The 72,089-nt window shown below is 50.0% G+C and overlaps 2 protein-coding genes across 2 annotated transcripts; both read left to right on the top strand.

Moving 5' to 3' along the window:
- The first annotated feature begins 1,823 nt into the window (after nt 1-1,823).
- Nucleotides 1,824-3,383, top strand: LOC133927645 (uncharacterized). The gene has a single exon (XM_062374090.1). It carries the CDS (start codon nt 1,824-1,826, stop codon nt 3,381-3,383), a length of 1,560 nt encoding a protein of 519 aa, XP_062230074.1.
- Nucleotides 3,384-41,597: 38,214 nt separating this feature from the next.
- Nucleotides 41,598-42,872, top strand: LOC133927644 (uncharacterized). Its single transcript, XM_062374089.1, has one exon. The coding sequence runs from the start codon at nt 41,643-41,645 to the stop codon at nt 42,870-42,872; it is 1,230 nt and encodes a 409-aa protein (XP_062230073.1). The 5' UTR covers nt 41,598-41,642.
- The last annotated feature ends 29,217 nt before the right edge of the window (nt 42,873-72,089 follow it).

The raw sequence follows: 72,089 nt of genomic DNA, 5'->3' as shown, positions 1-72,089 counted from the left end.
AAATGGCGTTGTCTACCTCATCTCAGTTGTAGTGGGTGATCATTGGTCGCGTCTCCGTCGTACAGCATGACTCCATCAAGGAGCCCAGGGATCTCTCCGTCACGCTCACCATACCACCGCGCGTCTTCACCCTACCGTGCCAATGAGCGTCCACCCCAAGCCCGACTACGATGGCACCAACAAGCACCCCTACTTTGTCGCCGTCGCCGCTACCGCCGGGCTCCTCCTCCACATCTCCAACTGTCCCTTCATCGGCTTCGAACTAGATGGCAACCCCCTGGGCATCCTCATCTTGGCGCATGACTTCCTCCTCACTGACGCCGCGGCCCAGCGCGATGCGCCCACTGGTACCGCTGTGCGCCTCCCCGACCTCACTCGCCCCGACTAGTCTGGTATCTCCAACATAAAAAAACCTTAGCCTCGTCTCCCTCCCCGGGAGTGGTGGCACTTGTTGGAATTAATTGGCGGGGCCATTTAATCTTTGAAAAATCCCAACGCCCACATAATTGCAAACATATTGTTGAAATTAATTGGTTGGCCCATTTAATCCCTAGAAATGCCCACACAATTGACAACGTATATTACAAGGAGTTGAAGGGTTCAATTTCCCATTGGCCGATCACTTCGGCTTCCCTAACCGTGTCTATATAAGGATGTGTGTTGCGCACAAAGGAACTAAGCTTATGTCCTCTCTCACATTCCACTATTTTGTTGCTTCTATACACGCTTTCCCATCCCTGCTTTGGCGTGCACCAGAATTAGGGAGAGCAGGCCTCCGGAACCACGCCTTTGAGATTCTGCATTAGGAGAAGGCAAATAAGATTTTTGGGGAATGCTTCTTCACGTGACTGCTCACGTTCATCTATGTTTGTTCGCGCGCGACTTTGTACATCTACTTCGTCTACATCGACCATAATATACAACTATATCTTCTACAGCAAGCGAACGACTACATCATGGCAGATGTCACCAATGGTACCACTGAAGCAACAATAGTACCGCTGCAACCTTCCCTGCAAACATCACATATATCTTGCAAATCCTTCTATTCGCGTTTTGTTTTGACTATGTCTTGGAAACTAGCACATCTAGACAGCTAGAGAATATTTTGATGATGATTCAAAGCATGTTTAGAGATATTTTAATGTTTAGATGTACTTAGCATGTCTAACCTGTGTAGAAATATCTGTTTGATTAAATTTGCTAGATAAATATCTGTTTGATTAAACTTGCTAGACAAATATCTGTTTGATTGAACTTGCTAGACAAATATTCATGTGGTATCTAATTTTTTCTGGATTAGTTTAATTCAGAAATTGCTTATTATTTCAACAGCGCGAGTACGTGGTTGCCGAGCTCCGCCTCGTCTCCGGCGACGACGACCACGCCACCCTCCTCACCTTCCGCTCGGGCACAGAAGCGTGGCCTGAGAAGGATCTGAGTTGCCCCTCCATGTACGATTGGCGTTGGATGTGGTCCTCCAACGACGTGATCGCCCACGATGGGAAGCTCTGGTGGGTCAACCTCGTGTGGGGACTCCTTGGCTGCGACCCATTCGCCGCTCAGCCGTTGTCGTTCGATGACAATTGTTAGACGTATCATATCTAGCCTTGCATGGCAGTTTCTATCACCACCGACATTCCCTCCAAACCTCCCGATTCTGTTGCTATAAATCGGTTGAGTTGTTATGGCAAGGGTGAGGTGTATATATGTGGTTTCCTCCGTAATGAATCAGCGTTGCGTTGAGCCTAATCATTCTCACATGGCATCAGATTTGTTCGATCCGTAGCTTCCGCTCCTCTCTCTCATCACAGGCGCCTGGCATGGCCGCACCCGCTGACTCCCTCGACGCATCCACCCAGGCGGCTCTCGACGCCACCACTGTGGCGGCCGGTGCAGCTGCCGCTGCGGCTATCTCCCCTGACACCCCTGCTGCGTCCCTCGCGGACACCATCGCCGCCGCGACTGCCGATGCGGTCCGAGCAGTCTTCGCCTCCCTTTCTGCTCCCGCGTTGACGTCTCCTGCGGCACCTCCTACCCATGCATCCGCGCCCACCCTGGCTGCGCCCCTGCAGCCGGCCATACCACCGCGTGGATCCCTTCCAGAGGCTGCCACCCTCTCCGTCGATCCCGGTGATGACGCCACGGCATCCCTTCACGCCCAGGCCGTGGCGGTTCTCAACGTCAAGACGTTGGTCCCAGTCACTCTTGACCTCGCTGCGGCCAACTACACAAAGTGGCGGGGTCTCTTCCTCGTCATCCTCGGCAAGTACGCATTGGCCGACCATGTCCTGTCCGATGCCTACCATCCAGACCGGACGGATTGGGCGCGCATGGATTGCGTCGTCCTCACATGGCTCTACGGCTCCATCTCCGTCGAGCTCCTCGAGATCGTGATGTCGGCCTCCTCCACCGCATGTATCGTTTGGCGCGACCTCGAACACCAATTTTTGGGAAACTTGGAGCAGCGCGCCCTCAACCTCTCGGCGGAGTTTCATTGCTTCGTCCAAGGCGACCTCTCCGTCACCGACTACTGCCGACGTCTCAAGAGAATGGCCGACGGCCTTGCTGATCTCGGCGAGCCCGTCACCGACCGCACGATCGTCCTCATGCTGCTCAAAGGTTTGAACGAACGGTTTTGCCACCTGCAGACCATTCTTCCTTTGCAAAAACCGTTTCCTACCTTTGTCGAAGCCAGATCGCAACTACTGCTTGAAGAGATCACTCGCGACAGTCGTTCTTCCGGCGCATCGACAGCCTTTCTGGCCGCTGGCTCTTCAAGTGCTGGGGCTAACCGCGGCTCTACGCCTGGGGGCGGTCCTGCCCCTCCTCCTGTCCATGCCGCCGGGTTTGGCTCCGGTGGCCATGCCGGCCACAACAGCAACAACGGCCGAAATTTCCGCAATAATCGCCGGCGTCGCGGTAATGGTGGTGGACAAAATGGCTCGGGTGCTCCATCCGGCCAACAACAGCAGCAGCAACACTCTTCCTGGCCCAGTCCCCATAATCCATGGGCTGGTACGATCCAGATGTGGCCTGGACCACTAGGCCGCGGTTTACTCGGCCCACGGCCGCCTGCTACATTGGGCCAGGCGCCCTTCGCTGGTGCTGCCTTGGTGGGCCAAGCTGGCGCTGCGGGTGGCGTGCCTGCCTCCCACGATGATCCAGCCCGCCACTCCCCTGGCGGCCTTCGGTGCTGGCCAATTTGGCTCGGCTGCACCGACCGGTGCGGCCCATGCTCTACAGCCGTACTACTCGCCTCCTTCGCCGCCGATCTGGAGCAGCAACAGCAGCTCGACCTCGGCGCCTACATGGGACCAGCACGCACTGGCGAACGCGTTCAACACCGTCTCCCTGACACAGCCGTCTTCCCCCGCACATGACTGGTATATGGACACGGGTGCCACATCTCATATGACTTCCGATGCCGGTATCCTCTCCCTTTCCCATACACCCTCCTCACATACACCTTCTAGTATTATTGTGGGCAATGGCTCTTTTCTTCCTGTCACTTCTGTTGGCTCTACAAATTTGCATGGCTCCTTTGCTCTTAACAACATCCTGGTCTCTCCTCAAATCATCAAGAATCTCATATCTGTTCGGCGTTTTGTTTCTGACAATAATTGCACAGTTGAGTTTGACCCTTTTGGTTTTTCTGTGAAGGATCTTCAATCCAGGACCGTGATCGCCAGGTGCAATAGCTCGGGTGATCTCTATCCGTTCTGCCCGTCGTCTCATGCGCATGCTCTCACCGCCGACTCCACCACCCTTTGGCACCGACGCCTTGGTCATCTCAGTCATGATGCTCTCGCCCGTCTCGCTCGCTCCTTGGTCATTCCCCATGGAGTCTCTACCACCATTTGTCACGCCTGTCAACTCGGTCGTCATGTTCGTCTTCCTTTTACTAGCTCTTTCAGTAGAACCACAGCTGCTTTTGAGTTGATTCACTGTGACTTATGGACATCTCCCGTTGTTAGCGTTTCGGGTTACAAATATTATCTGGTCATTCTTGATGATTATTCTCATTATGTTTGGACTTTTCCTTTGCGTCTCAAGTCCGACACTTTTTCTACCATTTCTCAGTTTTTTGCATGCGTGCAGACTCAGTTTTCCACTACTATTCGCAGTATTCAGTGTGATAACGGTCGTGAGTTTGACAACTCCTCGGCCCGCATTTTCTTTCTCACCAAAGGAGTCACCATGCGCATGTCTTGCCCACACACTTCTCCACAAAACGGGAAAGCCGAACGTATGCTCCGTTCTATCAATAACATCGTTCGCTCCCTTCTTTTTCAAGCCAACCTCCCCAGCTCATTCTGGGTCGAGGCCCTTCACACCGCCACCCCACCAAAACACTTAGCCAGCACACTCCCTATTTTGCTCTACATGGAGTCCATCCTTCCTACAATCACCTTCGTGTGTTTGGGTGTACTTGTTACCCCAATCTCTCAGCCACTGCACCACACAAACTTTCACCTCGCTCAGTTAAGTGTGTCTTTTTAGGCTACCCCTTGAGCACAAAGGATACCGGTGCTTTGATCCCGTCTCCAACAGGGTGATCGTGTCTCGACACGTGGTTTTTGATGAGACATCATTTCCTTTTGCTGAGCAACCGTCTAATGCCACAATTGCAAGGTGGCGTCGCCACCGACCATCGTGAGGGTGAGTCAGGCTAGGTTGCGATACGTGGTCATCGTCCGTGACATCGTCGACCCCGTGGAAGAAACGCTGGTGCTCATTTCGCTGGAATTCGGGCCGTTGGGTGACAGGGCGAGACGTGGTGGGAGTGGCAGTCCGCCAACAGCCTAGGGGTGATCTGGGCGAGTGAAAGCTACAAGGAGACAGGGGATGCCGGAGGAGGTCCCCGTGCTCGCGCTCGTTCACCCCAGCAATCCTGAAGTGGTCTACTTCTTCATGGACATGTACCTCTTCGGCGTCAACCTGGTCCAGAGCAGGGTCACGGAGTTCGTCCACGAGCCCGACCTGGTCGAGGTGATCGCTGGGCATAGGAGGCCGCCGCCGATCAGCTGGCGTTACCTACTCGCTTGCGAGCTGCCACCTTCGCTTGCCAATGGTAAGACATATTTCACGGTTAATTAGCACTCTATGATCTGTATGCGTGCGCATCCTCGAACATGTTCTGTTTCTGATGTTGACTGCTTTCTGCGAAATCTGATACTCTCATGAGCAGTTACCTAATAGGAAACTTGTTACTTAGTTAACTACATGTCTCTTTAGATGGCTTAATTTACTTGCGTTTTAGTGAGTTTGCCAGATGCAGCTGTGGTTGGTTCATGCATGGAAAAAGTAGGCCGTGTGCACTGAGATGCTAGAAACTCTTTTCCATTAGTAAAAAAATGCATGGAAAAGTAGCAAAAGGGCAAAATGGGATATATCTGATTTGAGTTTTGAACAAATGGTCGCATAAATTGTACATTGTTGTCGAAATCTGGCTTTCCCTGGTAATGGCATTGGTACTGCTTTTCTTTCTGCAATACCATGGACTGTTCATCTTCTGTTGGGAGTAATGGGGGCAAATCAAGGGAGAGTGCTTTATGCTGAGGAACGATGACATATAAGTAAATAAGTTAAAATGCCAGTGATGTTACAACCAATTTGTGGATAAAGTTGCAGTTCTTTTTGCGAATTCTAGTGTGTATGTATATACATTATTAATTTGTTATGAATATGCTCACCTACAATTCCCTGGTAATGACAATGACACTCATATTGCCTTTCTTTCTGCAATACTATGAACTGTTCATCTTTTGTTGGGAGTAATGGAAGTCCATTTATGCTCACGAATGATGACAGATAAGTAAACATGTAAAAATTCAGTGATGTTGCAACCAACGGGTGAACAAAGTTGCAGTTTAAATCAGATTCCGATTGATTCTGTGCTGTACTACTTGCTGGATGCTGTAGTACATGCAATTGAACACTGGTTTCTAACTTGTTTGTTGTTCTTCAAATCCAGTTTACAATGGGTCAGGCTTAAAAATGACTGTTACAGAAGATGATACTAAAACTTCCTTGAGGGATTAATGCTTTATATATGAACAAGAGCATGCATAGAGAGCTGGTTTGTACCTGATACAGAACAATCCACATCGGCATTATTTTTTACATTTTGTTCTGTTCCAGAATCTCCTAATTGATTCAGGCGATTGACTTTTGGACGACTGTGTTTCCTAGCACTTCGCAATGATATAATCATATTCAGTAACTCTTGACTAACTGCCTAACTGGTATGTGTTGCTTCTCTGAAGCGCTTGATAACCTGATGGCCGAGGACGAGGACGAGGCTTCTCCGGTCGAAGGTTCTGATTCGTCAATTGTCATTCCTGACTTGATGAGTGACTAGAATGAAAAAGGCGTATGTAGTGAAACTTTTCCCATGATGAGCATACATAGTACTTCTCTTATGTTGAGCATCTCCCAGCACTATTTTCCAGCAGCATGTACAATAAACTTGCGTACTTTTTGTACAGGTCATGAAGGTCTTTGTTGCCGTTTCCTGTGTCGACTGACCTGACAAGGGTGCCCTGGGGGATCCCCATGAGTATGGACTGATGAGATTTCTTTCTGTGTTAGACATCGAATTCTGCTAGTTCTATCGTTGCTTTGGTTGAGATGTATTGCATGCATACAGGTTCCTGAGGTGCAACGTTGTGTTTTTGGGTAATGGATGTAGTAGTTTTAGAGTTTCTACTGTTTCCTCCCCTATTGTCTCTCTTTTACTTGTCGGCCTAAATGTTGCGGGGTCAAATATTTTAAATGTTGATGTCATGAGCAATAGCGGAGCCAAGAATTAAATCAGGAAGGGGCTCATTTATAAGTGCTAACATGAGACAAATTGATCAAATATAACCATAACTATTTTTTCATACAAAGTTATGCATGTGGGCTCGGGAACTAAGTGCAGTACCCAAGGTGCGCGCTGAGTTTTTTTGAGGGGGGCGGGGGGTAGGGCCCCTTGTTGGGTCCGTCTATGGTCATCAGCGATCCAAGAATATTTGCTTCATTTAGTAGGTTATAGAACCTCTTGTATAGGAGGGTTATGACCAAATTCTTTACGGTGGTTTTTTTTTTTAGATTTTCCATGCCAATCCATTACCCAATCTGAAATGTGAAGGATTAAAGCAGCCTTTTCATGAAAATTAAAGACCAAACTAGTAATTTTCCCTTTTACTATTAGTATTTGGGTACATCACTTCAACAGGCAGTAGCCTACCAATAGTGTGAAAACCATATATGTAGGTGTAATAGGCTGTTGCCAGCATTCACAACAACACATGAACGTTTCGATCAGCTTAATATGCTAGCTAAAACTCGTGATATTACATCCTCCCCTTAAGAAAATTTTATCCTCTAAATTTCTGTCAGGTCCTATGGAAAAAGAATGGGATAATCCCGTCTAAGGTCTTCCTTCTTCTCGCATGTTGCTTATATGGTGACATCATTTGACTTTGCAAAACTTACTGATCTTAAGTTTCCTTTCGATCTTAGACTGTCTCTCCGCATGTGACAGGTCTGACTCCAATGGTAACTCTACTTCTTTAGCTTTCTCATCTAGCTCTTTCAACATTTCCAAAGCTAAGATACATGAAACAAATTGTGCACTTGAAATAGAGATTCTAGCAACTAACTCGTAGGCCATGCGTAACATCCTCTTTTAAGAATTTGGTATGGTCCATTGTATCTTACATTTGACTTTGCTTTGATACTGAACCTTCGAGTTCCTCTCGTTGGTGAGACCATGAGGTATACTAAGTCTCCAACTTTAAAACATAGTCTCTCTCGAATGACCGGAGCAGTGGTATTTCTTTTACTCAACCAATTATGACCCTAACACCTGTCTTTCTCCCAATTCATACTGGCATATGGGCGACCTTCATCTTGTGCAATACAACACCTCGAAAGGTGCCACTCTATTGTTGGCCTAATAGTCGTTATGATATGAGAACTCTACTTACGGTAAGTGCTCAGCCCATGCTCATCCAAAGTCCGCACCCGATTTTTTTGAGTAGTATTAGGGCCTGCTAAGTATCTTTCATACTCACTCTTACGTGTTCTTCTAATGAGGAGCCAAACTACAACTTCATGCTTGATGGAAATGATGAGTAGACGACTAAGGTTGCATCCACATGCACCTGAGTTGCCTGTGGTATTGGATTATGTTAGGTGCTAATTGCCATGTGATCAATATGAATGCCTAGCCCTAAAGTTGAACACCCATCAAAGCGTCATAGTGGAAGCGTTAGACCTACCTGATCCCGATGAAGCAATTAGTGAGTTGGTGATGTCTCAGAGCAAATTAACATGTAGATGTGTGTGTTGGTGTAGAGCTGGTGCATCATGTGGTCGATGTTGAGGACGGTGTTGACGTAGACGTGGTGTATGACGATGGCATGGTTGTGGATGACATGATGCCGGTGAAGACGTGTGGGCGCGGCGTTGGCAATCTTCACCCGTATATATATGGTGCTACATGGAGCGGGATGGCAACCATGAGTTAGTTGCATTCCCGATCAGAGCATGTGGGGGCATGGCGCCTAGAATCTTGAATTTTGTTAGGATGGAACCAAGATTAATCCAACATGTTGTTGTCTTATTGTATCGTTGTTGAACTCTATTTCAATTGGTTGGTCAACCATGGATGTAAAAAATCCTATGGTATAAGACCTACATATAACATTAATCACTATATTGTATTCTTAATTGTTATACAACTATGACGTTATTCTATTCAAATCTATGCGTATCAATTATCGTTCTAGGGACTAATACAGAGGCATGGAGAAACCTGGGATCGGGTCTGACACCAGCACCCATCGGGACCCCAATTGGTGTGTAGTGATGCCATTGGTGATATACCCTAGAGGCAATCATAGAGATGATTATATTATTTCTATATTTATATACTTTTAAATAATATGTTATTTGGTTCCTTGGATTATTATCATTTACATTGATTAGCAAGTATGTGAGTTGTTTGTGAAGCTCTTTGTTTTATTGTGATGTTATTCTAAATGATCTCTAGTCTTATATTATTATGTGGGAAAATAATGATTCACAGACTAGTACATATATTGATTGATGATTTTGTTTCACAAATCATATATATAGATATATCAATTCAATAATGTGGATATGCTAGAGAATATGGTGTTGGATAGACCCACCTTGAGATACTGCTGGGATTGTTATATGACGCGTCATCAATTATAATCTCAAATAATATACCTACAAGATCTTTAGACATGGGATTTGTCGGTGTATCAGGAACCGGGGGTCTATGAGTCCCGAGGCCAGGCCAGCCGTCCGCCACGCGTCACCATCTTGCGAGGTCCCTCCTGCGGGATGAGGAAATTCTAAGTTCCGGGAGAAGGTGCTCGGGGCCACAGCCTCTGGTCCCCGAGCACCCCAGTTCCCCGATGACCCGCAGAGTCCAAGTACCGGGAAGAAAGTGCTCGGGGAGGTGCCCAATCGCCCCCGAGTACCCTAGTCCCCCAATGGGCCGAAGAGCTAAGTGCTCGGGAGAGAGTGCTCGGGGCTGCGGTGGCAGCCCCCGAGCGCTCGGTTCCTCGAAGGTTCTACAGAAGTGCTCGAGAGAGAGTGCTCGGGGCTGCACGTGGCAGCCCCCGAGCGCTCGGTTCCCCGAAGGTTCTACAGAAGTGCTCGGGAGAGAGTGCTCGGGGCTGCACGTGGTAGCCCCCAAGCACTCGGTTCCCCGAAGGTGCGTGCAAAGGTGCTCGAGAGAGGGTACTCGGGGTTGCACGTGGCAGCCCCCGAGCACTCGGTTCCCTAAAGGTGCGTGCAAAGGCGCTCGAGAGAGGGTACTCGGCGTTGCACGTGGCAGCCCCCGAGCACTCGGTTCCCCGAAGGTTCGCGCGAGGACACCCGAAGCCCCGACGACCCAGAGGGGCCCGCCGACGAGGTGTCAACTAGTCAGAGGTCCAAGGCCGCATTTAATGGGCATGCGCGGCCTGACATCCTGACATCCTGACATCCCCAACTGCTCCCGCCGCAGTGTCAGTCCCTGCCATGCTTTGGCAGGGGGGCGTGGGTCCATTAATTGCACGAGTCCCGTCCCGTATCATCCGGTGTGTCTCGGGATAACGTTGCCGGGATCAAGGCGTTCCGCTTGCTACCCTGCCGTGGCAGAAGAACAAGACAGGGTGGGCGCGCCGGATGCCTCTGTGGCTGCCCGGTGGGCCCTCTCAACGGCGCCCGCCGCTGGGGCGTCCACAGCGGCGGGCGATCAGGCGACGCGCCGCGTTTTTCCACCGCCCCTGTCACTTCGCCCAGAGGGAATGATGACGCCTTTCTCAGTCGTGGCGTCTCGGAACTTGTGCCTCCTCTTTCCCGTTCTGGGTATGTCGTGGCGGGCGAGTGCATAAAAGGATGGGCATACAGAAAGAAGAGAACGATCGAAAAAACATCATCGAAGGTAGACCTGAACACACGAGAAAACATCCGAAGATAGATCGAGACGATCAAGACATCATCCGAAGAACACCACAAGCAAGCTTGAGCAGAGCTAGAACAAGGGAGCCTCAAGCTCTCAGTTAGACAATATATTCTTGTAACCAGACATAGCCCGGAGGGATCCCCGTCGGGGAAGGATATTGCATCCACACAAGAGTAGGGTATTACGCCCCCGTGCGGCACGAACTTGTCTAAACTCCGGTGCATTTATTTCTTTTTGCACTAGGTCGATCATCCCCCACCACCGGCCGTGCATTTATTTTCAGTTCCATTTATTTCTCCGATGAACTCATTCAGGATCATCCCCCCGCCCGAATCTCTAAAAAGGGGTCTCTCGGGATCCCTGCGACAGGAGTTCATCCTCTGACAGCTGGCGCGCCAGGTAGGGGGGAACATCCCTGAATCTGTTCGTTTGTTTTCTTCCACAGGAAAAGATGGCCGGTGGGCACCGTCTCCAGCGTTCCGGCTCCACTTCCAGTGACGGAGTGCTGCCCGACGCCCAGGAGGCCCCAGTCGTTGCTGCGTTCCAGTAGCAGGCACTATCTGCGCGTGCGGTTTTTCCCTCCCAGGGGGACCAAGGCGCTGGGCCCAGCAAGGCCGCCGCCGCCGCTGCCGCCGCTGCCCCCTCCGACCCCCAGCAGGTGGTCAAAATCCTGGCCGCCAGGTCCGCCTCTGGGCTGCACCGGGTGCCACTTCGGCGCAGACTCGCCTTTAGCGAGGCCAGCCTGGGGAGCCCTCTGCTTGCGACGCATGCTCTCCTCAGGCATCCGCCCGTCCAGGCAACGCCGAACACTCCAGAAGGCCGGTGGATCCAAGATGTCGTCGCCCTGGTCGGCACTGCTCGCCGCCAGGTGCTGGCCGGGAGTTCTCGCGCCACCACCCAGCGTGGCGCTGCCAGAACCGGCTCATCAACGGGCAACGTTTGCACAGACCAGGGGACCTCCAGGCGGAGCGCCGCCCCCCTGGCCGTGTCCGAAGCCCGGGACCTCCGCTTGCGTCTCAACGGGCGGAGGGGCCACGAGGATGCCCGCGTCACTCTCGAGCGTCAGCGGGAAACCCGGCAAGAGGCCGATGCAGAGGATCAGGCTTCCTCTTTCCCGGCCCACGGTCACCGGGAATCCCCGGCTCGCCGGCATTCGCCACCAAGGGCTCCCGCCCGCGCCGCAGGGTACGGCACCGGTTGCCGTGCCTTTACCACTGAGCTCCGTCGGGTCAAGTGGCCCTCCAAGTTCCGCCCCGAGCTGCTGGAGAAGTACGACGGGTCCATCGACCTCGTCGAGTTCCTCCAGATCTACACTACGGCCGTTCAAGCGGCCGGAGGCGGCGAAAAGGTGATGACAAACTATTTTCATGTTGCCTTGAGGGGATCTACCCGTTCCTGGCTCATGAACTTACCCCCAGGGTCTATTAGCTCCTGGGATGACATCTGCCACCAGTTTGTGGCCAACTTTCAGGGCACATTCACGCTCCCCGGCTTGGAGTGCGACCTCCACGCCATCAAGCAACAGGAGGGGGAGACGCTGCGATGCTTTATTCAGCGCTTCAGCAAGGTCCGCAACACCATCCCGCGGGTGGCTCCCCACGCTGTTATCGTCGCTTTCCGGCAGGGCGTCCGTGATGAGCGGATGCTCGAAAAGCTAGGTACGCACGAGATCAAAACCACTGCGGAGCTCTTCGCATTGGCCGATAAGTGCGCCAAGGCTGCGGAGGCCAGGGCGTGGCATGCTCCCCGCCCCACTGCCGACCAGCCAAGTTCTTCCCGTTCCGATAAGCGGGAAAAGAAGAAGAGAATGAAGCGCGAGGCCGCTCCTGTTGAGCCGGCCCAGGGCCCCGCCCATGGGCCGACCCAAGAGCCTGACCGCCGGCAAGAGCGCCGGGCGGCCACCGACAGACGGCCCGCGCCCGCAAGGGCCCCTGCCAGGGCCCCTCCTCGGGCCCCGGCGCCCGCAAGGGCACCGGCTCCCGCAAGAGCCCCGGCCCCCGGCCGGGCTCCTGCTCCAGCGAGGGTCCCCGCTCCCGCGGGGCCCGAGCCAGGCAAATGGTGCCCCATACACCAGACCAGATGGCACGACCTCACGGAGTGTCGTACGGTCAAAGGCCTCGTCGAGCAGCGCCAGAGGGAGCGCGACGAGTCCCGCGGGGGAGGCGACGCTGAGGCCGCCCCCGACAACACCGAGCTCGGCTTTCAGGAGCCTGAGCATGCCGTCGCCTTCATCGACGGAGGCGCCTACACGCCTTCGTCACGTTGTGGCATCAAGGTCATGCGGCGTGAGGTGTGCTCGGCAACCCTGAGCGAGGAGGCCGCCAGGCCCCTGAGGTGGTCGGACGCCCCGATCACGTTCAGCATGGCCGATCACCCCGCGAGTACTGCAGCCGTGGGGCGACTACCCCTGGTGGTGTCCCCCACCGTCTGCAATGTCAAGGTCGGCAGAGTGCTGATCGACGGTGGTGCAGGCCTCAACCTCCTCTCCAAGTAGGCTTTTGAGAAGCTACAGGTGTCCTCCAGGCGCCTAAGGCCGTCGCTCCCCTTCTGCGGAGTGACCCCCGTGCACTCCCTGCCCCTCAGGCAGGTCGAGCTACCCGTGACCTTTGGGAGTCGGGACAACTTCCGCACGGAGAGCGTCCTCTTCGACGTAGCGGAGCTCCCCCTCCTCTACAACGCCATCCTCAGGCGTCCGGCGCTCGCCAAGTTCATGATGGCCGTGCATTATGCGTATCTCACGGTTAAGATGCCGGGCCCAGCGGGCCCCATCTCCGTGATCGCCGACTCCGGCGGCGCCGTCTCCTGCGCCGAGCAGTCGTACATGGCTCTGGTTTCAGCGCGGGCCGAGGTCGAAGGCTGCACAGGGGGCCCGGGACCCTCTTCATCCAAACCCCGACTCGCCACCGACGCCTCTGTTCCAACGAAGGAGGTCGTGGTGGGCGAAGGCGCTACCCAGGTCGTCCGGATCGGCGGTAACCTGGGCAGCAAATAGGAAAGCGCGCTCGTCACCTTCCTTTGGGCTAACGCAGACGTGTTTGCCTGGCAACCGTCCGACATGCCCGGGATCCCTAGGGAGGTGATCGAGCATCACTTGGCGATGCGCCCGGACGCCCGCCCGGTGAAGCAGAAGGTCCGGCGGCAGGCGCCTGAGCGCAGGAGTTTATCCGGGAGCAGGTATGCAAGCTCCTTGACGCCGGATTTATCCGAGAGGTCCTCCACCCCGACTGGTTGGCAAATCCAGTCATCGTCCCGAAGGCCAACGGCAAGCTCCGCATGTGTGTGGACTACACCGACCTAAATAAGGCTTGCCCTAAAGATCCCTTTCCCTTACCTCGCATTGATCAAATTATAGATGCAACTGCGGGATGCGATCTTTTATGCTTTCTAGATGCAAACTCTGGGTATCACCAGATCCGCATGGCCGTAGGGGACGAGGAAAAAACTGCTTTTACCACTCCGGTGGGGACTTACTGTTATATGTCAATGCCTTTTGGTTTGCGCAACGCTGGATCCTCTTTCCAGCGCGCCATTCGCATTACTCTTGATTCACAGGTTGGCCTCAACGTTGAGGCTTACATCGACGATCTCGTGGTCAAAACCCGAGACCGCGCCACCCTGCTCGAGGACCTTGCCGAGACTTTCAACAGTCTCCACACCACCCGCCTCAAGCTCAACCCCGAGAAGTGCGTCTTTGGGGTACCGGCGGGCAAGCTCCTCGGTTTCTTGGTTTCTGGCCGAGGAATCGAGGCCAATCCAGAGAAGATCCGGGCCATCGAGCAGATGCGACCCCCGGCTCGACTCAAAGAGGTCCAGCATCTCGCCGGCTGCATGGCGGCCCTCGGGCGCTTCATCTCCAAGCTCGGGGAGCGAGGGCTCCCCCTCTTCAAACTTCTGAAGAAGATCGGTCGTTTTGACTGGACACCGAAGGCCGAGCAGGCCTTCCGCGATCTGAAGAAGTACCTCACCTCACCACCCATGCTGGTGGCTCCCTCCGAAGGTGAGCCCCTACTGCTCTACGTTTCGGCCACTCCTCAGGTCGTGAGCATGGTGCTGGTGGTGGAGCGTGATGAGTGCGCGGGGCCAGGTGCTGGGTCCCAGCTCCCAGTGGCCCCCGAGCACTCACCCGTCCTCGCGGCTCCCCCCGAGCAAGGGGTCAAGCCCGAGCACTCTGCTCCTCCCGACCAGGGAGTCGAGCCCGAGCACCCGGCCAGCCCCGACCATGCCGCCGAGCCTGGGGGCTGTAGCAGCCCCTCGGGTAAAGCCGCCATCCGGGCCCACCGGGTACAGCGACTGGTGTACTTCGTCAGTGAAGTCCTCCGGGAGGCTAAAACAAGGTATCCCCAGGCTCAGAATCTGCTCTACGCCGTGCTCATCGCTTTCCGGAAGCTGCGCCACTACTTTCAGGCGCACAAGGTCTCGGTGGTTACCACGTATCCACTGGGACCCATTCTTCGGAACCGGGAAGGCACCGGGCGTGTTGTCAAGTGGGCAGTGGAGCTGGCGGAATTTGACCTGCACTTTGTCAGTCGCCAGGCGATCAAAAGCCAGGCGCTCTCTGACTTCGTGGCAGAATGGACACCCGTCCCCGAGATCGTCCCAGAAGAGATCTCTGCCTATCCCGGGCACGACGCGCCTGGGTACTGGGTCATGCACTTCGACGGCTCCCTCTCGCTGAAAGGCGCAGGGGCCGGAGTGGTTCTCACCTCCCCAATGGGTGAAGAGCTCCGGTACGTCGTGCAGTTGCAGTTCCGCGCTTCCAACAACATGGCGGAATATGAAGGTCTCATCGCCGGCCTCCGGGCTACGGTGGGGCTCGGGATTCGTCGCCTCCTGGTCAAAGGGGACTCCCAACTGGTGGTCAACCAGGTATTCAAGGAGTACCAGTGTCACGGCCCAGAGTTTCTAAACACGTAATTAAGTGCTAATGAGCATCATTTGTTTTCGTTTTGAGCCACATAGACTTGCAGTGTGGATTAAACCGAATTTAATTGAACTGGGTTTAACTGATGCGTTGTGAAGCATCTCCTAAAAATTCTATGGAACATAGGGCCGGTGACAATTTTAGAAATTAGTAGGTGCCTGGAGGAGAATATAAATGAATTTTCCCAAATTTTTGGGGATAATTTTATAGGCATAAAAATCAACACAAGTTAGAAAAGCTTGTCTCTTTGGAGAATTTTCATTTGAATTTGGTGCAAGCTTTTTGGGTCAAACAAGGTAAAATGGATTGTTCATGATTTATAGAAGCCAACAAAATTTGTTCCACAAATTTTAGACCACAGTAAGACCTCCACCTTGATAACCAAAGTGGTGAAGATATTTTTTGCCGGCCGGTTACTGTTCATCGGCCCCGCGTGTCATCCCCTTCGCACGCACACGGCTCTGCTCCCCCTTCTCCCGCTCTCACAGAGCAAGCGGCGGCCGCCTTTGTTGACTTCGGTGGCCAGGCCACGTTGCCGGAAGCCCGGACACGGCGCCGTGTCCTTATCTTCCCCTCCCCGCCCTCTTCTCTCTCTCTCTCTCTCTGCTCCCTCTCTCGCGCGGCCGGAAAGCAAAGCGCAGAGCACGCTTACACGCACTGGCCGCCGGCCAAATCACCGCGCCGCCGGCGTTTTCCGCCGAGCCTGAGCAAGGTAGAGCACAGAGGGAGGTCGCCAAGGCCCTCCTCCGCCGTTTCCCCTCCTTCCCCGGTCGTTTCCCGCACGGGTTGGAGCAGCCCGCACCTTCTTCCCCAACGGCGGCAGCCGAGCTCCGCCGTCCTCCGTCGCCCCGCTATTCTACAGCCTCGCCAGCCTAAACCGCTGCACGGTGAGCTTCCCCATACTCCTGTACGCCTTATGCGCGCGCCGTCTTCTTTCTGTCCCGTCGCCGGCGCGGTGTTCCGTGGTGGTTGAGTCGCCGCCGCCTCCCCACGCACGCCGCCGGTCGGGTCGCCATCGAGCTCGTTGGTCGGGAAGCGCGCCGTTAGCTCTACGCGCTCGCGTAGAACGTATTGGTGTGCTCGGCCGGGCTTATTGCGTCGCCGTTCGCCGTCGGCGTGTCAAAGCTGTGCCGCCGCTGTGCTAGTTTTGCCCCTCGCCGCCGCTCGCCGTGCTCCGGCCGTCGCCGGCGTCGACGTGTGCCCCCACCGTGACCGCGTGCTCGCGCTAGTGCCGTTTTCGCCCTCGGCCGAGCCGTGCAGGCTGCCGCTCGCCGCCGGTAGCCACCACAAGGGCCACCGGCCGTCCTCCATTTGCGCGCGCGCAGCTGCCATGGCAGATTTTGACTTCGGTCAAGGGAGCCGGCCCCACCGGTCAGTAACTGGGGCTGGAACGGTGCCGGTAGAAAAAGGTGTGGGCCCATTTGAATATTAGAGAAAATCGGAAATTGCGAAATGAATATCTGTTGAGTTGATAAATCGGCTGAAAACTTGAAAAATGCATAGGAAATTTTGTAGAGCTCCAAAATTCATGAAACCAATTTTGTTGGTTTTGTTGTAACATGATCTATCCATTAAAAATACCAGTAGCCATGAAATGTGTGCTGTGAATTATTGAGTTAATGAAATATGTCTAGGCTTTGATAATTCATAGTTAAAGTTTGGTATTTCCAAAATTGATGAATCTAATTTTGTTGGCCTTGTATTGTCATACTCTGCACATGAAAAATACTAGGTGTTGTGAAATGTATAATTAAATTTGTTCAATTAATGAAATGTGTTTAATCTTCAATAATTCTTAAACAATTTTTGAGAAGTCCAAAATTGGTAAATCCAATTTTGTCAATCTTGTTAAATTATGCCATGTTCTTTAAAAGTGCTAGGGTTTATGAAATGCTTACTGAGGATTAATGAGTTGTCAAAATGGTTTTAATTTTTAAGCCTTTCATATTTGGTTGGTCCATAAATCGAGTTGTGTAAATCCTATTAGTGGGTTCCCTATTCACTTAGAAGAGTTACCCTCGTGTTAAGTATAGTTAGTTTTCTTTTAGACTTAAGCTTAGAGTTTAGCTTAATCCATCTAGGAAGTTGTTAAATGCTAAACAGTAGTTCAGATAAGGAAATCCTTAAGGCTTTTAACTCATGGCATAAGTGCATTGCATCTCCACTGTTGTCTTACAGTGAAGCATCTTTCATTACATGTCATTCATATTCATTACATTGCATGCGTGATTCTTTTAGGGAACTTCGACCCGGCGAACGAGGCGAACGAGGCTGTCCCCGGAGGTTCCCGCAGTGGTGATTGTGACTCGGGTAGCTGTGAGCAGCAGCTAGGGCAGCAAGGCAAGCATCGTTCATATTGCACCGTGTCTACTTAAAAATTTAATATGTTATCTACGCTTATGTATACATTGCATGTGTCGGGTACCGAGTTGGGTAGAACCTATGCCGATGTATTATCCCATTTTGGTCACGTGTCATGTGTTGTTCCTAGGAGCCTAGTGGTGTCGTCGAGGTCTAATGATAGTTCGCTATGCTTAGTGGTACTTAGGCTTTCCGGTAGAAGTCGACGACGGCGTCCACCGTTGTCGCGAGACTAGGGCTTATTACTTGTTCACACTTGTGGTTGTGTTGAGGATGAGTCGGTTTGGTGAGTGGTGAGTTGAGACGAGGTGTGGGCAGTGTTAGGGGTGTCATCTGCTCACGAGGAGTCCTCAGGCAGTTCGGGGAGGGAACCCGGACACCGTAGACCGCTTGCACCGGTTAAGCACCGATCATCGGTGTAGTCGGCTTTAGCACTTACCTTACTCACCACATGCTGATATAATGGTAGGCGAGCCGATTACCTTCGCAGACGTGGTCATGTGGGCCTCGTCATAGACGGTGTGAGTCCGGTTTGAGTCCGGGCTTTTAGCGGTATTAGTTTGCTCGGGGAGTAGTTCTAATACCGCCGTGCCGAGCTATGGTTGATCCACATGGTTGGGCCTGGTTGGGAAAGGTTGTCACGGGTACCCCCTTATGTGCATCTTAGCGGGTGGCACAAGCCGTATGGTCCCTGTGTCGTGTGGGTCCAGGAGTATCCCCCTGCAGGGTGTATAATCAGTTCGAACTGCCGCGCTCTCGGTCATGAGCATCGCTATCGCTTATCTCCACCGAGCGACCATGTTTGGTCGTAGAGTTTCGATGTGGGTTGTGGCATGGTTGGATTTGGGTGGTTTGGTCGGTATGTGGTCAGTGATTTGGTGGTAAGGGCTTACTTTTATACACTTGTTGTTTACATATCTGATGTGGTCAGTTGGTTGGCAGAGTTTGAGTCGGTGGTTGGTTAAGTCAGTTGCTTACACCTAGAGTCTAGGTTGCTTACCGCTTAATGAACTTAAACATGTCTTAATCCTTGCTACAGATTTAAATGCATGATCCTTGGAGTCGAGAATATATATACTCATACTGTGTAAGACTTGCTAGTACCTTCGTACTAAGGGGTGCTGCCCTTAAGTTGTTTTCAGGTTCTCAGGTTGGCGAGGAAGAGGCGGTGTTCGGCTACTTTGTGCCTGCCGATCAGGGTGGCGGGCAGGAGTAGCACCTTCTGCTCCGAACTCCGGCGCTTTTGGTATGGAGCCTAAGGGCATACGGCTCCATACTCTTTTGTTGTATAGGTTTATCTTCCGCTGCGTAGTTGTTGTTGTTCCTCTTTTGTTGTAAATTGTGGAAGCAGTTGCATGTTTAATAATTGTAATTCAGTTTAATTATTTGCTCTCTATTAAACTGTGTTGTGATATTTGAGTTGGAAGGCATGTGTTCCGATCCTGGGCACAAAACACGTGCCGGGACTACCGGAATGGTATTCTGGTTAATCGTCGAGATTGTGATCATGAATAATGATCCTCCTGATGATTAGTTAGAATACTATTTGGACGGTTCCTCACAGCTTGGTATCAGAGCCTTGTTTAATTTAGTAGCCTAAACATAATTAGTGCGTTGTTTAGTAAGTCAATAACTTTAACTAATCAACACACCAGTTTATGTTTACGCCTCTTTGTGTTTAATATGTATTAAACTGCTATCGTTTATGCCCCTAAGTTAAAATGCGTATTATGAGTGGCGTTTATATGTCTTATACCACATTGTTTCGCTTTCGACCCTGCATTAGTTCATGTTGAGCATTGCATCTTCGGCTTTGCATCGTCAGAAGGTAAGGTACGACGCTCGGTGGCGGTTAATCACCGAGGGCTCAGTCGGATGCGAGGCAGGGGCCCGGCGTGTTCCGTACGGCGATCCGTACGGGAAGTGAATACGCTAGCAGTAGCGTATGAACATCCACCATGCGATGGGAGACATGGTCGTCTACTCGTGTGGCGTTTACACGAGATGTCCCATAGGGTCTACGGGAAGTAAATACGTCGTTGTCGACGTATGGATTATCGCTTGTACGGCATGTGGTACAAGGGCCGTTCGCGCTCTTACTCTTTCTAGCGCGAAGGGTACGTTCTGGATGTTATAAACTGCCTGTGATTTTGATGCTTGCAGGTGCGGTCCTTATTTTGAGAAAGAAGCGGTAGCTAGGTTCGAGCATGCATCATTTAATAGCATTCATGCATGCATTCATACTTGTACATGTATTAAGGGATTCTAACAGTATATCCGGCAATTGTATTGTGCTAAGTCGGAATTTGATGTTTCCCCCTTTTGTTTTATATTTCAGAATGGTTGTCACTCGGAGTGGTGGGGAGGTTCCGGAGGGTTCCGGTCAGAACAATCCTCCTCCACCGCCGACCATGGCGGATGTGCTCATGCAAATTGAGCAGAACCGCCAAGCGAATCACGCCCTCCTCCAGACGAACCAAGCGCTCCTGGAGGCTCTCGTGCGCAACGCGGCTCCTCATGGAGGAGGTGGAGCCGTGCGCCGAGACGACTTCTCAGACTTCTTGTGGACTCAGCCGCCGGTCTTCTCGCGAGCTGAGGATCCTCTGGATGCCGATCACTGGCTCCGGACGATCGAGCAGAAGCTCGTCCTTCTTCGCTGTGAGGATCACGAGAAGGCGCTCTTCGCCGCCCATCAGCTTCAGGGCCCGGCGGGTGCGTGGTGGTCCGGCTTCCTGGCCATGCACCCCGCCGATCACTGCGTGTCGTGGGCGGAGTTCCGTGAGGTCTTCCGCTCGTTTCACATACCGAGTGGCCTCATGGAGGCTAAGAGGCGGGAGTTTGAGGACCTCAAGCAAGGAGGTCGGGCGGTGATGGAGTACGTGCAGGTGTTCAACCACCTTGCACAATACGCTACCGAGGAGGTCAGCACGGATGCGCGCAAGCAGCGCCGCTTCGTGAATGGCCTGAACTCGAAGATGCAGGACCGGTTGTCCGCGCATAGGTTCGCCGACTTCAACGAGTTGGTGAGCACGTCGATCACGGTGGAGCTCAAGTATAAAAGCCACTAAGAGGAGAAGAGGCGGAAGAGGGGTTCCTCGTCTTCCGTGGGCGGGAGCTCGCAGCGCTCCCGCACTGAGAGTCAGCCTCCACAGTCTCAGGTGCCGTCGGCTGGCTACCCGCGGCCGATGTGGTTTGTACCACGTCCTGCGTTCTCCGCTCCACAGGGGCAGGCTGCACGACCAACCGGCTCCCAAGTGAGCGTGACCGGTGGCTCAGGTGGTCCGTGTTTCAACTGCGGCCGCGTCGGCCATTTCTCGAGGGAGTGCCCGTATCCGAGGCCGGGAGCCGCGGTGAGTGCCCCGCGACCACCGCTGGCTCAGTCAGCGCCGCAGTCTTCGCAGGCGACCCACGTTCCCAAGCGTGGTCGAGCTCGCCATACTACCGCCGACGAGGTTCAGGAGGGTGACACCGTCCTGATGGGTACGTTGGATATGAGTTTCAACTCTGACATCTTTTCTGCAGTGGTTTTGTTTGATTCAGGAGCCTCTCACTCCTTTATATCTTAGGATTATGTTTGGAAGAGCGGGTTGAGAGTCAGTGCTACCCACACGCCGTATCTTATAGACGCCCCAGGGGCCAAAGTTCTAATCAACCAGTGTGTGAATAAAGCGGCGGTAATTGTCAACGAAGTGCCCTTCTTTGTCAATCTGTTAGTGATGAACTCGAAGGGAATTGATGTTATTCTGGGAATGAATTGGCTCTCCAAGAACAAGGTGGTGTTGGACTGTGCTCGGCGGACCGTCACCCTAAATGGTCTGTCAGGTACTCGGGTCAAGTTGAAGCTAAAGGGTGTCAAATCCTGCCTGTTCGCCATAAAGGCTGTCTCCGCCAGGATTATTGAGACCATTCCTGTAGTGTGGGAATTTCCGGATGTCTTTCCGGATGAGTTGCCTGGAATGCCGCCTGGCAGGGCAGTGGAGTTCTCGATTGATCTCGTGCCCGGTGCGGCCCCGGTTTCGAAGAAGATGTACAAGATGTCGCCAATTGAGCTAGTTGAGCTGAAGAAGCAGATTCAGGAACTGCTGGCAAAGGGTTTCATTCGTCCGAGTTCCTCACCTTGGGGATGCTCGGCTCTATTTGTGAAGAAGAAAGATGACACTCTCCGGATGTGTGTTGATTACCGTCCGCTGAATGCAGTCACGGTGAAGAATGTGTATCCGCTTCCTAGGATTGACATCTTGTTTGATCAGTTGACTGGAGCCCGAGTCTTCTCAAAGATTGACTTGAGACTGGGCTATCACCAGATCAAGGTTCGGCCAGAGGATATTCCAAAGACAGCGTTCTCTACTCGATACGGCTTGTATGAGTTCACTGTTATGTCGTTTGGCTTGACTAATGCGCCGGCCTTCTTTATGTACCTTATGAACTCGGTGTTCATGGAGGAGTTGGACAAGTTTGTCATTGTTTTCATCGACGACATTCTGATATACTCCAGGACTGAGCAAGAACACATTGGGCATCTCCGTGTTATTCTGGGCAGGCTCCGAGAACATCAGCTGTACGCCAAGTTCAGCAAGTGTGAGTTCTGGCTCAGGGAGGTGGCCTTTCTGGGACATGTTCTATCAGAGAACGGGGTGGCAGTTGACCCGAGCAAGGTGCAGGATGTGCTCGACTGGGTTCAACCCCAGAATGTCAGTGAGATTCGGAGTTTTCTTGGACTTGCGGGCTATTACCGCCGGTTTATCGAGAACTTCTCCAAGATTGCGAAGCCGATGACCGAGTTGTTGAAGCAAGGCAGCGTGTTTGAGTGGTCGGATGCCTGTGAGTCTGCCTTCCAGACATTGAAGAAGTTGCTCACGACCGCCCCAATGCTTGCTCAGCCTGATGTGACCAAAGGGCTTGATGTGTATTGCGACGCGTTCGGCATCGGTATCGGGTGTGTTTTGATGCAGGAGGACCGAGTTGTTGCATATGCATCCCGACAGTTGAAGCGTCATGAGGAGAACTACCCGACACATGATCTTGAACTTGCAGCTGTCGTGCACGCTCTGAAGATGTGGCGCCACTACTTGATGGGCAACTTGTGCCGTATCTACACGGATCACAAGAGCTTGAAGTACATTTTCACGCAGGCGGATTTGAACATGAGGCAGCGAAGGTGGCTTGAGTTGATCAAAGACTACGAGCTGGAGGTTCACTACCATCCTGGCAAGGCGAATGTGGTCGCCGATGCTTTGAGTCGAAAGGCTCATTGTCACTGTCTGGTAGCCTCGCCGATGGATTCCACGTTGTGTGATGAGTTCCGGCGTCTTGGGCTTGATATGGTGCCAGACGGTTTTATTGCAAATCTCGAAATCAAGTCCACGCTCATTGATGAAATTAAGGCTGCTCAGGGGGATGATAAGGGTATGGCCCGAATTCGAGAGAAGCGGAAGATCGGGCAGGCCTTGTGCTTTACTGAGGATGATCAGGGCGTTATCTGGTTTGGGAACCGTCTAGTGGTTCCGAGGGTCGAGGCGCTGAGGAAGAAGATCTTTGATGAGGCTCACGATTCGTTGCTGTCCATTCACCCAGGCAGTACGAAGATGTATCAGGATTTGAAACCCCGTTTCTGGTGGACTCGCATGAAGCGAGAGATTGCTAGGTATGTGTCTGAGTGCGACGTCTGCCGAAGGGTGAAGGCTGAACACATCAAGCCTGCCGGCACACTCCAGCCTTTGCCCATTCCATCTTGGAAGTGGGAGGAAGTTGGGATGGATTTCATTACCGGCTTACCGAAGACTTCGAGTGGGTATGACTCTATTTGGGTCATCGTGGACCGGTTGACAAAGTCCGCACACTTCCTTCCTGTCAGAACCACTTATTCTGCTAAGCAGTATGCGGAATTGTACCTCACTAGAATTGTTTGCCTCCATGGGGTGCCGAAGAAGATCATCTCTGATCGAGGTACATAGTTTACTTCGCATTTCTGGAGAAATTTCCAGGAGGCTATGGAGACTAAGTTGTTCCACAGCACGGCGTATCACCCACAGACGGATGGTCAGACGGAGAGGGTAAATCAGATTCTCGAAGATATGCTCCGTGCTTGTGTGCTCACTTATGGGAAGAAGTGGGACATATGCCTGCCGTTCGCGGAATTTTCGTATAACAACAGTTTTCAGGCTAGTATTGAGATGGCGCCATTCGAGGCCCTTTATGGTCGAAGGTGCCGTACGCCGCTGAATTGGTCCGAATCCGGTGAACGGGCCTTTTTGGGTCCGGATTTGGTCAAGGAGGCACAAGATCATGTCCAGAATGTCCGCAAGAGTATTCTCACGGCCCAGTCAAGGCAGAAGAGTTATGCAGATCGACGTCGCCGAGAGCTCACATTTGAGGTGGGGGATCACGTGTACCTGAAGGTCTCACCTCTCAAAGGCGTTCGTCGATTCCAAGTCCGAGGCAAGTTGGCGCCTCGGTATGTTGGACCATTTCAGATTCTAGCTCGGCGTGGAGAGGTTGCATATCAATTGGAGTTGCCACCGTCCCTCTCCGCGGTACATAATGTGTTTCATGTCTCACAACTCAAGAAGTGTCTCCGAGTCCCGACCGATGTCGTTGATGTTGCGCCCGAAGAATCGCAACCGGACTTGACATATTGTGAGAAACCGATGCGAGTCTTAGGTGAAACTGAGTGCAAGACGCGGCGGAGTTCAATCAAATTCTTGAAGATTCAGTGGAGTAACCACTCCGAGTCCGAAGCGACTTGGGAGCGGGAAGATCAGCTTCGTTCCGAGTATCCTGAGTTCTTTGAGAATTTGTAATGCCAATGTAATATAGTGTATTTGGAATCTCTCGCATGTATGTGTTCATCTCTATGATTGAATAAAAATCTGCGTTGGATTCCATCTCATGCGTCGTGATGTCGGCTCACAACCTGCTAAGTCATCACAGCGTTCTCATTGTCCCCTCTCCGGCTCGTACCGAATCTCGGGACGAGATTCTTTTTAGGGGGGGAGGTTTGTCACGGCCCAGAGTTTCTAAACACGTAATTAAGTGCTAATGAGCATCATTTGTTTTCGTTTTGAGCCACATAGACTTGCAGTGTGGATTAAACCGAATTTAATTGAACTGGGTTTAACTGATGCGTTGTGAAGCATCTCCTAAAAATTCTATGGAACATAGGGCCGGTGACAATTTTAGAAATTAGTAGGTGCCTGGAGGAGAATATAAATGAATTTTCCCAAATTTTTGGGGATTATTTTATAGGCATAAAAATCAACACAAGTTAGAAAAGCTTGTCTCTTTGGAGAATTTTCATTTGAATTTGGTGCAAGCTTTTTGGGTCAAATAAGGTAAAATGGATTGTTCATGATTTATAGAAGCCAACAAAATTTGTTCCACAAATTTTAGACCACAGTAAGACCTCTACCTTGATAACCAAAGTGGTGAAGATATTTTTTTGCCGGCCGGTTACTGTTCATCGGCCCCGCGTGTCATCCCCTTCGCACGCACACGGCTCTGCTCCCCATTCTCCCGCTCTCACAGAGCAAGCGGCGGCCGCCTTTGTTGACTTCGGTGGCCAGGCCACGTTGCCCGAAGTCCGGACACGGCGCCGTGTCCTTATCTTCCCCTCCCCGCCCTCTTCTCTCTCTCTCTCTCTCTCTCTGCTCCTTCTCTCGCGCGGCCGGAAAGCAAAGCGCAGAGCACGCTTACACGCACTGGCCGCCGGCCAAATCACCGCGCCGCCGGCGTTTTCCACCGAGCCCGAGCAAGGTAGAGCACAGAGGGAGGTCGCCAAGGCCCTCCTCCGCCGTTTCCCCTCCTTCCCCGGTCGTTTCCCGCACGGGTTGGAGCAGCCCGCACCTTCTTCCCCAACGGCGGCAGCCGAGCTCCGCCGTCCTCCGTCGCCCCGCTATTCTACAGCCTCGCCAGCCTAAACCGCTGCACGGTGAGCTTCCCCATACTCCTGTATGCCTTATGCGCGCGCCGTCTTCTTTCTGTCCCGTCGCCGTCGCGGTGTTCCGCGGTGGTTGAGTCGCCGCCGCCTCCCCACGCACGCCGCCGGTCGGGCCGCCATCGAGCTCGTCGGTCGGGAAGCGCGCCGTTAGCTCTACGCGCTCGCGTAGAACGTATTGGTGTGCTCGACCGGGCTTATTGCGTCGCCGTTCGCCGTCGGCGTGTCAAAGCTGTGCCGCCGCCGTGCTAGTTTTGCCCCTCGCCGCCGCTCGCCGTGCTCCGGCCGTCGCCGGCGTCGACGTGTGCCCCCACCGTGACCGCGTGCTCGCGCTAGTGCCGTTTTCGCCCTCGGCCGAGCCGTGCAGGCTGCCGCTCGCCGCCGGCAGCCACCGCAAGGGCCACCGGCCGTCCTCCATTTGCGCGCGCGCAGCTGCCATGGCAGATTTTGACTTCGGTCAAGGGAGCCGGCCCCACCGGTCAATAACTAGGGCTGGAACGGTGCCGGTAGAAAAAGGTGTGGGCCCATTTGAATATTAGAGAAAATCGGAAATTGCGAAATGAATATCTGTTGAGTTGATAAATCGGCTGAAAACTTGAAAAATGCATAGGAAATTTTGTAGAGCTCCAAAATTCATGAAACCAATTTTGTTGGTTTTGTTGTAACATGATCTATCCATTAAAAATACCAGTAGCCATGAAATGTGTGCTGTGAATTATTGAGTTAATGAAATATATCTAGGCTTTGATAATTCATAGTTAAAGTTTGGTATTTCCAAAATTGATGAATCTAATTTTGTTGGCCTTGTATTGTCATACTCTGCACATGAAAAATACTAGGTGTTGTGAAATGTATAATTAAATTTGTTCAATTAATGAAATGTGTTTAATCTTCAATAATTCTTAAACAATTTTTGAGAAGTCCAAAATTGGTAAATCCAATTTTGTCAATCTTGTTAAATTATGCCATGTTCTTTAAAAGTGCTAGGGTTTATGAAATGCTTACTGAGGATTAATGAGTTGTCAAAATGGTTTTAATTTTTAAGCCTTTCATATTTGGTTGGTCCATAAATCGAGTTGTGTAAATCCTATTAGTGGGTTCCCTATTCACTTAGAAGAGTTACCCTCGTGTTAAGTATAGTTAGTTTTCTTTTAGACTTAAGCTTAGAGTTTAGCTTAATCCATCTAGGAAGTTGTTAAATGCTAAACAGTAGTTCAGATAAGGAAATCCTTAAGGCTTTTAACTCATGGCATAAGTGCATTGCATCTCCACTGTTGTCTTACAGTGAAGCATCTTTCATTACATGTCATTCATATTCATTACATTGCATGCGTGATTCTTTTAGGGAACTTCGACCCGGCGAACGAGGCGAACGAGGCTGTCCCCGGAGGTTCCCGCAGTGGTGATTGTGACTCGGGTAGCTGTGAGCAGCAGCTAGGGCAGCAAGGCAAGCATCGTTCATATTGCACCGTGTCTACTTAAAAATTTAATATGTTATCTACGCTTATGTATACATTGCATGTGTCGGGTACCGAGTTGGGTAAAACCTATGCCGATGCATTATCCCATTTTGGTCACGTGTCATGTGTTGTTCCTAGGAGCCTAGTGGTGTCATCGAGGTCTAATGATAGTTCGCTATGCTTAGTGGTACTTAGGCTTTCCGGTAGAAGTCGACGACGGCGTCCACCGTTGTCGCGAGCCTAGGGCTTATTACTTGTTCACACTTGTGGTTGTGTTGAGGATGAGTCGGTTTGGTGAGTGGTGAGTTGAGACGAGGTGTGGGCGGTGTTAGGGGTGTCATCTGCTCACGAGGAGTCCTCAGGCAGTTCGGGGAGGGAACCCGGACACCGTAGACCGCTTGCACCGGTTAAGCACCGATCATCGGTGTAGTCGGCTTTAGCACTTACCTTACTCACCACATGCTGATATAATGGTAGGCGAGCCGATTACCTTCGCAGACGTGGTCATGTGGGCCTCGTCATAGACGGTGTGAGTCCGGTTTGAGTCCGGGCTTTTAGCGGTATTAGTTTGCTCGGGGAGTAGTTCTAATACCGTCGTGCCGAGCTATGGTTGATCCACATGGTTGGGCCTGGTTGGGAAAGGTTGTCACGGGTACCCCCTTGTGTGCATCTTAGCGGGTGGCACAAGCCGTATGGTCCCTGTGTCGTGTGGGTCTAGGAGTATCCCCCTGCAGGGTGTATAATCAGTTCGAACTGCCGCGCTCTCGGTCATGAGCATCGCTATCGCTTATCTCCACCGAGCGACCATGTTTGGTCGTAGAGTTTCGATGTGGGTTGTGGCATGGTTGGATTTGGGTGGTTTGGTCGGTATGTGGTCGGTGATTTGGTGGTAAGGGCTTACTTTTATACACTTGTTGTTTACATATCTGATGTGGTCAGTTGGTTGGCAGAGTTTGAGTCGGTGGTTGGTTAAGTCAGTTGCTTACACCTAGAGTCTAGGTTGCTTACCGCTTAATGAACTTAAACATGTCTTAATCCTTGCTACAGCTTTAAATGCATGATCCTTGTAGTCGAGAATATATATACTCATACTGTGTAAGACTTGCTAGTACCTTCGTACTAAGGGGTGCTGCCCTTAAGTTGTTTTCAGGTTCTCAGGTTGGCGAGGAAGAGGCGGTGTTCGGCTACTTTGTGCCTGCCGATCAGGGTGGCGGGCAGGAGTAGCACCTTCTGCTCCGAACTCCGGCGCTTTTGGTATGGAGCCTAAGGGCATACGGCTCCATACTCTTTTGTTGTATAGGTTTATCTTCCGCTGCGTAGTTGTTGTTGTACCTCTTTTGTTGTAAATTGTGGAAGCAGTTGCATGTTTAATAATTGTAATTCAGTTTAATTATTTGCTCTCTATTAAACTGTGTTGTGATATTTGAGTTGGAAGGCATGTGTTTCGATCCTGGGCACAAAACACGTGCCGGGACTACCGGAATGGTATTCTGGTTAATCGTCGAGGTTGTGATCATGAATAATGATCCTCCTGATGATTAGTTATAATACTATTTGGACGGTTCCTCACAACCAGTGCACGGATCCTCAAATGACGGCGTACGTGGCAGCGGTCAGGAAGTTGGAGAGGCGTTTCGATGGCCTGGAGTTGCGGCACATCTCTTGTCGACGAGCTCTCCCACCTGGCCTCCTCCCGTGCGCGCGTCCCTGCCGGAGTCTTTGAAGAAAGACTCGCACGGCCTTCCGTCCTGCCTGCCGAACAGGACGAAGGGGAAACCTCGAACTCAATTCAGGGGACCCCGGTGGTGCCCTCAGTGGGAAGCCCCGTCAGGGTGCCGCCGTCCGGCGAGTGCGCTGCGCTCGCTGAATGTTCTCAAGATGCCTCGTGGATGTCTGACATCCGAGGGTACTTGAAGGAAAAGTTCCTTCCCGGGGATGAGGCGTCTGCCGAAAGGGTTGCTCGGTAGTCTAGACGCTATGCCATAGTAGATGGGGATCTCTACCGGTGTAGCGCAGGAGGTGTCCTCCTGAGATGCATCTCCCGGGCAGAAGGCGGCGATCTTCTCGCTGAGATCCACGAGGGTGAGTGCGGTGGCCATTCATCGTTCCGCACGCTGGTCGGGAAGGCCTTCCGGCAAGGTTTCTACTGGCCTACAGCTCTCCAGGATGCTTCCGAGCTGGTTCGGCGCTGCAGGGCATGCCAGTTCCACGCAAAGCAGATTCACCAGCCAGCTCAGGCTCTTCACACCATCCCCCTGTCATGGCCTTTCGCGGTCTGGGGGTTGGACATTCTAGGTCCATTCCCCCGAGCAATCGGGGGCTATGCGTACCTATACGTCGCCATCGACAAGTTCACCAAGTGGCCGGAGGCGGTCCCAGTCCTCAAGGTGACCAAAAACACGGCGCTCCAATTTATCCGCGGCATCACCAGTCGCTTTGGCATCCCGAACCGGATCATCACCGACAACGGCACCCAGTTCACGAGTGCCCTGTTCAGGGACTACTGCGAAGACCTTGGCATCAAGCTTTGCTTCGCCTCCGTCGCTCATCCTCGGAGTAACGGGCAAGTCGAGCGTGCCAACGCGGAGATACTGAAGGGCCTCAAGAACCGGACCTATAACGTGCTCGCCAAGCACGGGAAGGGATGGGTGGACGAGCTGCCCGCCGTGCTATGGGCTAATCGGACCACGCTAAGCCGCGCCACCGGGGAGACTCCGTTCTTCCTCGTCTACGGCGCTGAGGCGGTCCTCCCCTCCGAGCTCACTTTAGGCTCCCCTCGGGTGCATGCATATTCTGAGGGTGAGCAGGAGTAGCAAAGGCGCGACGACGTTGACTACCTGGAAGACCGCCGGCGGTGTGCCGCTGTCCGGGCGGCTCGGTACCAGCAGAGTCTGCGGCGATATCATCTGCGCCATGTCCGGTCCCGATCTCTCGAGGTGGGGGACCTAGTTCTCCGACGCGTCCAGTCGCGCGAAGGAAAGAATAAGCTGTCCCCCATGTGGGAAGGTCCCTTCACCGTGATCGGGGTCCCGCGAGAAGGTTCTTTCAGGTTGGCGGCAGAGGATGGGCAGCCGCTCCCAAACCCGTGGAACATCGAGCACCTGCGCAGGTTCTACCCATAGACGGCCGAGCTCGCGCCGCAGGTCAACCAGGCCGGGGGCTTCCCCCCGCCCAAGTTGACCGGGGGTTACCACCCATTGGGTAAGTCACCCAAACTTGTAAAATTTGTAAATTCAATATCTCAATATTCAGTCGTATGTCAATTTCTTTTTCCTGGATTCCGTATGTTTAATCTGTCTGGTGAGATGCTCGATTGTGCGAGAAAAAAGTTCGCTCTCTCATTTTCCCCGCTGATAAAAGAATCCCAATCGATATGCACGCGGGCAGTTGCCGCTGACTTACGTCCGACATGGTAGGCTGTGGTGTTCGGTGTCGTGGCAGACTCCCGGGCACTACCGAGTTCCGGGGTGCTCTTGGTAATCCTATCGCTCGAGCTGCTCGAGTAGTCCGGAGCCCAGGCCCCCAGGACGGGCTGTCGGTGCTCGGTCTGGTCTGTCATACCCGGGCGCCACCGGACCATAGGACCTCTGGGTTATGCCTCTCTCTGCTCTCGTCCGCTGGTTTGGGCATTCAAGAGGTCTCGGGTCAGAAACGAGAGCAGTCTATAACAAGTACCGCACTGACAAAGCGCACTAGGCAAAGAAATTCCCTATTCTCTCTTAAGTCACAGGCCGACAATCAAGAGCAGCTCGACCACGAGGGCCTCGATGCCCAGGTCGCTGATCGGCCCCAAGGGTCCTCGGGTGGTCCTACCGCTTAGGCATAAGTGGTCGAGATCACCCGACCCCGGGATCCTCATGTGCCCCTTGACGCTCGGGCACTCCAGCTGAAGGAACCAAGTCCCCGGGCACCCCGAGCTCGGAAGCACATGCTCCTCCTGGATCGGTTGGCCGGAAGGCCGACAGGTGTCCGGTGAGTGGTTAAATTCAAACAAATTTGCGTTCAATAATATTATGTTCCCGAGTCATCCTCAGGGGCCCTCGCATTTTAATCTGCCCGGCGAGACGATCTCCTCGCGCACAAAACCCTACCGTGCGTCTACTTTTTCCTGGAACGACAGAGCGGTTCGTAGAAAGGTGTACCGTGCGTACAGTAATGTCCGTCCGAAGCCCTTCATGGTGGTCGTGGTGTTCGGCCCACTTTTAAGGACCCCGAGCACTACCGAGTCCCTGGGTGCCCTGGGTAATCCTATCACTCGAGCCACTCGAGTAGTCCGGAGCCTAGGCTTCAGGGGCGGGCTGTCAGTGCTCGGTTCGGTCCATCTTAAGCCCGGGCACCACCGAACCACGGGGACTCTTGGTCACATTTCCGCCCGCGCGCGTCTCCGGTCTACTGACTGAGTGGTCGCGAGGTGAAAAAGTATTCACCGGTCATGGCGTGTTCCGTGCTGGATCGATCCCTCTCCCGAGCAAGGAAGTTGGTGTCTTTGTCTTTTGACTTAGACGATGCGGACTCGCGAGGGCTCAGGGGCTGAACGCGCCAAGAACGACGATCGGGACGACTTCGTTCTCGGGGATGGAAAGGTCGGGAACTGTCCGACTGAGTACTCCCCGGGGCTTCAAGGCAAAACATCGGAAGGAACACTAAGTACTCAAGAACACTGGAGTTGCGAGCCCAAAGAAAAGTTGCCATTATATTCACAAGGAAAATACAAGCATTTCTGAGGGATCACTCCCATATTTACATCCGTCCAAGACAACAACAAAAGAAAAAGAAACTACTACAAAAGCCTAGTCGGCGGCAGAGGCGGTGTCCGAGTCATCTGGGTCATCCCCGGGGGCTGGCGGCGGCGGCACTTCCCGCCTAAAGCCGGCCGCCACTTCGGCAGCGGAACTCCGAACCGCTTCCCGGGCGGCCTCTCCCTCGGCTTCAACCACTCCTTCCCGCGCCGGCTCCAGCGGGAAGTTCGGGTCTCTGCTTTGGTAGCAGGCCAGGATGTGCTCGGCCACCGCGTGGGCCAAGCCGCGTCCTTCCCGGGCGGTGAGTTCCTGGACGGCCCAGGGCAGCGCCTCAAGGCGCTCGCAAACCTGCTGAAGCCCTAGGACTTGTCGTGCGGGGCTGTCACTCTTCTTGTCCTCGACGAGTCGCCCGAGACCGGCCTTCTCCACGGCCCGCCACATCCGCCGGAGTATGTCCTCCAACATTTGCTGCAGGTTGACCCGCGAGACGAAGGCAATCTCGAGCTTCTCCTTCGCAGCCCGCAGCTACGCCTCGAGTCCCTAGCCCCCGGCCGGGCCAGAAGAATCGCCGTCGGTTGCGGAGCCGGCGGCTTGCTTTGTCTGCGCCACCAGTTCGGACAAGGCGCGCTCACGGGCGGTTAGCTCCGCCTCGTGTTTCGCGTTCTCCTCCTCCCTGGTGGCGGCGGCCGCTACCGCCGCGGCAGCCTCCCCCTCTCGGTGGGTTAGCTCCCCCTCACGATGGGCCAGCACGTCCTCTTGGTGGGCCAGCGAGTCCTCCCGGGCACCCAGATCCGCCGCCGTGATCTCATTGTCCACCTCCCGGAGGGAGATGTCCTCCTCCCACCGGCGGATATCTTCTCTGATCTTCCGGAGGTCATCTTCCCAACGCTGGAGGTCGGCGCGCGTTTGTTCGGCCTGGCCCTCCCGGCGGGTCAGCTCGGCCCGAAGCTCCTCCACCGCCTTCTCTCGGACTGCGACCGCTGCCTCCCTCTCCTACGCCTGCCCCGCCCTAGCAAGGGCCTCGGCAGCCTGCTGCCGTGACGCCTCAACCAGGCGGGCGGCGTCTTCTCGCTCCCGTGCGGCTTCGGCGCGGGCGACCTCCGCGCGGGTATCTTCCAGGAGTTTCTGCTCCCGCGCGGCCGCCGCGCGGGCCTCTTCTTGGGCACTCGCAAGCTGCGCCCTCTCCAGGATCAGCCGGGCGCGCTCTGCTTCGAGCTGCCCCTCCTTCGCGTCCACCGCCGCGCCCAGCCGCCCGACTGCCACCTGGACGCCCTCGATCGCGGCCAGGAGGGGGTCGGCAGGCCAGTCGGGCACCGGTGGAGCGCTGGCCTCCCCGCGGTTCGCCTCCGGGGGGTCCGAGGTCCCCATGGGACGCCACACAACCATCGGTCCCGGGCTCTGCCTGCCCGGGGTAGGTTCCACCGGTGCCGAAGACTCGGGCGGCGGCCGCATTCCCGCCTCGGCCGCCGCATCCGCCGGCCCCGGCAAGGCCGCTGTCTCCGCCACCATCCGCCCCGGGCTCTGCATGCCCGGGGTAGGTTCCACCGGCGCCGAGGGCTCGGGCGACTGCTCCGTCCTCCCCTCGGTCGCCGCTTCCGCTGTCCTCCCCTTGGCCGCCACGTCCGCTGGTGCCCCCGCCGTCGCTGCGTCCGCCTGCCTCGCCGCGACCGGCGGGCTTGGCTCTGGCCCTGGCGCTCGAGCTCCTTCAGTCGCGGTGGCGCCTGCGGGTGGCCTGCGGGAGATAGGCGAAGATTAAAATCAAAGCTCAGTTCGGGCAAAGAGCGCCCAAGAAAGAGCGAAGAATGAAACTTACCCGGTCATCATCCCCCGGTACTGCCATTTGGCCGCCGGGAGCCTGAAGTCCGGATCCGGTGGCGCCGGCCCGGAATCCTCCCGTCTCCTCTTCCGCTGGGGGCTCGGCGGGGCCGCCGCGCGGCTCTCAGGGGCCGGGCCAGGCCCCATCCGCACAAGTCGCGGTTCCAGGACCGGGAACGCCGCCACTGCCGACGGCGACGGTGGGGAGTCTGGCACTAGGATATAGACTCGGGGGTGCTTCCCCCGATCCCCTGGCACCGCCACCTCTACGACATCGGCGGTGCCCTCTTCTCTGGTGCGGCGGCTGCTGCCCGCAGCGGCCCCGCCACCATCCCGCGCCGGGCTGTTCGTGGCCTCCTCGCTGATCAGCTCGTCCAACCCAGGGAGCTCGGAGGCCTCGGGGCTCCGGCTCCTCGGCCGGTCCATGAGCCCCTGGGCATCGAACTCCGGCAGCTGCGCCATGATCGCCACACGATCGGGATTGGCGCAGAGCGCCATCTCCGGCCACGGGAGTTCCGCCCGGCTCATGTCTTCCACTCCGGTTATCACTCGGGTCATGCCTCTCAGCTCCGCTGGGCCCAGGTCCCAACTGATGAGGACATCACTCCCTCGGATACATACAATGATCCTCCATTGAACTTTCAAGGTCCAATCACAAGGGCTCGCGCACGACAATTAAATTTAGAGGTGAGCTCGTTCCTAAGCAACTCTTTATATAATTTTGAGAATAGATTACTACCTAATGATTATGTGTTGCTTAGGAATCATGGAGAGGACAAGGAGACACATAGAGGAAGGCTTGGAGGCGTGGAGGAGCAGCTAGGACGTCCAACAACAGCAGGAGGTCCAGTCCAACTCGAGTCCGAATCAGCCTCGACCTCCAGGACCAGCGAGCAGTAAAACGGACGCCCAGGACGCATCCGGACTCCGTTTTCGACGATTCACATATGGTTGGAAAGATAATTTCATAAGGAAACCAATGGCGTTGGTTTGAGGTCCAATGGCGTTGGTTTGACGATTCACATATGGTTCCGTTCGTCTTTTGTTGTTGCAGGAAGCACATGGAGGAGGATTGATGGGACATTTTGGTGCTAAGAAGACGGAGGATATGTTGGCCACACATTTCTTTTGGCCAAAGATGAGGAGAGATGTTGAGCGGTTCGTGGCACGCTGTACCACATGTCAAAAGGCTAAGTCTCGCTTGAATCCACATGGTTTGTATATGCCTCTTTCTGTTCCTTCTATTCCTTGGGCAGATATTTCGATGGACTTTGTTTTGGGATTGCCTAGGACTAAGAGGGGGAGGGATAGCATTTTTGTTGTTATGGATCGTTTTTCTAAGATGGCACATTTTATACCTTGTCATAAAAGTGATGATGCCGTTTATATTGCTGACCTCTTTTTCAAAGAGATTGTTCGCTTGCATGGTATGCCTTCTACTATTGTTTCAGATCGCGACGCTAAATTTTTGAGTCACTTTTGGCGCACTCTATGGAATAAGTTGGGTACAAAACTATTGTTTTCTACTACTTGCCACCCACAAACTGATGGCCAAACGGAGGTAGTGAACCGCACTTTGGGTACCATGTTGAGAGCTATTTTGAAGAAAAATTTGAAGATGTGGGAAGAATGTTTGCCCCACGTGGAGTTTGCTTATAATCGGGCAACACATTCTACCACCAAGGTAAGTCCTTTTCAGGTAGTGTATGGTTTTACCCCTCGCGCTCCTATTGATCTTTTACCTTTACCTACCACCGAAAGAACACATAGTGATGCTAGTGCACGTGCTGATTTTATTCATAAGTTGCATGAAACAACTAAAATAAATATCGAAAAGATGAATGAAAAGTATAGAATTGCTGGTAGTGAAGGTAGGAAAGAAGTCAAACTTGAACCGGGTGATTTAGTGTGGTTACATTTAAGAAAAGATAGGTTTCCAGAGCTGCGTAAGTCTAAATTAATGCCAAGAGCTGCTGGTCCTTATAAGATAATTGAGAAAATAAATGATAATGCATATAAACTTGAGTTGCCACCAGAGTTCGGGGTTAGTCCTTCTTTTAACATTGCAGATTTGAAACCTTACTTGGGAGCCGATGATGAGCTTGAGTCGAGGACGACTCCAATTCAAGAGGGGGAGGATGATGAGGACATCACTCCCTCGGATACATACAATGATCCTCCATTGAACTTTCAAGGTCCAATCACAAGGGCTCGCGCACGACAATTAAATTTAGAGGTGAGCTCGTTCCTAAGCAACTCTTTATATAATTTTGAGAATAGATTACTACCTAATGATTATGTGTTGCTTAGAAATCATGCAGAGGACAAGGAGACACATAGAGGAAGGCTTGTAGGCGTGGAGGAGCAGCTAGGACGTCCAACAACAGCAGGAGGTCCAGTCCAACTCGAGTCCGAATCAGCCTCGACCTCCAGGACCAGCGAGCAGTAAAACGGACGCCCAGGACACATCCGGACTCCGTTTTCAACGATTCACATATGGTTGGAAAGATAATTTCATAAGGAAACCAATGGCGTTGGTTTGAGGTCCAAATGCCTTCTGAGTCAACGGGAAACGTCGAAACAAGTCAGCATCCAGAATCTGTCCCGGTGCTGCGTCACCGTTTTTGGTCCGTTGGGCCATGTATCGTGTTGGAGTCCATTAGGGACGCGTCCAGGGGTCCTTGGCCGACCCTAATCCTTTATATACAGTAGCCGCCGCCCTAATTAGGGTTGGGTTTTGCTTAGATTATTCTGTCAAGAACAGTTTCGCCGTTTCGTCAGTTTGTGAGACCCCAACTCGTGAGATTAATCATTCATCTGCAATTTGGTTGCATTCTTCCTTGTTCTTGCTTGTGTTCTTCGATTTGCAGGCAAGGATTTTAGCCTTCTTGGCGAGGTCAACCGTGCAACGCCGGTTGATAACCAGAGGAGACGTGGTGCTGCGATTGCGGGGTTTCGGATCGTGTTGTTCGGAAGCCGGATCGACTTGTGTCTCGTTTCCACCAAATCGAGAGTTACCAGAACCTTTCGAAAGATCGGGAACCCTTGTTCATATTACCAACTTGCGCCGATTTGGGTCCGAGTGATGTCCTCAGGCCCGGTGTAGAACCAGCACGGCCGGGCCCGTTCCCGCAAGGGCGCCAGGCGACGGCGCAAGAAGTCCGCCACCACCATGACCGAGGTCAGCCCGGAGTCGCGCAGGAGTCTGATGCGCTCGAACACCGGCTCCAACCTCGCGTCCTCCGGCGGCGGCACCTCCCACGTCGACCTCCGAGGTTCCGCCGTCGCTTCTGGTAGAGCAAGACGATCGTGGGGGTCGACGTCGACGAAGAACCAGTCCCGTCACCATTCCTCCCACTTGCTGCGCAGTACCTGGGGGATGTAGTGCTCCCTCAAGCCGTCTCGTAGCCGAAGGTTGCAGCACCCCGCGACGTCCGCCGTGGAGTACCCCCTCTTCTTTCCGGCTGGCCACAAGACGAAGAAGTGTCGGAGAAGCGTCGCCGAAGGCACCACCCCCACGAACATCTCGCAGAGGTGCGCGAAGACCGCCAGCACCACGACGGAGTTGGGGCTCAAGTGCACCAGCTGGATGCCGTAGGTCTCAAGAACTTGGAGAAAGAAGGTAGAGAACGGCGGCACCAACCCCGCCGCCACGAAAGAAGTGAATAGAACAATCCACCCAGGAACGGTTGTCGCCGGCGGAAAGTTCGCCCGTGTCACCACCACGGCTCCCTCCTGCCCCTCGGGCACCAGCAGCTTCCTAATTTTGGCCGTCGCTTCTTCATTCCTCAGATGAGACTCCGGCAGAATGCCGTTCGGAGTCTTGTTGCGACGGCCTCCTCCGACTCTCGGCATCTCGGCAGGAGCGGAGGTGTTCTGGTGGTGGAGAGAAAGGAGGAGAAGCGCTCCGGTCGCCTGAAAGGTTTCCAAGGGCTTCAGAGCACGGAGGAGGCAAGAGCAAGATTGCAGGAAGGCGTAAAGAGAGGGACGGATCGATCCCCTCCCCCTGTTATATCTCAAAGTTTAAACGTTGCCGACCAACAGTTCGCTCGGCGAGACGGCCCCCTCGATCGGCACAACTGCCAGGTGAATCTCCCACCGATCGTGCGGCGTCAGCGGCTGCCAGGCGTATTTTTCTCGATCTGCGCGGCGGCCGCGCGTGCCGCCTGTACGGTTGTCATGCCCTTCGGGAGTTGTGTGGACACGCGTCTACTTGTCTCCCCGCTGGGCCGTACCCGAGGCCCGGATCCAAAAAGGCCACCTCTCGAAAGCCTGCCATGTGGCGTCCACGCCAGCCTCGGCCTCGTCCGCGACGAAGGGCCCATCCGCAGTCTCCGTGCCATCACCTACCAATGGGCCCGGGGGCTACTGTTGATGTATCAGGAACCGGGGGTCTCTGAGTCCCGAGGCCAGGCTAGCCGTCTGCCACGCGTCACCATCTTGCGAGGTCCCTCCTGCGGGATGAGGAAATTCTATGTTCCGGGAGAAGGTGCTCGGGGCCACAGCCTCTGGTCCCCGAGCACCCCAGTTCCCCGATGACCCGCAGAGTTCAAGTACCGGAAAGAAAGTGCTCGGGGAGGTGCCCGCTCGCCCCCGAGTACCCTAGTCCCCCGATGGGCCGAAGAGCTAAGTGCTCGGGAGAGAGTGCTCGGGGCTGCACGTGGCAGCCCCCGAGCGCTCGATTCCCCGAAGGTTCTACAGAAGTGCTCGGGAGAGAGTGCTCGGGGCTGCACGTGGCAGCCCCCGAGCGCTCGGTTCCCCGAAGGTTCTACAGAAGTGCTCGGGAGAGAGTGCTCGGGGCTGCACGTGGCAGCCCCCAAGCACTCGGTTCCCTGAAGGTGCGTGCAAAGGCGCTCTAGAGAGGGTACTCGGGGTTGCACGTGGCAGCCCCCGAGCACTCGGTTCCCCGAAGGTGCGTGCAAAGGCGCTCGAGAGAGGGTATTCGGGGTTGCACGTGGCAGCCCCCGAGCACTCGGTTCCCCGAAGGTGCGTGCAAAGGCGCTCGGGAGAGGGTACTCGGGGTTGCACGTGGCAGCCCCCGAGCACTCGGTTCCCCGAAGGTTCGCGCGAGGACACCCGAAGCCCCGACGACCCAGAGGGGCCCGCCGACGAGGTGTCAACTAGTCAGAGGTCCAAGGCCGTATTTAATGGGCATGCGCGGCCTGACATCCTGACATCCCCAACTGCTCCCGCCGCAGTGTCAGTCCCTGCCATGCTTTGGCAGGGGGGCGTGGGTCCATTAATTGCACGAGTCCCGTCCCGTATCATCCGGTGTGTCTCGGGATAACGTTGCCGGGATAAGGCGTTCCACCTGCCACCCTGCCGTGGCAGAAGAACAAGACAGGGTGGGCGCGCCGGATGCCTCTGTGGCTGCCCGGTGGGCCCTCTCAACGGCGCCCGCCGCTGGGGTGTCCACAGCGGCGGGCGATCGGGCGACGCGCCGCGTTTTTCCACCGCCCCTGTCACTTCGCCCAGAGGGAATGATGACGCCTTTCTCAGTCGTGGCATCTCGGAACTTGTGCCTCCTCTTTCCCGTTCGGGGTATGTCGTGGCCGGCGAGTGCATAAAAGGATGGGCATACAGAAAGAAGAGAACGATCGAAAAAACATCATCGAAGGTAGACCTGAACACACGAGAAAACATCCGAAGACATATCGAGATGATCAAGACATCATCCAAAGAACACCACAAGCAAGCTTGAGCAGAGCTAGAACAAGGGAGCCTCAAGCTCTCAGTTAGACAATATATTCTTGTAACCAGACATATCCCGGAGGGATCCCCGTCGGGGAAGGATATTGCATCCACACAGGAGTAGGGTATTATGCCCCCGTGCGGCCCGAACCTGTCTAAACTCCGATGCATTTATTTCTTTTTGCACTAGGTCGATCATCCCCCACCACCGGCCGTGCATTTATTTTCAGTTCCATTTATTTCTCCGACGAACTCATTCAGGATCACCCCCCCGGCCGATTCTCTAAAAAGGGGTCTCTCGGGATCCCTGCGACAGGAGTTCATCCTCCGACAGGATTGTTATTGATTCTCAGAATATGTAATAGCACACTTAGGGACTGTCAAACGCTACTCTGTGACTGAGTAGTTATAAAAATAGCTTTCAGGTTTGCCATGAAATATGTCATGGGGTGTGAGCAATCAAGATAGAATTTACCTTTCCTATATAATAGGAGAGATATCTTTGATCCCTTCAATGTTGTTAGATTAGATAGTGCATGGCCATGCTAATGTGATTAAAGAGTTAATCACAAGTTGAGTAATCCAATGCAAGATTGAGTGAATGATCAAGCTCTTACAAGGATCACACGTGTCTCGTCATGATCTTGACTGGTATCGTGAGATAAAGGGATTGATGCATGTGTATATCAAGTTTCAGTCGATATGATATTTATGTATATTCAGGAATCAATAAGTCTTGCTAGGGATCGATGTTGATTTCAGTTTGAAAAGGGGTTCCAAGTTGCATCTATTTGTACATGAACTTAACAGGTCACACACTTAATGAATTAGAACATAATACACGGATTTGATCCATAAGCAGTTTTGAATGGATTATGATTCATGAGGGACTAGAGGCCTTATGGGATTCCAACATGGGAGCCTATAGTAGAATCTATATAAAAGGAGTCATGGGGAGGTGTGTGTATGATGGAGCCACTTTAAAACCCTAGTCGTGCCCTCCTCACCTGACCTCTCAAAATCTTAGTTGTACGTGCGGTGCTAGCACACCGGCGTTCGATGTTCTAACCCAGAACGTGTGGATACCGTAGAGGTATTACTACTATTGCGATATTGATTGGCTCAACGCCGCTACTGCCTAGGTAGTCGGAACGCTCCCAACAAGGAAGCCGAACTCGGAAGTTAATCCTGACTAGGAGGTTGATCATCTACGACAACCCTACTAAGTTTAACTGCTTCTTTATACTGACACGCATGATGTTAGATTGATCTACTTCAACTCTTCTACACCTGAACCCGTTCCGGTTAGGTTTGAAACCTATAGGGTTCTAATCCAACCTGATCCACTATCACCCTTACACATTAGGGGCATTCACGTGGTGGAAACAGAAGTGCGTGACGAGCTTGGAGAGCATCTGGGCGAGTGACAGCTACAAGGTGGCAGGGCTGCCGCCGGATGTCCCCGGCAACCGCAACGTGGTCTACTGCTTCTTCGTGGAGAAGTTCAAGAGCATGGCCATTGAGTTCGTCCACGAGGCCTGCGACCTTCCAGGTGGTCGCCGGGCAGCTGATTAGCTGGCGCTACATCGTTGCTTGGGAGCTGCCACCTTCGCTTGCCAATGGTAAGACGTTCTTGGACACGTTATATGATCTGTATGCGTACCTAAAAAACGTTCTGTTTCTGATATAGTTCTTTACTGCTTTCTGGGAAGTGTTATGCATATGGTAACACGTAATTTCTAAGTTTTTTTAACCGGTAAATAAATTTTATTGGAGGTACTGTAAATATAATTTATTAGTTATATCGGAAAGATTTTAAATAAATTTAAATAAAATTCAAATAAAATACTGATAAATATAATAATTTTTTTCTATGAGGTTCACCAGAGACCAGACAAACCAGATATATCATGTATATATACCGGTCAAAATTGTTTTCGTTACAGAGGATGGTACTAATACGTTCTTGATGGAATAGATATGAGCAAGAGCCTGCGTAGAGAGCTGATTTGTAGACTAAACCGAACACTTGTAGGCCTCACGTGGGCAAAATACAATTGGCATCACCTGGATGACGGTCCTCGTGGCTTTAAAACCTTATCAGCGACGTACACGTGGACTGGAATCCAATCTTGCGGCGCACTCCAAACCCTAAGAACCAGCGCCGCAATTGCCATTCACCCCCAAAAGCCCAACCCAAATCTCTCTGTCGTTCTGCCCGAAGCATCCACCGAGTCGATCAACCGAAATGGTGTCGTCTTCCTCGTCCCCGCCGGCGCCAATGTGGGTGATCCTCGGCCGCGTCGCCCTCGTGCAGCACGACTCCGTCGAGGACCCCGGGGACCTCTCCGTCGCGCTCGCCGTGCCGCCGCGCGTCTCCACCCTCACCGTGCCCATGAGCGTCCACCCCAAGCCCGACTACGACGACACCGACAAGCACCCCTATGTCGTCGCCGCCGACGGCGCCGGCCTCCTCCTCCACGTCTCCCACTGGCCCTTCGTCGGTTTCGACCTGGACCGCAACCCCCCGGGCATCCTCCTCGTGGCGCGCGACTTCCTCCCCGCCGACGCCAACGCCGGGCGCGGCGAGCTCATGGCCATCACCGTGCGCGTCCCCGACCGCGCCCGGCCCGACCAGCCCGGCATCGAAAACATAAAAAACGTTGGCCTCGTCTACCTCCCCGGCAGCGGCGGCGCCGAGTACGTGATCGCTGAGCTCCGCCTCGCCCCCTTCCCCGGCGGCGACGGCGACGACGACCGCGCCACCCTCCTCTCCTTCCGATCGGGCACGGACGCGTGGGTCGAGAGGGAATTGAGCTGCCCCTCCATGTCCGGCCGCCGCTGGATGTGGTCCTCCCACGATGTGGTCGCCCACGGCGGGAAGCTCTGGTGGGTCAACCTCGTGTGGGGGCTCCTCGGCTGCGACCCTTTCGCGGACGAACCGGTGCTGCGCCACGTGGTCCTCCCGCAGACGTTCCCTCTCGAACACACGGCAGAGCTGCCGCAGAACATCGAGAGCAGCCGCATCGTGAGGGTGAGCCAGGGCAAGGTGCGGTTCGTGGACATCACCCGTGCGCGCATCGACCCCCCGGAGGAGACGCTCGTGGTCATCTGGACGATGGTCTTGGGTTCGTCCGGCTACGCGTGGTGGAAGCAGCAGTGCGCGACGAGCCTTGCGATCATCTGGGCAAGCGACAGCTACAGAGCGACAGGGATGCCGGAGGAGGTCCCCGTTCTCGCGCTCGTTCACCCCAGCAACGCCGACGTGGTCTACTTCTTCCTGGACCAGTACCTCTTTGGCGTCAACGTGTCCCAGAGTATGGTCATGGAGTTCGTCCGCGAGCCCTGCGACCTGGTCGAGGTGGTCGCTGGACATCGGCGGCCGCCACCGATCAGCTGGCGTTACCTACTCGCTTGGGAGCTGCCACCTTCGCTTACCAATGGTAAGACATATTTCACGCTTAATAGCATTTTATGACCTATATGCGTATCAGCGACCTTCGCTTTGCGGAATTTCGCCCGAAATTTAGCTGGAATTTCGTCTTTTTTGTGTGTTTTTTCGTCCATTTTCGTTCAAATTTCATTCAAAAATACAAACTTTGACTGACGTGTTTGACTGGAATTCGGACCAGAATTTCGGAAATTCCACCGGTGAACGGAAAATTTGGCAAAACGAAATGCAAATCCCTCATCAGCGTATCCTCGAACATGTTATGTTTCTGATGTTGACTGCCTGCTGCAAAATCTGATACTGCATTGTGTTGTAGGAGGCTGCTCATGAGCAGTTACCTAATAGGAAACTTGTTACTTAGTTAACTACATGTCTCCTTAGATGGCTTAATTTACTTGCATTTTATTGAGTTTGCCAGATGCAGCTGTGGTTAGTTCATGCATGGGAAAAGTAGGAAAAGGGCAAATTGGGATATATCTGATTTGAATTTTGAACAAATGGTCGCATGAATTGTACATTGATGCTGATATGTATGTACATTGTTGTGTATATGGTAACCTGCAATTTTTGCCGAAACCTGTGTTTATCTGGTAATGGCATTGGTATTGCCTTTCTTTGTGGACTGTTCATCTTTTGTTGGGATGAGGGCAAGCTAAGGGAGATTGTGTTTATGCTGAAAAATGATGACAGATAAGTAAGTAAAAAAAATGCCTGTGATTTCCAATCAACAAGTGAATAAAGTTGCAGTTCTTTTTTGCAAATTCCAGTGTGTATGTATATACAATATTAATTTGTTATGCATATGTTCACTTCTAATTCCAAGGTAACTACAATGACACTCATATTGCCTTTCTTTCTGCAATACCGCGGGAGTGCCTTTATGCTGACGAATGATGACAGATAAGTAAATAAATAAAAATGGCAGTGATGTAGGAACCAAGAGGTGAATAATTTTACAGTGTCAATTGTTGGACTCAACTGTGATGAACACACACGAACACGCTAGAGATTTTTGTGCTGCGACACAACAGCAGCTTTCTGCTCTGTTACTCTTATATAAAACAAGTGTAAAACATGGCCTTAAAGTGGCTTTAATAGCCCTAATATCCTTGATGACTAGGGATGCAAGTTTTGTATTTTCTGGGTCAATAGGTCGACTCAAAACTCAAAAAAATAAACTAAAGATTCATCCCACCCAATTATGTTAAGAAAAAATAAACTAAATGCTGACCCAAAACTACCTATTTGGTACCCACTTGCATCCCTATTGATAACCTTAATGGCCCTAATAGCCTTAATAAGGAGTAAAATCACCACTAAACAAGGAGTAAAAACACCACTAATGATGGCTGTTACAGCAATATTTATTCTGATATTATCAATCAGATCCCGATTAACTCTGTGCGAGGGTAAGACTGCATGCCGTAGTACTTGATATTGGACACCGGTATCTAACTTGTTTGTAGTAGTTGAAATCCATTTTACCAAGGGTAAGACTACAAATGACTTTTACAGAGGATGGTATCAATACTTTCTTGAGGGCATAATGTATGAGCATGAGCCTGAATAGAGAGAGCTGGTTTGTACCTGATATAGAACCTTCCATATCAGCATTGGTTTCTCTGTTAATTTGTTCTGATCGAGGATCTCTTGTTGGATTCAGGCGATTATCTTTTGGATGAGTGTGTTTCCTAGCATTTTGACAATGATGTAATCATATTCAGTAACTCTTGACTGACTTGTATACATTACTTCTCTGAAGCACTTGATAACCAGATCGATGAGGACGGGGCTTCTGCTGAAGGACGTGATTCATCATTCGTCACCGCTATCCCTGACCTCAATCACTCCGCTAACCCTGACCTCAATGACTCTGCTATCCCTGAACTGAATGACAAGAAGAGAAATGCATATGAAGTATAACTTTTCCATGGTGAGCTTATATCTTCTCTAACGTTGAGTTCTTCCCTGCACTATTTTCCATCAGCATGTTCAATAAAATTGCATATCTTTTGTACAGGTCGTGAAGGTGCGCAAGACCTTCATTGCCGTTTCCTGTGTTGACTAACCTGACAACGGTGCTGTACGGGGTTGCCATGAGTATAGACTGAGATTTCTTCTGTTGTCACAGACATCCAATTTTGTTAGTTCTATCAATGCTTTTGTTTGACATGCTCCACAAGGGTACCCAAAGTGCAACGTTCTATTTTCAGCTAATGAATTTAATAGTTTCAGTTGATTCAGAAACAAACTCAATAGTTTCAGAGCTTCTAGGATAGGGTTTTGATGTGCGCAATGATAAATAATTGAATTGTTGCTACTGCTTCCTTTTTTTTAACTTGTCGTCACATAACTTGTACGGTCAAACATTTCAAAATTTTGATGTCACGAGAGGATCCAAGAATATCTGCATGAATGGGAGAGTTATACAACGTTTGTAGCCCTGTTACACTTCAGCACTTATTTTGATACAACAGCAGAGCTCATGCTATTTCGCTCAAAAAGAGAAAGCTTGACTATGATTATATATGCATAAAGTAGATTTGCCACATTTCCAAAAATTTTGCTCATCGGTCATGAATAATGCTTCAATATCTTTACATTTTAACAAGTTCTGCTAAAGTGTAACAAGAGAAACTAAAAAACATTTTTTGGAGACCATGTTGACGTATCCTAAATCACAAATTTAAAACTTAGGGAGGTAGTGTATTTATGATATGAATGGATTGCTTAGGTCATTGGCTGAGGACGTGATAGCCGTTGTATGTGTTTTTCTGGCGAGGCCTTACCGCATTATTATCTAGTCTTTGCCAAAGATCAATCGTGCACGCTCATGTGAAATAGAGAAACAAAAAAAAGTTTCCTCATGCTGTCAACTATTTTGTGGGTGGATTTTTTTATATTGGGTCCTAAAAATTGGAAAGGCCGCTCCCCTTCCATCCCTGACTCCATCATCTCTCCATTCCTCCCCAAACTGTTCTCTACAGTTCAGATCGCCACTGGGCTGTGCGCCCTCGGGGGACCTCCGTAGGGGAGAATATTTTGATTTGAAACCTTGGATCTGAAAATTTCTGAGCCCAAATTTAGTAGTTGAAACTTTTTGAGTTTTAACCTTTTGGAGTTGAAGATTTTGAATTTAATTTGTCCCCAAAAGATGGAAAGGTAAGAGAAGGGGGAGTTGACCGCCAAGTAAATATCCAGTGGTTGAGGATGTATTTGACCGATCTGATATGTTAAGGATTAAAGCAGCCTTTTTATGAAAGTTAAAAACTGGACTAGTTATTTCCCTTTTACTACTAATATTTGGGTACATCACTTCAGCAGGCATTAACCCGGAATCCGACTTTGCCACAGCTATTGCAGGGTTAAAAAATTCGACGGTAACCGAGCAAAAATTGCGATAACCGATCGTCTCGGTCCGGCTCGGTTTCAGAAACCGAACGATAACCGAATTTGAATTCAAAAAATTCTAAAAAATTCTAAACAAAATCTTAAAAAAAAACTAGATACAATTCTAAGACCTTCTGTGAAAATTGTTTTAAAAAATAATGTCGTTTTCGTCATATTCTATAGGGAGGAAGTTTGAAAAAAATGAAAAAAGTTGAAGTGTGCAGCTCAGTTATTAACTCATGTTAAGGAAAAGGTTAACATGCAAACACATATTTTTCTTGTGTAGAATGTATCTTAAGATAATTTTTAAAATTGATTTCACTTTATTTAGAGTTTTATTAATTTCTCTATGATTTTTACAAAGTTCACAAGCATAAAGTGAATATGTTAAGAAATAGTACTGTAATTAACTTTTTCATGTCTACTATTATTTTTTCTACGTAAATCAAAGTATAAATAAACTAATAAAAGTGGTTTCACTAATTTTTGAGGTGTGATGGGTCAGTTATGAATTAATCTAGTCGCAACACATTTACACAATTCTGCATATTACAATAACTAATTCATGAGTTCATGTATTTTTAAAAGACATAGGATCATGTAAGAAGACTAACAAAATTCGTTTCATGATTTTTGGATTAGCAAAGAGTAAACTATGCATTTAACTTGGTTTAACAAATACATTTTTTCACAGAAAATTTTGAATTTTTTATGAGTATAAATACTTTTTATCATGTAGATCATGTACAAGGAAACCAATAAAATTTGTTTCACTTTATTTGAAGCTCAAATGCATTAGTTATTGATTTTACAAGATTAAGATAAGTTTTAGGTTTTTTATTGAACTTCACTGAAAATCGAGAAAACTGCTTGATAAATCGAGAAAACCAAAAGGTTACCGACAAAACCGAGCGGTTACCGATAATACGAAAAATTTGAGAAAATCGCTCGATAAATCACAAAAACCGCTTGATAACCGGTCTAATTCGACCGGTTACCGAGTGACTAAAATCGTGATTTTTCGGTTACCATCCGATCGGTAACCTAAACCCTAGGTTATTGTCGAGGAGTACCTCGAATGTGCGCTGATTCACGCTGCCGATGACTCCAACGACGGTGTCTGGTCCAGACAGCTTGAAAGCGAGGCAGCCATCCAACAGAATTCCATTGGGGACGTCGAGGTCGATCGTGGCAATTCCACTGAACGTCAGGGCGACCCTCGGCACGGTGACAATATTTTAACCTGTCAGGTTGTAGCAGGTGTCGAGGGGACCATTTGGAACCAACGGGTATGCCACCACTGACGGAATGCTGACTGCAGCGCTTTGCATGCCGTCGACGGGAGCCCAGTGACGATGGTACCAGAGTCTATGATCATGCCCCCATGGAGGGATGTCGAGCTGCTTACCACCGACATTTATGCCGGTGAGAGTCGCCGTGTAAAATGCCGTCTCTGGTCGCGCCCTGACCAAGGGCGTGAACACAAAGCCCGAGCTCCTCGGCGCACCAAGGGCGAGAAATCCGGGCTTGCTGTGTACTGCGGGGAGGCAGAAAGAAAAGGCGCCGCCATAAACCGGAGACGTCTATCGACCAAAACCCGGCGATAAAATCGGTTTATCAGTTTTATCGGTGGGTACTAAGTAAAAAACAAATCAGATAAATTTTTTTATCAATTTAAATTTTAAAATATATATAGTATTAGAGCTATAAAATATTACGTAAATTATTATCTGTTGGGACTGGGTTCCCAGACAAAGGGAGCATTCAAATACGGAGATATCGAAAGACACTCAGAGCGACACGTGTTGGAGGCGGAACAGTTTTCTTAATGCCCCTTCCGGTTGCACTGTGACTCTATTTATAGCCCGTACCCGGCAACTGCAGGTGCTGTTTACAAATCCTACCCCCTTACCTGCTACATTCTCGAAATATCCAGAGACATTATGGTACAAATAAGTATAATCGCATAATTACAGAAGTACCCTGGGCGACCGAAATCGGACCCACTGTGTCGAGGTGATTCATCTCTCCGAAGGGTGTCGAAGCCTCCTTCGCTCAGATGCCCGTCGGATAGCCTTCGTCCCCCGGTGAGGGTCAGCTTGCGTCTTCGCCCGCTGCGAACGATACAGACTGCGGACCTGGGCTTCGCTCTTCAAATGAAGGAATCCTTTGTCTTCGCCGGTCCGGGAAGTCGAAGATGCGTGCGCGCCTGCACCCTTCGACCGACGTAGCTCCACGATCTTCGCCGCTAACAGATGAACTCCCTGTAACAAAATCACACAAGCTATCACGCGGCATCTTCAGTAGACTTTGCGGTTCCCTTCGAAGTGGGGGCCGGGAGATCATCCCCAATAGTAGCCCCTGCTAGTTAGGTTTATTTTCGATAGGCCGAGCCTGTAGCCTGCGAGATATCTCAACGCCGTCCCCTTTGGCCTGTCGAAGTGTACTGGGTCAATGCATGCCATTTTGTTGTTGTGTATAATTTTTTTCTTTTATTGATTGACAAACGGCTCCTTGGTATCTGGCGAAAGTTCCTAGTAACTTATTGCATTTAATGTTCTTATGTATATCCAAGCATGGTTTTCGGTGCCGGTTCAATTTTTGATGCGGGCAATTGTAACTGCCACCACCTCGCACTATAAATATTGGGCCGCTGTCAATATTTTTTACCACACCTTTGCTAAAGCTGTCGCTCTCGTACGAAGTCGACCAAAGTTTCTCGAACATTTTGGAGGAAGCCCCCGGTTTTCACCTCTTCGCGCGACCTGCTGTTGAAGGCACTCCTTGGACCAAATGGCGCCAAAGCTTCGATCTTCTCGCCCGAAGACTTACTTGATCGGGCAGTCCAAAGTGGACGACGAAGTTTTGGCCGGCCTTGTGAGGGAAGGTTTAATCAGCGATGTTTCAAAAGTTCAGCTTCCCGGCCAACAGAAGATACCAGAGCTGGCTGATGACGAGGCTGTTGTGTTTGTCCACTATTTCCGAGCCGGTCTTCGCCTGCCTTGCGATGAGATGGTGATTAAAGTACTGAAATTGTTCGAAGTCTATCTGCATCAACTGACCCCCAACGCCATAGTGAGGATGGGTCTCTTCGCCTGGGCAGCTCGTTCGGAGGGTGTGAAGGCATCTGCCAGGGCCTTCGCTGCCACACGCCAACTGCACCACCAACCCAAGCCAGTCTTTGCTCGCGGAGTGCAGAGCGAGGCTCACTATGGGTGCTTGAATTTCGCATATCGCGCTAGGCTATCTACACCCATCATGGTGTATAAGAACAAGTGGCCTAGCGACTGGACCCAATGGTGGTTCTACCACAAGGTGGACACCGAGGAATATCTCGTATCAAGATGCGAAGAGGTAAAGGGAAATCGCACACCAGATGTGCGACTGAAGTCGTCGCAACAAACGGCTCTCGAGGCCTTCGCCAGGTGCGCGAAATATCTTTCAACTCGCGACTTGGTGGAAGAGTTCATAGCTGCTGGAGTTTGGCTCCTGAGCTGTGGTTGGGCTATTCCAGAGTTCGGGGATAAAGGGCCCGAGGGGCTCTACCAGCCCCACCCTGCTGTACATGGCTTCACAGGTACTCTCTTATCCGTAGTTGCTCATACAATTTGCATGTCCTTGCTTAATGGTTTTGATATTTTCCAGACTTTTCAGTGGCTAAAGTAGAGGCCAAGGCTGTAATGCTGGTCGGCAAGTTCACACCAGGCGAAGCACAGCTCTGTGCCGACTAGGGCCTTATCCTAAGACTGAATAGAGTCTTCGAATATCAAGGCCTATCCTATCCTGAACGGCCAAAGATCGCCGCCGTGCTGCTGAGTGGCATGGAAGGTTCCCCAGCAGCAAACGCGAGTGAAGAGGCCGCAGCTGGCCCTTCAACGAAGAGAAAGCACCCTGAGCAATCGTTGAAGGGAGGCCGGACTAAGAAAGCTCACGCCCTCCGGAAGAGGCCACGTGAAGCTGCACCTGAAGTTTTTCATGCAGAAATATCTCCGGAGGGTTCCGCTGCCTCGCGCGATATGCCCCGGCGGGAAAATTCCGAAGGCGCGCAGGAGGGCCAGGCCTCGAAGTCATTGTTCTGCTCCCGCGTCAATCTTCCAAGAGGAGGGGACGATACCCGAGGCCACCACTCAGGAGCCCGAAGCCGAGGGTACCAACAACGTTGAAGGGGTGGCGTACTCCTCGCCCTCTTCGCCTTCGAGCTCATCCTCTGAGACCAAAGCATCGACGCCGAGTGCGCCCTGCCGCGGCAGGAAGGTATTGATGGGCCTTGGTGGGCTGCTTGACGCGAAGGCCATTGCGCCTGAGGCATTGCGGCCTGCCGCTTTTGAGCCAAGTGCCGGGGAGGTTGGTGACGCGAAGAAGTTTTTTGGTACCTTCGTCTTCCCCGAACTCAAAATTCCTCTCGCCTAGAAGTCCACCAACGAGATGCTCAATGCCTTTGACGTGGTTATTGCGAAGGTATATTATTTATTTTCTTACATTATTATACTTAGTATTTTGCTGACTTGTGTTTGACGTTGCAGGCTTTGCTTCTATCGCGGGCTCATCGCAAGCAGGCTGAGAAATCTGAAGCCCGGGCACAGAGCGCACACGCGCAGATTGACATGCTGCAAAAACGGGCAGAGAGAGCCAAAGGCTAAAAGCGTGAGTTGTCGCGCCGAGCGAAGGATGCTGAATCGCGCCTGGAACAGGTTGAAAAAGAGCTCAGCACCCTTCGCTCGGAGAAGCAGATTACCGAAAGTGAAGTAAGTTGCCTTCGCCAAAACTTACAGTCCTCTGAGGCACAAGTGTGTGACTTGCAGGCACTTTGTGCATCAGAGAAGGCAAAAACGCAGGGGCTGCAATCCGAATTGAGTGAGGTGAAGGCTTTTTCCGATGATGCCCTTAATGTTATTGGGGAGCTCGAGCCGAAGGCAGTTGCCGCCTACGAAGCCATCAACCATACCTTCGAAGGTATTGGTGCTTGGGGGACTCCCACATCAATAGAATTTGTCGGGCTGGGGGGACTTATAAGTTGGATCAACGAAACCAGAGGAAGCCTCCTGCCTGCCATGCAACTTTATGGTGACTTCTGCGTGATGGTTGCCGCCTGAAGTCTCATGCAGTCTGTCGAGATGACGAGTTGTGACCATCATACTGCTCTCCAAAGGCCCTCCTTCAAGTATCCAGTGGACCTGTCGACCTCGGCCGTTACGAAAGCGTCGAAGAGCATCGCTCGATCATTTACCACCAACTATTGGTGCAAGCACGGCCGCGAGCTCGCTCTTCGAGAAGCAGAGATGAACCGACAACGGGTACGCTGAGTTACCTATTCTATTATCTGGTCGAAGGTCATAAATAAATTATTTGTAATCAAACATCTTTTTTCCAGGCCAAGGCGAGGGATGATCCCTTGTCGAAAGCGACGATCGCGACGGCCGAAGATACTGGAAAGGTGGGCTGACTCTGCGCGAAGGGTCATTTTTTTTTTGGTTTCGCTTTTGTGATTAACGATGTAACACATTGGTTGTGTAATATATCTTATATTTACATCGAAGTGTTTTTGACTTTTTGCGCTCCCTATGCAGGTCCTTCCTTCGGACACTGCGCAGGTAGCCAAAGAAGATGTCCCCTTGACCATGATGAGGGACAATTTTTATGTGTCTTGGTCTTGTTGGGAATCCTTTCACCGTCGTCATGCCGATATCGAGCTGGAGCTGTATTGGCATGCGAAGTGTAGGTCATATGATGATATGAATGCTAGGACAAAAGCTTTTTGGAAATCCCTTAGTCCTTCGACACTAGCTAGTTGCCGAGCTGAACGCAATCTGTGCTGTATAGTGAGGGGAGACGTCGAAGGCACGTCTGTGCTCCTTGAGCCAAAGGTTGAGCCTCAGGATGAAGAGCCAGTTTTGCACCGGCTGCAACTTTTCTATCGCCGTGGCCCCTCTTCGCAAGTAGTAAAGCACAACAGTGGTGAAGATAATGTCCGGGTATCTGCATCATATTCGACTCATGTTGGGGCCCCACCGGCCCCAACGACGCGTTTTCACGCCAGCGAAGGCGTTGCTTTTCAATTTGCTTTCAGCCATTGGTATAAGGATTTTGTTGATCCAGATGTTGATCACCATGCGGAATAAATTGGATTTGCATTACAACTTGTTCTCTTGTTACACTTTAGCGACATTGCGCCCGAAGCGTTGGTTGCGATTTGATACATTCCAAATCTTATGGTAGGGAGGGGCTTCGGACTCGACATACCGAACGATGCCGTTCCCCGATTTTTGCCGCAGTTTCTTGCGATTGCACAGTACTTGTGTTATTATATTTTTTTTTTGTAAAACGCCGTCCCCCCCCCCCCCCTCGATTTTTAGTCGCAGGTAACTCCGGCCTGTAGAGATTTATGCCGTTGGCTGAACGATTTTGTCTTAATCATTTAGTTCACCTTTTGTTAGGTTGGACGACACTTTGACTTATCCTTTGAAGGTTTAATTTTTCTTCGGTGCGATGGCGAGCGTTTTTAGTCCCCGATTTCCGCCCGAAGTGCGCCGCCGCTTCGCAGGTCAAGCAACACTTCATTTTTTTCTTCTGAAGGTTTGCTTTTCCTTCGGTGCGGGGGCAGGCACTCTTAGCCCCCGACTTTTACTCGAAGTGCGCCGCCTTTTCATAGGTCAAGCGACACTTCGGTTTTTTCTTCCGAAGGTTTGTTTTTCCTTCGGTGTGGGGGCAGGCACTCTTAGTCCCCGACTTTTGAGCGAAGTGCGCTGCCTTTTCGTAGGTCAAGCGACACTTCAGTTTTTTCTTCTAAAGGTTTGTTTTTCCTTCGGTGCGGGAACAAGCACTCTTAGCCCCCGACTTTTTAGCGAAGTGCACCGCCTTTTTGTAGGTCAAGCGACACTTCGGTTTTTTCTTCCGAAGGTTTGTTTTTCCTTCGATACGGGGGCAGGCACTCTTAGCCCCCGACTTTGTAGCGAAGTGCGCCACCTTTTTGTAGGTCAAGCGACACTTCGATTTTTTCTTCCGAAGGTTTGTTTTTACTTCGGTGCGGGGGCATGCACTCTTAGCCCCCGGATGGTTTTTGTACTCCTGTTCTCTCTCTCTTTATATATATATATATATTATTTTTAAAAGGTCGAAAGTGTACGTCTTTTTGCTTACACTTCACACCGCCCTCGCGTCGTCGATTGGTGCGCCAATCCACCCCTAGGTTGGTGCACTTCGACGATAAACTACTAGTACTCGAGACAAGCAATATTTTCTGGGGGTACTACTATATCAATGTTTACATGGGTTTCTGCCTCGTTAAAAACCTCACCCCCTAACGAAGGGGTCCCCCTGTGAGAAAAAGAGTGCAGTACCCTTACAATGTGATTACAAGAAGTATTGCGAAAGAAAAAATACATTGGAGTCTCGGACTTAGTCACCAGCTTTCAGGCGTAGAACTTGAGAAGATTGTCACGTTCCAGGTGTGCGGAAGCTCCTCACCTTCCATATTAGCTAGATGATATGACCCAGGTCTTAACGATCCTTTTACTAGGAATGGGCCATCCCATTTACTCTGAAGTTTTCCAACCGATGTTGCTGTACCAAATCTTCGCAGCACCAGATCTCCAGGGGCGAAGGTTTTTTCGGATATATTCCTATCTCTCCATTTTCTTGTCTCTTGTTGATAATTGGCCAGATTTTCTGCGGCTTGCAATCCTACTTCTTCAAGGGCATCCTTTGATGATAATTCTTCGTATTGATTTGGTTCATTCCCGACCCTGAATGATTTGGTTTTGCACTCCTCTGGGGTCATGGCCTCTTTGCTGAAGAGGAGGCGAAATGGCATGTACCTGGTTGGTCTTGCAACCGTTGTTCTTAATGACCATAGTACCTTGGGCAATTATTTGACCCACTTCCCTTTTGGCAATCCTTGAAGACGCTTCGTGACACCAGCGAAGATGATGCCATTCGCTCTCTGAACTGCCCCATTAGATTGTGAGTGGTATACGGATGCAAAAATTACTTTTATCCCCAGACTATTGCAGAAATCCCTGAAACCCGCACTATCGAATTGAGTGCCATTGTCCACGGTTACTTCGCTTGGGACTCCGAAGCAGCATACAATATTCTTCCATAGGAATTTCTGTATGTTTCTTGATGTTATGCTCACGAGTGGCATTGCCTCCACCCATTTTGAGAAGTACTCTACTGCAACCACCGCATATCGCAAATTTCCTGGAGCTGGCGGCAGCTATCCAATGATATCGATTCCCCACCGCCTTAGTGGCCAAATCGGTGGAATGAGTTGTGTCTTCGTCGTCGGTCTGTTTGACCCCTTCACCCAGAATTGACACTGCTAGCAACTTTGGACCAATTGATCCGCATCGTTTACAGCCGTCGGCCAATAGAAGCCTTGCCTGTATGCTTTTTCGACCAGAGCCCTTGTGCCGATATGGGAACCGCACAACCTGCTGTGAATTTCTTTTAACAGGTTCTGGCCTTCTTTCTGGGATATGCATCGCAAGAATGGTGCACAGACCCCGGCTTTGTACAAATTATTTTCCATAACTTTGTAATTTCTGTCCCTCTGGGCCATGCGCTTTGCCCCGACCTGATCTTCAATGTCTCTCTGACCGTGAAGATAAGCCAGTATTGGACAACGCCAGTCTTCGCTTTCGACTGTTGCAACGAGACACGTTTGGCTCAAATTGTCTTCAAGGGCTAGTTCGCTCAGCTTCTGATAGAAAATGTCTGAAGGCATAGGCATGTTCTGCGAAGCCACTTTCGCTAGTTCATCTGCTTCAGAGTTATCATTTCTTGATATACTCTTGACTGTGAATCCGATGAAGTATTTTTCCATTCTTCGCACCGCTGCTCTGTACTTAATCAGCTTTGGTTCTTTCACGTGGAATGTCTTGTCAATTTGACTTGCTATGACCTTCGAGTCTGTCTTAACAAGCACTCTCCAGGCGCCCAAATCCTTCGCCTTGCAAAGTGCCAGGAGGACTGCTTCATACTCCACCGTATTGTTTGTAGAGCGGAAGTATAACCTGGCGGCGTATCTTAGCTTCGTCCCCGAAGGTGAAAACAATACTGCCGAAACTCCTACTCCCGTATCTCCCCAAGCTCTGTCGCAATATGCGGTCCAGACAGGTTCATCATCCGAGGCTTCGGTTAAGGGTGTCCATTCCGCCATGAAGTCTGCCGGTGCTTGCGATTTTAATGATGTTCTTGCCACAAAAATGATCATGAATGGAGCGATCTCCGTTGTCCACTTCGCTCTTCTTCCAATGGCTTCTTTGTTTTCAAACATGTCGCGAAGGGGTAAGGAAGTTGGTACTGTAATCTTGTGAGACGTGAAGTAGTGGCGAAGCTTGCGGGATGCCATTACCAGTGCATACGCTACTTTTTCCAACTCTGTGCACGACTTTTTGGGGCCTGCTAGAGCTTCGGATACATAATATACTGGCACTTGGCGCAGTCTGTTGTCTTCGGGTTTTTCCTGCACGAGTACAACACTGACTGCCGAAGGGGATGCCGCAATGACGGCAATGTATAACAGCAAATCCGCGCCTGGATCCGGGCTGGTTAGTGCTGTAAGCTTCGTCAAGTAGCTTTTTAACTCATCGAAGGCTACTTGCTGCTCCGCATCCCATTTGAAAGGGTTGGAGCTTTTTAACGCTTTGAAGAATGGTAAACTTCGCTCTGCAGATTTTGCAATGAACCTGTTCAGTGCTGCTAACCTTCCTGCCAAGCGTTGAGCTTGCTTTCTATTCTGTGGAGGTTTCATATCTAAAATTGCTTGTATCTTCTGAGGATCCACTTTGATGCCTCTCTTCGACACCAAAAACCCTAGTAGTCTTCCGGATTGTACTCCGAAGACGTATTTTTCTGGGTTTAACTTTAAGCCTGCTCTTCACAGATTGTCGAAGGTTTCCCGTAGGTCTTCAAGGTGTTGGCTCCTTCTGGTACTTTTGACCACTATGTCATCAACATAGGCCAAAACATTCCATCCTAGCTGTGGTTTTAATACTGTCTGCACCAATCTGGTGAAGGTGGCGCCAGCGTTTCGGAGTCTAAAGGGCATCCTCATGAAGCAGTATGTGCCGAAGGAGGTCCTGAAACTCGTTTTGTCCTCGTCTTCCTACGCCATCCATATCTGATGGTACCCTGCATAAGCATCTACGAAGCTTAGCATCTCGCAGCTAGCCGCAGAGTCTACCAGCTGATCAATTCTAGGCAATGGGAAGTCATCCTTAGGGAAAGCTTTGTTTAAGTCTGTGAAGTCGATGCACATTCTCCATTTTCCATTGCTTTTCCTTACTAACACTGGGTTGGTCAGCCACTCTAAGTGCATTACTTCGCGTATGACTCCGGCATGGAGCAGTTTTTCCACTTCAGCCTTTGCTGCTTGTTCTCTTTTGCCTGAAGCTTTCCTAAGCTTTTTCTTCCTTGGCTTCGCTTTGGGGTCCACATTTAGGTTGTACTGAATGATTTTCTGACTTACTCCTTGCAGGTCTCTTGGAGACTAAGCGAAGACATCGTCGTTGTCGCAGAGGAACATTACAAGTTGTTGCTGATCCTCTGCCGGAGCCTCCGCTGCTATAGTGATCTTTTTATCTTCTGTTTCCTGATTTAGCTGTACTATTCTAGTCGCTCCTTCTGGTGCAGCCTTCGCTGCCTTTCCTATCTTCGGCTGGTTGCAACTTTCTTCCCGACCCATCGAACGGTCTGTTATCATGTGGACATTTCTTCTTCCTGGAGATATTCCCACTTCAATTCGTCTAGCCACTCGCTGGTCTCCCAACACCTTTATGACTCCTTCCGGGTCAGGCATCTTCATGCACAAGCATGCATGGTGCGGTATTGCTCCGAATGTATTGAGGATTCCCCTTCCAAATATCGCATTGTACGGGTAACCAATGTCCACCACATCGAAGGTAATGTCTTCTGTGCGGAAATTCATCTCTTCGCCAAACGACACTGGGATTGTTATTTTTCCCAGAGCGTTGATTGTGTTTCCGCTGAAGCCTAGTAATGGTGATCCAGCTTGCTTTAAGTCACTTCGTCGCAGCCCCATTTTGTGGAAGGTGTCAGTGATGATAATGTCCGCCGAGCTTCCTCCATCGATCAAGATCTTGTGTACTTCATTTCCCAAGATGTTTGCAGTAATAACGAAGGCATCTGTGTGTGGATAGTCTAAGACCCTCATATCCTCTTGCAAGAATGTAATGGGAATGTTTGACCATCTTGAATTGATGTACGTTGGTCCCACTCCGACGTGGTTGACCCTTCGCACATATTCTTTTCGTTGTCTCTTAGATTCTGTCTACTGGTTTGATCCCCCTGAGATGGCCAACACCACGTTGTACCCACGATTTATCGTGTTGACTGATTTGCTACTTTCTGGTGGTGCTTCGATTGCGGGTCTTGGTGGTGGCGGAGGTAGCTCCCCCTGGAGGTTCATTTGCCTTGTTTGATCAAACTGAGCTGAAGTTGCAGGTGCATACTGTGGTGCGGGAATTGGTTGCCATTGGTTCGGAAACGCCATGTTCTGATTGTGGTTCTGCCACCCTTCTCTTCTTCCGAAGCTTGTTGCATGGTGCACTGTGCTTGCGTGATCAACAGACTGCTTCGCCAAGCTTCATAGGCACGACCTGTGGGCACTGTTTGGTCCGGTGGCCGGCTCCTTCGCTATGCAACTCACAGTAAAAGGTTGCTGAGTCCTGCGGAACCCGTCCTCCTCGGCCTCCGCGGCCTCTTCCTCTGCCCGCTCGACCTCCCCTATTGGCCAAGCTGTAAGCTTCACATGATCCTTGAATGGCTTCGAGCGGGCTGGGATTGATCTGATTAACTTCTTTTTGCCTTGGATAGTCAGAGGCTTCGGGCTTTCTTGGACGGTGCAGTCTGTCTCTAGGATTGCTACTGCCTGCCTCTCTAGCCGGTGCATGTTGTTTTACTTTGGAAGCTGCCATTTCATTTTTCCTTCGAAGATGATCGAGCTCAGATCTTGAGTATTCTTCCATCTTGTTGAGCAGCTCTTGTACGCTTCCGGGTCTTTTTTTCGTGAGCTTTCCTGCTAATAGCCCGCTTCTGATGCCCTATATTGCAGCATCGATGATTGTATCTTCGCTCAACCCCTTCGCCTGACAACGTATGTGTACAAAGCGGCACATGTAGCTCTGCAAGGTTTCTGTTGGTTGCTGTTTCAGCGCGAAGAGGTCGGTTGCGGTGATTTTGTCTGCTCGATTCCCCTGGAAGTTGTTGTATAATGCACTACGCAGCTGCTCCCATGAATATATGGATCTCGAGGGCAACGCGGAGTACAAGGACCTTGCTATCCCCTTTATGGCCAATACGAAGGCCTTCGCCAAGGTTGCATCATCCCTTCCGGCAGACTCCACAGCTGCTTCAAAACTTATGACAAATTCTCTTGGGTCTGACTCTCCATCAAACATAACCACTCTGGGCATCTTGAATCCTGGCGGCCATGGCTGATTTTGCAAATCCATGGCCAAAGGGGACTATGGGTCTCCTGTGGACGACCTTCGCCGAATCTCCTGCGAAGCTCGTATCAAGTCTACCGGCGGTGTTGGCCGGCGAGACATGCCCTCCACTTGGTGGAGCATATCAATTTCTTCCTGGATTTTTTCCAATGTTTTTCTAGCTTCATCCGCCCGTCTGCGGTACTCTGTGGCTTTCCGACTCGCTGCTAGGCCATCCAACATGCGCTTCTTCTGCGCTAGCTGCCTTTCCAACTCTTCGGCTTCTAGCCTTGATGTTCTTTCTTCATTTGTTTCTTCCTCGTGCTCAAACTCTGCAAAGTCGTCGAGTTCCTCCCATTCTTCATTTCGCACCCTTTCGCCTTCTTTTTCTGGAGGATCGAAGTGCGTGCGATCTACTGGTTCCATGACCGGCATTTGCTCCGTGCTAACCCGGACTGCTTCTCCTTGGTGGCCATCACTGGGTTCTTGTGGTCCTATTTCAACTTCGCTGTGTCGTTCTCGTCTGGCCGAAGCTCCCCCGGCCGAAGCATTACTTGATCCTGGTATGGCCGAAGTGGGTCTACCAGCCGAAGGACCAGCCGCGGCTGGAGGTTCCGGCAATGCCTCCACTGTTCCGGCTGGCTTCAATTTCTTCTTGGGTAGCATGTCTTCGTGGGTTCGATCCTGCGGATGGCGCCAACTGTTGGGACTGGGTTCCTAGACAAAGGGAGCCTTCGGATACGGAGATATCGAAGGGCACTCAGAGCGACACGTGTTGGAGGAGGGACAGTTTTCTTGATGCCCCTTCCGGTTGCACTGTGGCTCTATTTATAGCCCGTACCCGGCAACCGCAGGTGCTGTTTACAAATCCTACTCCCTTACCTGCTACATTCTCAGAATATCCGGGGGCATTATGGTACAAAAACGCATAATTGCATAATTACAGAAGTACCCTGGGCGACCGAAATCGGGCCCACTGTGTCGAGGTGATTCGTCTCTCCGAAGGGCGTTGAAGCCTCCTTCGCTCAGATGCCCGTCGGATAGCCTTCGTCCCCCGGCGAGGGTCAGCTTGTGTCTTCGCCCACTGCGAACGATATAGACTGCAGACCTGGGCTTCACTCTTCAGGCGAAGGAATCTTTTGTCTTCGCTGGTCCGGGAAGTCGAAGATGCGTGCGCGCCTGCACCCTTCGACCGACGTAGCTCCACGATCTTCGCCGCTAACAGATGAACTCCCTATAACAAAACCACATAGGCTATCACACAGTATTTCTAGTAGACTTCGCGGTTCCCTTCAAAGTGGGGGGGGGGGATCATCCCCAACATCATCTAACACATTAATAGAGTGCACAATGTATTTCTACAAGGTCTAGTTCGAATCCCTCCTCATCTCTTGATTTTCTTTTTTTTTTCTTAAAATCCTAAGGTCTCTACATTTTTAAAAAGATTGGACCACATTAAAAAACACTTATCAAATTTATCTAAATTTGTACAGTAAATCTCCGATAAATCTGATATCTTTCAGAAATTAAATTTATCGTTGATCTCTAGTAAATTTTATGTATTGGTAAAAATTTTACAATTTTAGCAAAATAGACAACATATCATTGTATTTACAATTTTCGTATCCATATTTGGCAGCTCATTTACCGAAAACTGACGGTACATCATATGCCAAAAAAATACAAATCTGGCCATATTCGGCACATGAGGTGCCGAATATGGCACTATATCACATATTTGGTATTCGGCACATGAGGTGCCGAATATGGGTTACAGTGCCATATTCGGCACCTCGTGTGCTGAATATGGCCTGTACTGGCTGCGGGCACTTTGATGCTGTCATTTTATGCCAGGAAGTGATGTGTCACGTAACACTTCATGTTTGTTATTTTATGAAAGGACCGGCTGCATCATGTAACGTCTGTCGATAAAGACAGAAAGAGGCGTGTTACATTTCATGTTTGAAGCTTTGTTATGTAGTCATTTCGTATCTCAATATAGAGTTAGGATAGAGGTGTTGTCATTTTAAACTTAAAACTCTCGTCACTTCTTGTCTAAAAGTTGAGTTAAAACACTAATATTAGCAATTGCCAAGTATCGATAAAATTAGAAATTATTTGCTAATTTAATTATATATTTTAAAATTCTTAATTCACCATGTAGTCTCAAAGGCTGTGAGTAGCCTTAACATTTAACCATGTTTGAAGATGCACAATTTAAAATGTAGTAGTGGTAATATTCCTCCTTGTATAATTGATCTCAAGATGCATAGTGCATAGCTGTTGATTACATAGATCATCTCAAGATGGTGGTGGAAAGTGACAACGTAAACTAGTGAAAGAATGCTAGTTGTGCCAGTCTATGCTATTAGAGTAAGATGGTTGTCATCACCGAGGTAGTGATTGGAAGCTGTGAGGATGGGTAGAAGCAAATCTACCATAATCTTAGGGGCCCTCAGTGTCCTCCGAAGATGGAGGCCTCGGAGGGAGGGGTCGTTGTGGCATGAAATCGTTGTCCTCATCATCATCTTGAGCTATCATGGTAGGAGCACGTCCTATTTCCTTGTTAGTTGTACGGCATGTCGATGTGCTGCGTAAACATCCTCTTACAGTGTTCCTTGAACCTTCTCCTGTATTGCTGCTGGAATGTCGAGACATTGGTGGTATGAAATCATCGTCCTCATCGGCCTCATCATTTTCTGGTTGAATAGTAGAGGGCACCCTTGTACCCGTTACGTTCGCTGATCTTCATCGTCTTCTACGCGAACCAAGCATCACACCTCCACTGAAGAGCATATACACCACCAAGAAGTTTGGGATTTCTTTATTGACCAACTTAGATTTTTCCGGGAACACCTAATGCAAAAGAGGAGCATTTGAATCAACAAAAAATAAGTTAAGTAGGGTGAACAAATAGAAAATGATGAACATGGATGTGGGATGCATACTGCTCAGGCAATATCGCCATCCTTCTTTGCCTCATAGAGAAATATAGCACAGAAGGATAGTTGGCTAGTTCGCACACCCTGAGATACATTTGACGTCGCTCATGCAAGAGGGCCCTGAGGTTGTCGGTGGTTACATGTTAGAGCAGAGCGATTAATGCGGAACAGAAGGGTCTTGCATGCAATTTGGACACGGCTTGGATTAGGTTGTTCTTCTTGAAGGGATCATACTTCCCTTCACACACAACCTACAATGAGACATTTAATGCTATATCAATCGTTTAGGTGTCCACGAAAAGCATGTACTAGAAGATCCCGCAATAGATTTATTTCTCCTTGACTACAACGTTCTGGCTCTGCACCAAAGCACGAATCCCTCATTCTTTAAAAAACATCAAATATCATAATTATTATGTAACAATGCTTAATAAATAAGTAATAAATAAAGTTATGTGCTATAATTATTTGACAAACATTAAATAAATTAAAAATAATTACATTAACAATACAGTGAATAAGATATAATAGAGATGACTGCAAAAATAAAGTGAATAATACATGTGTCATGAACAAGTACAAGTGCACTGCCTACTCAACGACGATGATGTTGTATGCAATCCCAGGAGTGTAAGCGTCTGGCGGGTGTGTAGCCCTCATCCAAGCGGCATGCACTGGCCCCTACCACGTGTGCCCTTGCTTATCATCATCATCATCATCATCATCATCATCATCATCATCATCATCATCATCATCATCATCATCATCATCATCATCCTGTCCTGTTGGACCCCCACCGAACGTGTATCTAGACCCACTAACTCGGCCCTGCATGTACCATGATGAAGGATCCTCATACAGAAGTGTAGATGCATGTAGTATGTGCTCCGATGGAGTCCAGTATGCTGAAGTCTCACCATGCTGGTACCTCTGCGAACTCTCAGGTGCATCGAGATATTGTGGGTACTAATTGCTTAGAAGCTCGGCAAAGCTATCGGCCTGCATTACAGTAGCCCAGTTAAAATCATGTGGGCCGCTAGGCGTATGCTGCGTGGAGTCAATGATGTCCTCGTGATGAGTCAATATTACAGGCGGAGGTGTCATCGTAGTCTGAGGAGGTTATGTCCACTGCAGGGGCTATGAATCCAGTGTACACTGCTTAGGCTCAGGAGCCTCCGTGCACTCCTCGGCTTCAGCACCGGAACGTGACACATGATTCTCCACAGCTGAAGGTGCCTCTTGCGGCTGTGCCCGAATGGGTTCCTCATGGGCATTGAATGAGCGCCTGCTATGGGAGGCACGGGACGGGTACATAGCTAGTAGGTTGTAACCCCTCGAATGTGGGGGCACCACCACCTAGACCACGTAATGCGAACACCAAGCGAGACCCTCTTGTCCTCATGTAGTCCCGGAGAGGGTTCCGATCCCTTCGCGTTGATGACCCACTTGTTTTCCCACAAGTTTGCTTCGCCTGCGTATGCATTTTGTACGCCGCTTTGGTTTGTATAAGATGAGGGTCATGTCAGTAATACATAGGTTTAACTAATGAAAATCGTTAGAAGTACTGTATCACTTACCACAACATGAAGAAGGCGGGCATGATCCTCGGGGAAAGGTCTGGGGCCGGCTCTACAAGTCCGTTGAGTAAGGTGGCACGTATGCGCGAATGGTATCATGAAAGGTACTCCCAGTACGTGTCGTCATTGAATTGTCTAGCAAGAATGATGACATCCACCACGGCTGACTCCGTCCACATATTTATGTGCTCGACATTAATGGATGACCAATCCTGCATGCCTGTGGTCCCCTGTGCGCTCTTCCTATACGTGACATAAACAATTATAATTTCTTAATATGGACCACTTAAGGTAATAATGGTACGTACAATAACTCACTTACTCGTGCGCCTGTCCAGCGTCTCATGGGGGAGGTACTGGAACCAACTGTCGGTACCCGAACTGCCTCTGTACATGCACAGGAGAATAAACTTCCATATTGTTCATGCATAACAAGAAGCATCTGGTCATCCATAAGTGTGAGTCACGCAAATAAGAGGATGTGATGAGGCCTCTAGTCGCAATTTCGGCCACTCGTGCCATACGCCATTGATCCCACTCCATGATATCGACGCTGATGACGTCTATATCACTGGTTACCAAGGAGTACTTTACCGTGGTCTTGTTGCTGAATCCATCTTAGCTTGGCATGAATCCACCGATACCCTATCGTAGGCCTCATGTTATTTGCAATGCCATCGGAGGTGGGGACAAGATAGTAGCTCTTGCTCACCAAAGGTCGACAAACCGGGAGGTACTCCCAGCTCCATAGCTGTAACATGTGTAGGCAGCTTGAAACAGATCCTTTCTTCTTTGACTATTGGGTAGCGACACACAATCCTCTATATGTAGCAACCAGCACAACTGATCCCCAACTGTAAAATGTTGGCTCATAAGGACGTAACGCGAGCTGACATGCTAACCATACAATATGAGAGAGGACATAATCTCCTACCGTGTTACAGAACATGATGCCTCCCAGCAGGATGTACAAATACACCTCATAATACTGCATAACTATAGCATCTGCTCCATCCATGTGACCTTGCAGCCTCGTGGCTCTAGGCTTTCCAGGATCCGTTCATCGTGCTCGGCGATAAGGTACCCACTTAGGCATCTCGATCGCTTTGTAGCTGCTTCCGATGTTGAAGGAACGCATCTTTGGAAGCCATGTGCTCTTCAATGCATCGATCGTGAAGTATGATGATACGTACTGTGATCCGTCATTACCACCCATGTCCCTGCAAGCAGCGAAGACACGGGAGCACGAGATATGGTGCAGTTTTGGCTTATTACATGTGCACTTCACCTCATGCAGACCATGAATCTAGGACATAGAGAGGCTAACATCCTTCATATTATATTGCACACCAAACCTACAAAATGCAGAGGGTCAGTGAAGTATGAATAGCACTAGAGTATATGAAGTGAATTACATAACAAATAATTACTTGCCCTGAACATAACTCTTCCATTGCTCCTTTGTTGGTCATGAAACTACTAACGGGGCATCCCTGATCGGCAGCCCGATTAGTATGGTCACGTCCCTCAATGGTACGGTCATCTTGCCAAAAGAAAAGTGGAACGTGTGCGTCTCAGGATGCCACCGGTCCACGAGAGCTGTGAGCAGTGACGCCTCAATCGCCAGGAGAGGTGTCCTGCCACCACCCGCCATGGCAGCTCCGCCTATCAAGAGAGCGAACGGTAGTAGTCCTACCCGTGTGAGTGGCTCGTGGAATCGAGAGTCTAACTCCTTAATTGTGTGCACACTCCTAGCACACAACAGATTAACTACAAATGTATCCAATACATGTGCTGAGTAAGTAACAAATTATCATGGCAATTCAAAAGCACATATAATCAAAGTACCTGCTGCCCTATGAAAATCGTCCTTCCCTATGGTTCTCATCGTACCGCAGCTGAAGAAGCTCGGGAAGACGACCGTGATCCATGACAATAATTTTAAGCTTCATGGTTCAATAAAAAACAACGTAAGACAACAACTATTATGTGAATAACAACGATACCAGTACCATACAGTATATGGCATGAACATGTATGTGATGCCAGTACTATTATGATATATTACAAAATAGGTAGTACAACTAATAGGTGAATAACAATTCAGAATACAAACCATGTCCATGATCAACTTCATAAAACAAACTAAATTGCAACAACTCTAATACAATACAGGGTCGGGCAAGTCCTCCTGTTATGGCCAGGTTGTTTGCAAATTTTGCACTTGCGTAGGCTGTCAATAGCATCTGTTGCATCCATGTCACCTTGCAGCCTCGTGGCTCTAGGCTTTCCAGGATCCGTTCATCGTGCTCAGGGATAAGGTACCCACTTAGGCATCTCGATCGCTTTGTAGCTGCTTTCGATGTTGAAGGAACGTATCTTTGGAAGCCATGTGCTCCTCAATGCATCGATCATGAAGTATGATGATACGTACTGTGATCCGTCATTACCACCCATGTCCCTGCAAGCAGCGAAGACACGGGAGCACGAGATATAGTGCAGTTTTGGCTTATTACATGTGCACTTCACCTCGTGAGGCCTAATTTGACATTGTTGCATGATGTCCCCCATGCTATACCCTGAAGCATACCTGCGGCGACACATGACATTGAATTCATTGTTGGCCAAGTCGTAGATCCTAGTTTGATGAAAGTATGCCTTATTCCTCCTTCTGTATATGATTTCCTCTACCTTAGGTGCGGACCGCATGCTGCACTACATAGCAGCTATACCACGGTCTCAAAAGTAGTCCGCCATTCTATAGAATGCAAGCTTAATGATGGCACACAATGGGAGACCCTGTACACCCTTTAGGATATTGTTGAATGCCTCTGCTATATTTGTTGTCATGATGGTGTACCTAACATGGGAGACAATAATTTTAGAAGGGATATTTGCATAATAAAGGGTAGAATACGATCATTAAAATGTTATGTGCTAACCTGGCACCGTGAGTGTCATGGATTAGCACCTAATGCTCCGCTGGCTTTCCCGCTATCCACTGGCTAAACATAGCACGTGAACGGCTAATAATAGTTTGGTCCCCCACCATTTGCGTCCACAAATGGTGCTCCTGTGCTTCCTGCTCTGCCATCATCTTACGAGTGGTCTCATTTAACTCTCTTCATATCTCGTTGAACTTCACATGCTAGTTCTGAAGACACAATCCTTTGAACCTCTTTACAAGAGACTTGTTGTGGTACCTTGTGTATAAGTTCGCACCCAAGTGTCGCATGCACTACCTTCTCTCCACATCAGGCCATGCAATGGAGTAGTTTGAGATGATGCAAACTTGTTCCAATGCATACAGAAGGCCCTTGTTACGATTTGAGATGATGCAAACTTGTTCCCTATTGGCCACGACACGTGTCCTCACCAAGGTGAGGAACCACAACTAGCTATCATTATTCTCACTCTCAACCATTGCAAACGCGAGAGAAATGATCTAATTGTTGCATCCGCCGTCATCACTGTCATAAGGTTACCATGGTACTTGCCGCTAAGAAATGTGATATCCACGCATACAACCAGCTTACAATAACTAAAAGCTTTGATGCACTGTCCAAAGGACCAGAAAAACCTAATGATATATCGGTCAGTGGTGTTGTATGACCCATCCTCCAGCTTGATCGGCTCATCCGTCATAGCCCACTGTGTCCCTAGATTCGTAATGGTAATCTTCTGCAGCAGACTCAGAGCATAGTTGTAAGACTCTTCGAAGCTTCCAAACAGCATCTTTAATACCTTTTGCTTCACTCGTCACGAGGTATGATAATTGATAAGCATACCCGTCTTAGTCTGCACCTCCTCCATAATGAATTTTGGCGACAAACATATGTTTGTACCAACAAGGGTGATGAGGAGTTGGGCTATAAACCTCGCATCAACGACGTGGCTCACATTCCAAATCTCTTTGCTGCATGTATGTAGGGTGTGCCTACTAAACACAAAATAGTTCTCATATTTTGGCTTATGTGCTTGTACAAAGTAACGACAATTCGTGTGCTTGATACACCTAACCTTATACCCCGTAGGGTTAGACTGGCCGCACTTGTGGTCCCTTCTTGTGATTACAACATAGTTGCTAATAAAGTGGATAACCTCCTCCCTATTACTAAACCGTTGTCCAACCTGGATATCGCTATTCTATTATCCCCAGTTGGATAGGGTATTATACTCAACGACGGCACAATCCAGCAGCTCAGCACGACGAAAGTACTGGATCACCAGCACCGGGTCATCGTTGTCAGCAGCTTCTTCATCCCCGCTACCACCGACTTCATCATCCATGCATTCTGCATCTACCTCAGAAGGGTCCACTCCAGCCCCCTCTGTACCGGAACTGCCCTCCCCGACATGCCCTCCTTTCTCTTCATGCATCACATGCTCGCCTAAACCTTCCACACTAGTCACTCTATCACCTTGCATTAGTCGTGACACTATGTTTAAGTACACCTCCATTTTAAAGTTCTCCTCCAATATCTTGCGTGAGTACAAAGCCTATGCGTTGTTCCTTCTTATCTAGAACAACGTATGGACAACGATCGAGCTGTTTGGAATAAGTCGTGGGTGCATACCCTCTAGAACAATATTATAGGACTGTTGGTTCACATGTAAAATGCTCATAACATATGATTTCAGACCATCTAGATCAATACGTACCTCAACCATATTCTCTATGTGCTGGCAGTTCTGAATTGATACGAGCCTCCCGTGTAAAACAGCGAGACATTCTTCATAATAAATATGGATAGTCATAGTGTATCTGTTAAACAAACGTACATGTAATAAAATAACTACTTAGATGTATGTACGGTACACAACTAATTACGTCTCTCGATAGATAATAAATATATTAACCTAAGTGATTAAGCTAATTAATTAAATTAGTCTGTTAAACTAATTACTCTATTTAATTATATAACTCTAATAACTCTGATTAAATTACGTAAATACTCTAATTATATTGGTTAATGACACGCATACAATTATAATAAGAAAATAATCTAATTACACTGATTAAACTAAGTCAATAATATAATTACACTGACTAATTAAATTTATATAATCAAACTATTCAAATAATCTAAATATTCTAATTTATTAACTTAATATAATTTAACAGATTAATCAATCTACTTACTCTAATTACTATTACTAATCTAAGTATTAATTACATACATAATCTAAATACTCTAATTTATCAACTTAATATAATTTATCAAATTTAATTAATCGACTTAAATAATCTACTTACTCTTATTATTATTACTAATCTATATTAATTACCTACATAATCTAAGTACTTACTATAACTGATCTCGCGCTACTGCTCCCCTCTCCTCGCACTGCCGCTCCTCATTTCCTTGCGCTGCTGCTCCTTCTCTTCTTGCGATGTTGCTCTTCCTCTCCTGGCGTTGTTGCTCCTTCTCTCCTTGCGATGCTGCTCCTCGCCTCGCACTGCGCTGCTACTCCTCCTCATCTCAGGCTGTGCTACTGCTCCTCACCTCGCACTACGCTGCTCGCCTCTACTGCTCCTCGCCTCCTCACTCCTCATTTTATAACGGTCTGCAGGCAATGCGACACACCGAAAGCACTGATAGCAACAAAACAATGCATTAACACGCAAAAAGGAAAGCAACATGCATGCATGTCGGCCATTCGCGTAGAAAGCAAACACCAAAGCGACAGCGACGCGACAAAAGCGGGACTTGACAGCTGGACCTGGCCATATTCGGCACACGAGGTGCCGAATATGGCATTGTAGCCCATATTCGGTGCACCGAAAGTCAGTTTTCGGTAAATAAGGTGCCGAATACGGATGCTAAAATTATAAATACGATAATATGTTATCTATTTCGATAAATACGGTTACGTTTGTTGTCTAATTTTAATCTTTACCGTGAGTTTACTGCACGCGTCGGAGTCACAGGGATGATACTGTATGTCGAAGAGTGCCTCGGATCAAACAATGGGTCCTGCGAAGAACATTCGCCGGGGTTTCATGACACGATAGGTCGTTGCCGGTTCCGATGAGGACGACCTGTGGCACGGCTGGCGTGCCGATGCCCATGGTGACGACGTACTCCAGAGACTCCACGAAACTGCTTAGGTGGGTCGGGATGCTCAGTTTCCCATCGTCTCGCGTTCTTGTCATGCCCCTCAACGCCCTGCTCTGATGTATTTCTCGCGGGCGTGGCTCCGGTGGAGCGTCTCCACAAAGGGTTGGCCTGTCAGCAGACAGCCTTGACGCGCATGGACCATGGCGGTGCACTAGTGGCACGGACATGTCAGCGTGGTTTTGCTCCAGCTTCACTGAAACATCTTGTTATCATATTGTTAGGTCCTGTTTGTTTCAGCTGTAGATTGTGAAAAACAGCTTATGGATTGTGGATTGTAAGAAGCTGGATTATAAAATCTAGATTGTAAAAGCTGGATTGTGGATTGTTACAATCTGGTGGAAGGCAGATTGCTAGATTGTTACAATCTGTGTGTTGGATTGTAACAATCCAGCTTTTCTAACCAGCTGTTTGTTTCAGCTTTTGGATTGTGATCAGAATCCAGCTTTTACAATCCAGCTGTTTATTTCAACTTTTGAATTTTGATCGCAATCCAGTTTTTATAATGTGAAACAAACAGGACCTTTGTTGGAAGCGTAAAGATGAAATCAGAATCGAAATGTTCAGTTCCTGTACCTCTCGCTGCGGTGCATACTGCTTCTGGCTCCAAAGAGCTTGTTGGTACGACGACAAAACTGTGCTCATCGCCTCCATGAGCGAAGGAATAGCAGCTGCACAGGACCATGAACAGGAGCACAGAAGCCATGGGAACTGGGAAGCGATGCGCACTTGAGCAGTACAATGAAAAGGATGAGCTAGTTGGCATATTTTAATCATCTACTGGTAGTGCTAATTGGCATATTTTAATTACCACATTAATTCCCCAACTGACATCAACGTAAAGGCATCAAAGATGAAGCCAGGGACAAGGAATTAAACACTTCCCCAAAATGGATACAAATAATTTGTGGCACGATCAAAATATCCATCAGCTGCTAAATTGTTCCGCAGCATATTAGGTACTGGCTTTGTGGTCAACCCAAAACAATAAGTACCGATCTAACTGTAACCTTTGTTATCCAGACCGGACCAGCGAATCTTCCAGTTCATTGTTCATTGGTTCAACTTTGCCATCACGCGTAGTACGGCCAACAAGATTCAACTATATGCAATGAATGCAGAGGCTATAAGAAGGGTGGAACATTTTGTTGACTTCACGTCGTCTTCGAGTTATAACCTTTTTTTTCGGGTATTCGAGTCATAACCTTAACCACTAGATTTTACAACTTTACATATAAATATATACTAACCTAATTGTACTTTTATTAAATTATGTACAAAGACAAATCTAATAATCTAGACTAGTGTGACAGTGACAATCCAACATCCTAGGTTTTAGAACAACAGAACCACAGTTTAGATCACTACGACAATAATTAAGATAGAGCATTGACAGTTCTAATAAGACAGTAAAGAACAGTCCTAATTAACAAGATGAATTGCCAATAGTTATGGACCAGTAATAAAGACAGTAGATCTGTCAACAATAATGAAGCACAACTAAAACCTAGGATATGACATATGCTGTCACAATAGTCTCCCTTAGCCGCTTTTTCTCATCGAGCATAACAACCCACTCTTAGCTTGCAATTTGCTCCCAATAAGAACACGCATACTATAAAAAACTATTTTTTAAGATACTTAGAATAATTTTCTACAGACGGTTTATTTGAAAAATCGTCTGAATAATTGGCGAGGGTCTCCTGCAGTTACGGACCGTCTGTGAAAATATATTTTCACAGGCGGTTCCTTATGTGAACCGCCTGTGATAGTAATCTATTATCACAGGCGGTTCACATAAGGAACCACCCGCCTCTGAAAATGACCATCCATTAAAAAATTCATAACTTTTGTATATGAAGTTGGATGAGGAAAAAATCTATATAAAAACTGTGGCTCTCGATGAGATCTACAACTTTGTAGTTGAAAGGTTTTTTATTTGAAGTCATTTAGATATCTAAATTATCGTTTTAAGTTTCAAATAATTATTTGGGAATCTAAATGACTTCAAATGAAAAACATTTCAACTACAAAGTTGTAAATCTCATCAAGGGCTACAATTTTCATATAAACTTTTATCATCATCCAACCTCGTATGAAAAAGTTATGAATTTTTGAAGATAAGCTATCACACATTTTTACAGGCGGTTCCTTATGTGAACCGCCTGTAAAAATGACCATATTTTCTTAAGGAACCGTCTGTGAAAATAGGTGACAGTTTATTTTCAAAAATTTATAACTTTTTAATACAAAGTCGGATGAGGATAAAGTTTATATGAAAATTGTAGCCCTCGACGAGATCTACAACTTTGTGGTTGAAAAGTTTTTTATTTGAGGTCATTTAGATGCCCAAATAATCATTTGAAACTTCGGATTGCAGATATCAAAAGAATTATATATGCTCAATGTTCAGTTGTGGTTCTCTGGTGTGATGGTGGGGAGGGATCGCGCGACCCGACAGGTTTCGAGTTCGAGTGCCAAAAACCGCGTAGCTCGCGTATTTCGCGCGAAAAAACGTGTGGGGTTCCTGGTCGGTCCAAAAAAATTTTTTTTTGCTTTTTTTCGGTTCAAAAAATATCGATTGAGTAACCGATTATCACAGGCGGTCCGCTTAAGAAACCGCATGTGGAAATCAATTTCCACAGGCGGTCCGTTTAAGGAACCGCCTGTGGAAATCTATTTTCACAGGCAGTTCCTTAAGTGAACCGACTATAATAATAGATTTCCACAGGCGGTCACTTTTGAGACAAGGCATCGACCCGGATGA

Source organism: Phragmites australis, chromosome 8 (assembly GCF_958298935.1).
Source record: "Phragmites australis chromosome 8, lpPhrAust1.1, whole genome shotgun sequence".
Taxonomy (NCBI): Eukaryota; Viridiplantae; Streptophyta; class Magnoliopsida; order Poales; family Poaceae; genus Phragmites; species Phragmites australis.
The sequence above is the reverse complement of the archived record's forward strand: the minus strand, read 5'-3'. Positions and strand labels throughout refer to the sequence as shown.

Coding starts and splice junctions, on each gene's coding strand:
- LOC133927645 (XM_062374090.1), top strand. CDS start 1,824: ATGGCCGCACCCGCTGACTCCCTCGACGCATCCACCCAGGCGGCTCTC.
- LOC133927644 (XM_062374089.1), top strand. CDS start 41,643: ATGGTGTCGTCTTCCTCGTCCCCGCCGGCGCCAATGTGGGTGATCCTC.